At 43.5% G+C, this 72,089-nt stretch overlaps 3 protein-coding genes across 3 annotated transcripts; 2 read left to right on the top strand and 1 right to left on the bottom strand.

Moving 5' to 3' along the window:
* Nucleotides 1-24,510: 24,510 nt before the first annotated feature.
* Nucleotides 24,511-26,243, bottom strand: LOC138762902 (probable G-protein coupled receptor 139). The gene has a single exon (XM_069936415.1). The coding sequence runs from the start codon at nt 25,417-25,419 to the stop codon at nt 24,511-24,513; it is 909 nt and encodes a 302-aa protein (XP_069792516.1). The 5' UTR covers nt 25,420-26,243.
* Nucleotides 26,244-35,511: 9,268 nt separating this feature from the next.
* On the top strand, nt 35,512-45,455 carry LOC138765499 (zinc finger protein 229-like). The gene is made up of 2 exons (XM_069942527.1): nt 35,512-37,244; nt 45,303-45,455. The coding sequence occupies exons 1-2, from the start codon at nt 35,512-35,514 to the stop codon at nt 45,313-45,315; spliced, it is 1,746 nt and encodes a 581-aa protein (XP_069798628.1). The 3' UTR covers nt 45,316-45,455.
* Nucleotides 45,456-62,499: 17,044 nt separating this feature from the next.
* LOC138764679 (zinc finger protein 229-like) lies at nt 62,500-68,569 on the top strand. Its single transcript, XM_069940898.1, has 2 exons — nt 62,500-62,715; nt 63,846-68,569. Exon 2 carries the CDS (start codon nt 64,026-64,028, stop codon nt 65,805-65,807), a length of 1,782 nt encoding a protein of 593 aa, XP_069796999.1. The 5' UTR covers nt 62,500-62,715; nt 63,846-64,025; the 3' UTR covers nt 65,808-68,569.
* The last annotated feature ends 3,520 nt before the right edge of the window (nt 68,570-72,089 follow it).

Genomic DNA, 72,089 nt, shown 5'->3' with positions numbered 1-72,089 from the left:
GCCTTGGCTTTCACGGACGAAGATTTATGGAGGGGTAATGTCCACATCAGTTGCAGGCTCATTTGTGGCTGACACGTCCGATGCGGGACAGGTAGACATGGTTGCAGCAGTTGCAAGGGAAAATTGGTTGGTTCGGGTTGGGTGTTGGGTTTTTCCTCCTTTGTCCTTTGTCAGTGATGTGGGCTCTGCAGTCTCCTTCAAAGGAGGTTGCTGCCCGCCGAACTGTGAGGCACCAAGATGCACGGTTTGAGGCGATATCAGCCCACTGGCAGTGGTCAATATGACAGGCACCAAGAGATTTCTTTAGGCAGTCCTTGTACCTCTTCTTTGGTGCACCTCTGTCACGGTGGCCAGTGGAGAGCTCGCCATATAACACAATCTTGGGAAGGCAATGGTCCTCCATTCTGGAGATGTGACCTACCCAGCGCAGTTGGATCTTCAGCAGCGTAGATTCGATGCTGTCGGCCTCTGCCATCTCGAGTACTTCAATGTTAGGGATGAAGTCGCTCCAATGAATGTTGAGGATGGAGCGGAGACAACGCTGGTGGAAGCATTCTAGGAGCCGTAGGTGATGCCGGTAGAGGACCCATGATTCGGAGCTGAACAGGAGTGTGGGTATGACAACGGCTCTGTATACGCTAATCTTTAAGTAAAGTCCAAAGTTCATTAAAAATTTTACAGTCCACTTTTAAAACCGTCCCAGCATTCCCCTCCACAGTATGCAACTCAAAAGATAAATTCTTATGAACTAAAATCACTACACTTTTTGCCTTGGAGTTAAATGAAGAATAAAACACATGACCAACCCAATCTCTTTTCAATTTCAAATGCTCTTTTTTGGTCAAATGTGTTTCTTGTTAAAAAAAAAAGCAATATCAATTTTAATAATATATAATAATACAGTTCAATGTCATAAAACGACTCCAGTCCCAATGATTGGTTCGGATCTGCAACGTCAATAAGACTATGAATTGAAACCTCTTTCTTTCCATCTTTCCCATTTTTCCCATTCTTTCCATACTGTCCATTTCCATTGGCCCTTCTTTTAGGTGATGATGGTGAGACTCTTCCCTGACTACATAGATCTGGTAATGAATTAGCAAAAACCGATGCATCGTGATCATTCTCAAAATATTGAGATTGATAATTGCCATAAAAAAAACCTTCAACACAGCAGGGTATCGCAAAGCAAATTTATATCCTTTCCACCACAACACATCTTTAGTCGAATTAAACTCCCGTTGATGTCTAATAATTTATTGACTCAAATCTGCATAAAATCTCTGTTGTTCTGACTCATCATTGGAGATTGACTTTGTCTTCCCTTCTGTACCACCAACCACAAAATCATTTCTCTATCCTGATAATTCAGGCACCGAATTAAAACTGCTCGTGATGGTTGTCCCGGTAACAGTTTCTTCCTTAGCGTGCTCTCTCCAATACTAAACTGCCTGGAAAGAACTTTTTACACAACATCTCGGGGCTCCAGTCCTTAAAAAAATTTTTATTGGATCTTCTCCCTCAATATCTTCTGGAAGGCCCACAATTTTTACGTTATTTCTCTGACTTTGATTTTTCAGTGAATCAATATTTTCAATAAATCTCTCTTCTGGATTCCCCAATCCATAAACGAATCTTCCACTTTCTCTATTTTATCCTATTATGCACAACTTGCTCTTTACATTCAGAAAAACCTGACTCAATTTTTTTTAAATTTTCTTGTACCACATCCAATGAAGTAAGGCATTTATTAACATCTCTCTTAAGTTTAGATATATCTTCAGACATATTAAACATTGTAGTTGTCACGAGTCAATTGTTGAGACAATTTATCCATATGATATGCAATCCCTTCCAGAACAGTAAAAATAGAGTTCAATCCAGATTCCAGTGCCACATCTTGAGGTCTACCTTCTACAAACACATCCTCCAATTGTTCCTGTGAACTGGCCATGATAGGTAAGTCTTCTTCTCGTTCCACTGTTGTCATGCGACAAAAAAAGAAAAAACAAAATCAACGGAAAGAAGAGAGGAAGAGAAGACAACGGAGGAAAAAGGTGAAGGCCTTACCTGTCCGAAGAGGCCCGCTGTGGAGAGAAGACCCCACTACCTCAGGTCGGTAGAAAGAGAACTACAACAATGGCTCACAGAGCCGAGTAAAAGTGCGCAACCGCGCATGCGCGAGGAGTCGCGCATGCGCGATGCGCATGAAAAAAAACACACCGACGGGAGGGGGGACCAGCTGGGGAGTCGATCTCCACAGCCGGCAACGACAGCTGCAGAACACCTGCAGCAAGAAGAGACCACAGAAGACAATGGAAACAAGAAAGAAGAGGAGGAAAGGGCAGCAAAGAAACAACAGATGGTCAACCTAGAGGAAGAAGAAGAGGAAGAATACAGTGAAATAGATAAAGGGAAAGGCAAGGTAAAGGATATACTTGCTCTTGTTAGAGGATACATGGAGTCATTTAAAGAATGGCAAACACAGGAATTCAATGATTTAAGAAAAAGAATAAACAACACAGAAAAGAAAATAAATAAAATGGATATGACCTTAACAGAAATGGGGAAAAAAATGGACAAGATGGAAGAACGGGCAATAGCAGCAGAAATGGAGGTAGAAGACTTAAAAAAGAAATTGGAGGAATCTAATAAAAAAACTAAAGAGACACAAGAATTACTAGCCCAAAAAATAGATATAATGGAAAATTATAACAGAAGAAATAACATAAAGATAGTGGGCCTTAAGGAAGATGAAGAAGGCAAGAATATGAGGGAGTTTATAAAAGAATGGATCCCTAAGGCCCTAGGATGTCCAGAACTACAGCAAGAAATGGAAATAGAAAGGGCACATAGAGCATTGGCCCCTAAACCACAACCACAACAAAAACCAAGATCTATTGTAGTAAAATTCCTAAGATATACTACAAGAGAAAAGGTACTGGAGAAGACAATGGAAAAAGTAAGAGAGGGCAACAAACCACTGGAGTATAAAGGGCAAAAAATCTTCATTTATCCAGATATAAGCTTTGAACTCCTAAAGAAGAGAAAAGTGTTCAATGCAGCAAAAGCGATTTTATGGAAGAAAGGATATAAATTTACACTGAAGCATCCTGCGGTATTGAAAATATTTATTCCAGGACAACAAAACAGACTATTCTCGGATCCAGAAGAAGCACGAAAATTTGCAGAACAATTACAAAAATAGACTGAGGGATGAAGACGGGTAATGAGAGCAAAAATCATCACGATTGATATGTATGTGGGTAAAGACAAAAATAGACTGAGGGATGAAGACGGGTAACGAGGGTAAAAATGACCACGATTGATATGTATGCGGGTAAAGAGGTATAAGAGTGAATAGAGACAATGGGCATATGTGAAAGTATCTGTAATTAGAGGAAAACATAGAGAGTATAGACAAGAATTAATAAGGGAAGGTAATGGAATAGAGAGAATAAAGAGGGAATTAAAAGAGTGACCTTTGTGACATATAAAAAGCGAAATCTTTTCTGGGGGGGGCTGGGTGGGGGAAAAGAGCGGTCACTGCAAAATCAGTTGACGCTTGCGAGGGGATTCGCAAATCCAAATGGAGAGGGGAGATGTGGTTGTCCGACAAGGGATAAAGGGCAACTCAGGAGGGGAAGGGGAGATTGGGGATAAAGAAGATAGAAATAGGAGAATAAGGAAAATGTTGGATGTTGTAGGAATGTTGTCTGGTAAAGAGTTGAAAATAAGAAAACAGAAATGGAAAAGGAGGAAAGGTAATGATGGAAAAACGGAAAGAGAAGATAAACAAAATATAAAATGGCTACGCTGAACTATATGACTCTAAATATTAATGGAATACATAACCAAATTAAAAGGAAGAAACTACTAAATTTACTGAAAAAGGAAAAAATAGATATAGCATTTGTCCAAGAAACACACTTAACTGAATTGGAGCACAAGAAATTAAAGAGAGATTGGGTAGGACATGTAACAGCAGCATCGTATAATTCAAAAGCAAGAGGAGTGGCTATATTAATTAGCAAAAATGTGCCATTTAAAATAGAAGAGGAAATAATAGATCCAGCAGGGAGATATGTTATGATAAAATGTCAGATATATTCAGAGCTTTGGAATCTACTTAATATATATTCACCTAACGAAGAAGATGAATTTTTGACTAAAATTGAACTACCAAAACTACAAATAGAGGAACAAAATAAATTAACAGAACCATTTGGAACAGTAGAAATACAAGAGATAATAAAAAATTTACCAAATAATAAGACACCAGGAGAGGATGGACTCCCAATAGAATTCTACAAAACATTTAAAGACCTAATAATACCGCCCCTCCTGGATGTAATCAACCAGATTGATGAGACACAAAACTTACCAGATTCATGTAAAACAGCAATAATTACAGTGATACTAAAACAAGGGAAAGATCCACTCTCACCAGCGTCATACAGACCAATATCTCTGCTAAACACAGATTATAAGATAATAGCTAAACTATTAGCGAACAGATTAGCAGAACAGGTACCGAAAATGGTAAATTTAGACCAAACTGGATTTATCAAAAAAAGACGCACAACAGACAATATTTGTAAATTTATTAACTTAATTCATGCAGTAGAAGGAAATAAAGCACCGGCAGTAGCAGTTGCTTTAGACGCAGAGAAGGCCTTCGACAGAGTAGAATGGAATTACTTGTTCAAAGTATTGCAAAAATTCAGTTTACCGGAGAAGTATATTAATTGGATTAAAGCATTATATAAGGGACCGTTAGCGAAAGTGACAGTAAATGGACATGTATCAAAGCAATTTAACTTAAGCAGGTCAACGCGGCAGGGATGCCCACTATCACCATTATTGTTTGCGCTAGCTATAGAACCACTAGCAGAATCGATAAGAAGAGATAATAATATAAAAGGAATAAAAATAAAAGACAGGGAATATAAAATCAGTCTGTTTGCGGATGATGTGATAGTGTACTTAACAGAACCAGAACTATCAATAAAAGAACTATATAAGAAATTGAAGGAATATGGAGAAGTGTCGGGATACAAGATAAACGTAAATAAAAGTGAAGCAATGCCTATGAATAACGCGGATTTCTCAAAATTTAAGGAGGAATCCCCATTCAGATGGCAAACGCAGGCAATAAGATACCTAGGTGTGCAAATAAACAAAAATCTAGGCCAATTATATAAACTCAATTACAATCCACTAATGAAAAAATTACAGGACGATTTAGAGCATTGGAAAGAGCTACCACTAACACTGATAGGAAGGATAAACTGTATTAAAATGAACATTTTTCCAAGGATACTATACTTATTTCAGGCATTGCCAATACAACTGACAGAAAAATTCTTCAAAGAGTTAAAGAAAATAATAAGGAGATTTTTATGGAGAGGGGGGAAACCGAGGATAGCACTAGATAAATTAACAGAATGGTATAAACAAGGAGGCTTACAATTGCCAAACTTCAAAAATTATTATAGAGCCGCACAATTAAGGTACCTATCAGATTTTTATCAAACAAGGGAAAAACCAGACTGGACGAGACTAGAATTAGATAAAATAGGGGAAAAGATACCTGAACACATATTATATAAATGGGACGAAAAATTGGTACAACATAGAAGTTCTCCAGTATTACAACATCTACTCAATATTTGGAAGAAGATCCATGTAGAAAGAAATAAAATAAATTACCAAATACCAAAACTAATATTGACGCAAAATAAGCTACTCCCTTTTACAATAGACAACCTTGCCTTTAGAAAATGGGAAAAAAAAGGGATTAAAAGAATAGAAAATTGTTTTTCAGGAAGTAGATTCTTATCCTTTGAACAAATGAGAGATAAGTACAATATAACTGGAGATACAGCGCTGGCATATTACCAACTGGGATCCTACTTGAAAGATAAATTAGGAAGCAACTTGAGTTTACCAGAGGGAAGTAACCTTGAATATGTGATTACAGATACAATGTTAATCAAAAGATTTATAAAAAATATGTATATTAAACTGCAAGAAAAGGAAAATGAGGAAACAAATGGTAAAACTAAACAAAAATGGGAACAAGATTTAAATATAAAGATAAAAAAGGAAACATGGGAGAAGTTATGCTCTGGAACGATGAGAAATACAATAAATACGAGGCTGCGTATGATACAATATAATTGGTTACACAGACTATACATTACACCGCAAAAGTTAAATAAATGGGACCCAACAGTATCTGATAGATGTTTTCGATGTAAAAAAGAAAGGGGAACAACAATTCATGCAATCTGGACATGTGAGAGAGTAGAAAAATTTTGGGATGATCTCAATCAGATATTAAATAAAATAACAGAAAACAATATACCAAAGAATCCAGAGATCTTTCTCCTAAGTAACATAAAAAATAAAGAATTTGGAATTGACTTGGAAGATGCACAAAAAAGATTTGTCAAGATAGCCCTAGCCGTAGCAAAAAAATGTATTATGTCAACCTGGAAATTGGAAGATAATTTGAAAATACAACAGTGGTATATAGAAATGAATAAATGTATTCCATTAGAAAAAATAACATATAGTTTAAGAAATAATATTGAAATATTCGAACAAGTATGGGAGCCTTACATTAAATACAATAGCGAAAACCTACCGGGAACAAACATTACCTAAGTTGATGGAAGGAGAAGAAAAGAAAAGAATGGACTCAGTAGAATTTCTGGTGTATTTTTGTTGAATGACAACATTGTCTAACTGAATTAATGCAACCTAGATTGTATACCTAAAATGGATGAGAGGGGGGGGGTGGGGGGTGGCTTGGGAGGAGGGAGGGGTGAGGGAGAAAAAGTCACTGTAAATGTGTGGAAAAGAAAAAGTGTATATCATGGCTATTGTGATTTATGGTGTGAAAAATAAAAAATTTAAAAAAAAAATAATTAAAAAAAAAAAAAAAAACAACAATCAACGATTCTTCTTCAAATTCTTTTAATTCAGCCTTAAAGTTAACCTTGCTTCTGGTCTGGACCCCAACAGGTCCAGACCCAATTCGTTCAGAATGCCGTTGACACTCACTGACAGCCCAGATCTTATCCAGTAACTCCCAGAGCCATGATGCACCACGCATGCCCAACAACACAGCCGACCTGCGCATGCACTTCTTCTGGCATGCTGCCATGAATCTCTGCACTCCAGGAACGCACAGCAGCGCCGCGCGTCGGGTCTGTTGTGGATTCCAGTGATTCTGCAGCACTCACGACATATTAAGAAAAAAATTGGTAGCACAGTGCCATCTTATGGTGGCTCCGGGGTAATACTCAGTCGGGCTGGAGTCGTTTGCTGCTTGGGTGGCAGTCCAATCGACTCTGAGGATTCCATTTGATAAGTAGGCCTCACTTCTTCTAAACTTTTAAAGTGAAGTTTCTTCTGAATCTGTGTCTTCCATTTTGTTGTATTAGCTGCCATTACAGTCTTTAAACATTCAGATAACTTCAAAACAAACTTTTAAAATTTTTCCAAGTATTTAAATTCAGGTATTTTTAGTCCAACTGGGGGAATATGGAATTACACTTTTTCCTCCTTCGCCATCAGGCCACACCACCCACACCTTCCATCTTCTTAAAATGATCTTTAATTGTATCCACCATATTGAAGTATCTATTAACATCAGCTTTAATGACAGAAATATCTTTCTTAACAGAAGAAACTTCTTCACAAATATTATTCATTTTTTCAGTCATATTCATAAATCCATGGTCAATCTCAGTAGATATTTGTGTTAATATATTACCCATTTGATGAGCTATAGATTCCAAAATTGTAAAAACAGCATCAAAAGTAGTATCACTAGTCTCCATGAGGCCTACCATTTTTCCCTTCAGTAACAGTCAGTGACTCTTCTTCCATTTCTTAAGTTTGGCCAAGAGCTTTTCCTTGTTGTTCCTTTAATTCTGCAATTTTCATCAGCTTGATTCTCGTCTGCACACCTGCAGACCCAGACCGACATGTTCAGATTGCTGTCGCCAGACCTTGTCCAAAAGATTGCATACTCTAGATGCACCATACATGCCAAGCAGTGCCAGGGCCCATGCATGCATGTCTTCCGATGTGTTGTCTCAGGCCTCCGCACTGCCGGGACCAACAGCAGTATCATATGTTGGGCCCGACACTATGGACTCCAGCAATTCTACAGCCTAACATCACGGGTGCGCTGATCAAGATAAGAGGAAAAAATTGGAAGCCCAGCGCCATCTTGCAAGAGTGCCAGAGTAATACTTAAATGAGCTGGAATGTGTTGCTGCTTAGGTGGCTGTCCAATTGATTCCGTGGATTCCACTTGGTAAGTAGGCCTCATTTCTTCTGTACTTTTAAAAGGAAGTTTCTTCTGAATCTGTGCTTTCAACTTCTCTGTATTAGCAGCCATTATAGTCTTTTAGCATTCAGACAACTTCAGAGCAAACTTTCAAGACTTTTTAAAGTATTTTAATTCAGGTATTTATTAGTCCAACTGGTGGAAGACAGAATTACACTTCTTCCATTGCCATCAGGCCATGCCCCCCTAACACACACTCCTGATTCGCTGTACCATTGGTAAATATTCCCACACAAGACTATGGTCCCGCTTGAAGCATAGTACACACCTTGCCAACTACTCCTCCAGGGATGTCCACAGTTTGCGATCTGGGGTAGTTCATAGTCAGGACCAAGGATCAAAGGGAGTGATCAGTTGCATGTGGTGGGCAGTAAGCTGGGGAGTCTGGCCCAGGTCATCACTAAGTGATTTAAACGGGCCACTGATCAGGTGTGCACTAATAGGTGTGCAGAGCCCAACCTTGATTGGCAGGTGATGCGACATCCGACCTGGTTCCAGACGACGAAGTCACGTGACCCTCCACAACCCACGTTCTCACCAAGTACCAGACGGTGAGGCCACATGATCATTCACAATCTACTTTACATTTGGGGATTCAGGGACTGAATCCGTGTGGACATGTGCAGGGAGGTCACAGAACACTGCAGAGTTTAGGGTTTCTGAGGTAACAAAGGAAATTGTTGAAGACAGAGCTGTCGACGGGGCTTTCACCAAAGGTTTTGACAAGAAGCCACGTGGTCGGCTGCTCCAGAAAGTGAAGGCACAAGAGATCTCAAGGTTGCTGGAAAACTGGTCCAAATCTCTGGCCTGATGATAAGAGGCAGGTGAAATCTGGAATAAGTGGTGGACTGCAGGGACCGTTGTTGTTTGAGAAATGACCTGGATGGGTGAGATCTGAGTTTTGATGGTGATGGAGCGCATGGTGGGGGCGGAAGCCAAGTGGCGATATTACTCAGCACTTGGTTACACATGGAGGGACAGCTCGAGTCAAAGGCAATGGCGTATGTGTGGAAGCAGTTCCTGAGAGTGCGATGCATTTGGCGAGAATGCGAGGCCCTTGACGGGAGTGGGAAGCACTTAGCGGGAGTATGAGATAGTTGGTGAAAGTGCGAGTCGCTTGTCTAGTGTGGGAGATGCTCGGCGAGACTTCGAGGCACTTGGCGCGGGTGGAAGGTACTTGAGTGCGACACACTTGGTGATCGGGTGAGGCGCCTGGCGAGAGTGAGAGGCAGTTGGCAGAAGCGCAAAGCACTTGCCAAGGGTGCAAGGCGCTTGCAGAGAATGCGAGGGGCTTGGCAAGAATGGAATGCACTTATCGAGTACGAGCGGCACCAGGCCAGAGTGGAATGCACTTGGCGAGAGTGCCAGGCACTTCGTGGGAATGAAAGGGATTTGAACAGTGTGGAATGTACCTCCCGAGAGAGGGCGGAGCACTTCCAGAGAGCGAGAACCACGTCAATATTGTGAGGCACTTGGCGAGAGTGGGAGAGTGAGTGGAGGGCATGCCTGGCATTTGGAGTGTGTGCGAGGCACTTCCTGAGACCACAAGGTACTTTCCCAGTGTGGGGGGTATTTGACAAGAGTCCGAGACACTGGGCAAGAAAGGGAGGCACTGTGCGATGCACTCCGAAGGTATCCTCAGAACTTCGTGAAAACACGTTCTGAGAAATGAATTTCAGTGAAGTGACGTTAGGGCCTGTTCCCACGTCTGGTCAACAAGACTGGCCCACATCAAGGAGAACAGGACCTTGCTATTGCTGAAACAGCTGCCAACTGGAGGCAGCAGGTTGGGTCGGTCGGATCGCTGGAATTCTGAAAGAAATCAGAGGTTCGTGAATGCATCCTCAGACCACACGTTGTGAAGGGAAATGGAAACTCTCTCCCATCGATTTCTTCCACATTCCGCAAATCAAAGCTGTTGACACTCCGTTCACTTCCCGGACGTCTGTTCTCACATCACCCCCCACCAATCCCACCCCCACACCAAAAAATAGATTAGAATTAGATCGTCGGTACTCAGCCTTAACCCAGCGAACCTGCACAATCACCTTATCATCCCTCGCAGTTTTTACTGGCGGCTATTCATGATAAAGGCGTTTTCGTCTGAAATGTCGACTGTTCATTGCTTTGCACCATCCGTGTGCGGCTATCCTTCAGTATCATGCAGATTACACATCTTTATCTATTCCGCGTTATTATCGTACGTAGGACGCCAGAGACCGAGGCCTAATTCCTGTGAGTATCCCCTTCCATTCTTCGTTAGTATCTTGGCTACGATACGGGCCTGTCACGCCTGAGACCGGTGCCCAATTCCTGTCAGATATCAACCCCCCGCACAGTCCCAGCTAACGCACCTACTCCCTCCAAATGTCTGCGGGTTTGCGTGGAGAAAGCAGGTTCAGGGCAGCTGGAAGCTTCATCTCCCCAAAATAAACTTGGTTCACCATAAAACATAGTCGAAATTACTGTTATTTCCCCATATTCTTCGTGTCATATCATTCCTATATTTCGTTGACGTACATTCTAGCGTTAATTATCCTGCAGAGCACCATTTCCTCTGAGGTGGTCCCTGGGGTTATTCCCCCTTCAGTTACTGGGGGTGGGGGGCGGTATTTCCTCACCGATCAGCCCCTCAATTCCTAGCAGCGGAAGGATCGCAGGTTGTGGATCCCAGGTGGGGATAAGTTGAAGGGAAGTGTCTCGCATTAAAGTTGCTTTTTCCTCCTCCCAGACGGCCCATCTGCAGCACAAGATACAATGTTTCCTTTTGGTATTTCACTTTCACCTGCTGTAGATATCAGCTGCAGTAGTGAATGTTTCTGATGATTCACAAAACAGTATCTCTTCTTAAACTCCTCCTGATCAGTATATTGCATAACAGAGCGTCACTGTTCTTTACGGGAGATTTATCCAGTTGTATTGAGAACTATCGTGATTTCAACTTTTCAATAAGCTGTTTTTTAACATCTTGATCCACGTCATCTATTATGCTGCAGACTGTACTATTACTCAATGTCATTGCTCGGACCTCTTTGTCATCCTTTTACAGAACTGTTTTGAGAAACAATGATATTGCTGGTTTAATTAGTTCTTCCCCAATCGTATGATTCTTCCCACGTTGTTCTATCAGGAAAGACACTTCTAGCTACTGTCAAGGGTACAATTCAGGGCTGTAGTTTGGGCAGCAAGTAATGAAGTGATTTTTGATCTTTTTTCAAATATCTTTCGGTAATTTAAAATATGCCAATTTCGAATTGACATGATTAGGATGTTTTACCCTCAAATGAGCTTCAGGTCGCCCTGCTGTCATTGATTCATTTGTCAAAGTCTGTTGGCGTATTAGGCAAAAAGGTGCAGTTCATTGTGGACAACAAGTATAAACCCAAACTTCAAAAATTCCACTGAATATTGACCAACCTTTTGCTTGCTTGGTTTGCTCATGTTGAATATACAACAGCACGAGCTCCCTGAAACAGATTAATCAATATTTTATTAAGTCTTAGAATTGAAATAAAATGTAATAAAAGTTAATGATCGAATCAAAGGAAGAATACTGCCCTAAAAAAAAATTTAAAAACACACGCGGTTTCTAACATTTTTTTTCTCGCAAAAAGTACATCAAAACTGTGCTAGCCTCGTGCTTTACTTTCTGGGGACCCTATATTTTTCCGATTTGGCGACCCCCTCAGGCCGACGCCTGGGGCAACCTCCCCCCTCCCCCCTTCCCCATCAATACAGTACTGCACAAAGGTACATACAGATACAGATCTCACTCACTACTGAACTGAAAAAGTAAAGGGGAATGGTCGGAGACATGATTGTTGAGATCATTTGAGATCCTCACAGCCAAATTAGATAATTTGGAATGGATGATAATAAGACCGGTCAGAAGAAGTGTAATAATAATGTTATCCACAGATAACAACTGTTAAAATAAGAGAACCAACAGAGAAACATCGGAAGAGCAAAAATACGGTATGAAAATAAAAAGAACAAAGTGATTTTAATTGGAAGTTACCACAATTGTATTGTACTGATAGGGTTGCCAAGTCACATCTTTCCCAACATAACGAGTTTATTTTTTCAAAACAACTTTTTATTTTTTTCCCCAAAATATTCCTATGCCCAAATAAAATAATATTAAGCCAAATTCCCCACCAAAATATTCCCTCGCCCCACCAGTACACACCACCTTGAAATCTATGAACCATTGGTTTCCACCCCTACTTTTCCACCACAGTTTCCACCCTTCTGTTCCCACTCCTCTATTTCAACCCATCTGATTACTCCCGCGTGTTTACTCCCCTGAGTTTCCACCTCTGTGTTTCCACCCCGCTGTTTCCTCACTTCAGTTCCACCCCGCTGTATCCAACCCTCTGACCGCACCCCTATGTTTCCACCCGTTTCCACCCTTGTATTTCCACCCCTCTGTTTTCTCCCTTATGTTTCCACCGCTCTGTTTCCATCCTTATGTTTCCACACTTCTGTTTCCAACCCTCTCTTTCCACCCCTCTCTTTCCACCCGCTCTTTCCACCCTTATGTTTCCGTGAAACAGCAGGGTGGAAACAGTATCGCTCATCTGGCCAAAAGGGAGGTCACAGAAACAATATGGGAAAATGTAATAATTATGCAACAAGACCACTTCGTGCACGTTAGGCAGATGTACATTGTTCTCCTTTATTTTCATTTTTGTAACCAGAAATGGCAGCACACATGTTCACAAACACCTTCAGATACAAACCCTGACCACTTTGGCACCTTTGCTGACAGCATAATACCAACTATACTGATACAACCGTCTCACCGTTAGTTTTTTTACTTCATGAGCACTCGTAACTGGGAGAAAAATGCATAGAGGGTTGACTAGTGGAAAATTTTCCAGCGATCCCTTTTAATTTTTACTTGATTTTCTCCAGTTTAATAGAAACGGATATCCTTAATTCATTGAATAGTATAAAGAATACTCATCAGACTTCCAGTGTAAGAAGATTAGGGGTGTAAATCCTATCGTGTCTATCTGCAGAGAACGTAGGGGGTTGCCCGAGATTCCAGACTGCAGTCAGTGGGCTGCGTTACAAATTAACTTTAAACATTTCTGAGAGTTTTCTGAAGATTACGCTCGAGATCCCTTGTATTTGGGGGCACTGTGGATATAATCAGCGAAAACAGAAAAGAGGATACTATCAGCTGAAGATGGTGCGTACAGTATTCACAGCAATTTCCCAAGGACTGGCGAGCTTGAGTATAAGGAGGGATTCGATGAGTCACGGCTGAATTTATGGAGCGACGGTCGCCTAGAAGTGACCTTAAAGGCGCTTGTTCAGTTATGAGTGGCACAGATAGCAGGATCATCCAAAACAAGACGGCATTGATTGAAGGTGAATATGGAAATGTTTCAAGAGGCCCAGAGGTGTGTATTCATCATAGACGTAGCTACCAGGGGAAGCTCAATTACAAAGTTTAGAAGGCACGTGCACCTGTAAATAGAACACGGAACCCAGAAATTAGAAATATACAGCACAATACGGTCCTTCTTCCCACAGTGCTGTGCCGACCTAATAAAATACTCTAACAACACCTAGAATTTCCCCACTCCAGTTCCCTCCATTTTTCTGAGCTCCCTGTACACATTTCATGGCTTGGGTATCGCAAACGAACATTTTCAGAAGGAGACAGTCCACGTCTCGGCCCCTCTCCTTGTGGAGCAGGCAGTGTTGTCCCTAGCGAAGGTTGCTTTGTCATTCAAGGCATTTGCCGAATGATGTCGGAGTATCTGGGGTCAGCAGCAGACAAATTACCTGAACCGCCAGCAGGCGAGATTGGGAATGCGACATCCAATGTCACCTTTCGCCCCTTTTCCATCGCTGCAGGACTTGATGAATGTTCGGAGAGGGTGGTCGTAGACGTGGACAAGTCCTTTAAGCCTGCTCAGTGGATAGCTATAGGTCGAGTGCTAAGTGCACAGGACTGGTCCCACCGTTTACACCCGGGATTCATCCGGTATGGGCTAGTTAGCAGGGGCATGACAGCCAAGACCTCGGGTGGTAGGTGTTACATCGGAGTCTCCTTCCCCTAGAAGGATGGTCTGACAAGGCTAACAGCCCCATCTGCCCTGGTTTGAAATCAGAGTTGTCATTCTCTTAGGCTGGCCGCCAACCAAGGCGAACCCGTCCAGGTGTACCGCAGAACACTCGGTAGCACCATGAACGAAGAAAACTCAGTAAAAAGGAGGGGGACCAGAAGGTGTTGCTACAGAAGCAGTAATTGAGGAGAGACCATTTGCAGTGACCTCCTGTCTGTCAAGCTAGACAGTGGCCGCGAGTCAATCACTACAGCGAGAAAGGAGAAGCGATCTCCGGGTGAGCGTGATATCAACCCAGACCTCACCCGCCCCTCATATCTAATAGTCTCTTAAAAGATCCTATAGTCCCTGCCTCCACCAACCTGTTCTCAGGCACCCATCGTGTTAGCCTTTTCAGACCTGAAAAAAAGACATCAATGCGCCTCACCATCCTGTGCACGTCTGTCAGGTCATCCCTTATCCAGGACAACATAGAAAAGTCACTCAAATTATCCTCACATGCAGGCACTCCAATGCACGCAGCGCTGCATCCTTCGAAATCTCCTCTGCCCTCTGTATCCACATTTTTCCTGTGATTAAGTGATCAGAAGTGAACACAACATTCCAAGTGGGTCTAACAAAGGTCTTACATTAATGCAGCATTGCCTCATCGACCCTTTACCTCGATCCCACGGATATTGGAAGACAAGTCACCATAGCCCTCAGCAGGTTTCAACATAAGGACATTCCTGTGGGTTGGCATCAGAGTCACTATGAACATCGTGGTCGAAGTGTCTGTTTCCGTTGGGCAACCCTCAGAATGGATACAGCAAACGAATATCATATTTATCGCACCTGAAATTGTCCAGAGCATTTATTTTGGAAACCCCATCCAAATTGGATTTGCTGCTTATCTACACAGTCGCCCATTGAATGTGTCGACGTACAACACTCCACTCTTAAGCTCACTCCTGAATTTCCGCTGAGTCAGAGTATAGATGGAGGTGTTTGTGCACATACTGAGCATCTGCACCATATATCCAGTCTGTTGCAGGATATAAGTCGGCGTTTTCATGTATTTGTCTGCGTACCCATAATTTTGCGCCTGCCAGAACAATGAATATATGACATAGGGCATCCAAAGAGATATAAAATTTGCTGTCAGTGCGAACAGTAAAATCATTGACTTTCTTCGATTCTCCGTTTCTGAATCTTTCTGATTCTCGCTACTGTTCCGAAGTCCTCGGCGGACTTTATTTGCCGCTATGATGTGTCGGACTGTAAGCGCATTGAACAACAGGATTAAGCCGATTGGTAACAACGGTGTCGAGATTACTGTCAAGTAATTCAAATCCTTTCCACGCTGCTGAGGTGAAGTATTCTGGCTTCAACACGCAGCGCCAAGGAACATTGTCAATTATGACACCAGGTTCCATGATAAAGTAAAACGGGACACATCTGACGCAATTCACTGTAACCACTGTGTCCATGACCACCGTCGCCGTTCTCTCTGCAGTATCGTTCACGCAGCTTTTGACACGAAATGGCAATAAAACGATCGAAAGTAAAGCCCACCGTTAACCAAACAGAGCAGTCTATAGTCACAACACTCAGTGCAAGTGACAGGGCGCAGACAGGCGTTATAAACAAGAAACCTGCATACATACACATACATACTATTAATTTGCTGCAATATATTATTAATGACAACCTCCGCTAGATCGGCCGCTGCCATTGCCATCAGGTATCGGATGAAGCACCTGGAGAGGCCACATTGTCCACGGCAGAGGATCACAATTGCGATTAAATTAACTGCAAGCATAAAAAGAAACGAGTCAGTTACAAACCCGTCTCATTTTACTTAATTTCAGAAAATCCACACGATCACAGGTTGTATGGTTTAATGATTTATTTTTATGTCGAGGCGGGCTGAGTTGGATCGTTAGCGTGTTCAGATGGAGGAGAAGGGCGGATAAGAGCGGCAGTTCCGATAACATTTTCCATCTGTTTAGAGGAGGGTCTCTGAAGTCCACGATACTCTCGCCAGTTCGCTGTGGATCGCCTCAGTCATCAAGGTTTGGACCATAATTGGAGTTACAAATGCTGGCCAGAACATTGAGATTGACTGAACAATAGACACTAAGAACAGTTTCTTAAATCAATAACAAATTTACCGAGTGGAGTGATAAATATAGAATAAAATGAAGCAAACATAGGGAACAAGAATCAATTGAATTTTCAGTGTTTTTGAAAATAAGGATGCATTCAGACAGATATTATGTTGTTTTGAGTTGAAATGACCTCCGTGTCGCAGGTAAACTGAAAAGCGCATTGATCAGATTCAACTTACTTCATCGATGTAAACTCCGACCTACAATGTAGTTTACCAGTAACGCCAGGGAAGCTGCAGCTTGTTAAATGCAAGAGCAACATCAATAGAAATACAAATATCTACTTTCTTCATAAAAGACTGTAGAAGTTTGGCTCCGTTTCCCAGAATAACTGTTGTAGATGCACCATGGACGGCGCACTTGATAGATCCATCAGAGTGCGGTATGAGGAGCTCAAGGTCGTAAGAAGGAACAAACGTGAATGAGTCCATCTCATGCTCTTCTGAACCCCTTCTCGCTGAACCAGCTACTTTGGTGAAAATGAACAATCTTAACACTTTAAAATAATTAGCCAGAACATAATTGTTAAAATTGACAGAAATTAGACATCAAAAACATCGAGATACATTTTAAAAATCAGATGCGTGAAACCTGAACGTTGCAGAACCACTCGGCAGTTGAGGTCGCATCTGTGCTGGGCATCAAAGCAACTATTCTACAGTGGAGTAGCTCCGCAAGTAATAATCAGCTGCAATATCTTACCAGGGATTCCAACTGCGGCAATTTCAGGGTAGTAAATGCTCTCTGTCTGGTAAATTACTGGATATCCCATTTTCTACACGAGGAAGCAAAGTGTTGTTCACAAAGTTCCAACATCCCACGCTTACTGGTGATTGGTTTAATCAACTCTTGTAGAAAGGCAGAAAATTCCACGGAGATCATTGATGTCATTGTCCCCTCAGTAACATCAGGCTTATCCATGGTAAACGATCGTTATTCATCTCATCACTGCTGTTAATTGTCCTTGTCAAGGGACTGGACGAACAAATCACTTTAATATCTTTGGTAACCGTGCGTACACTTTCTGTGACACGAGATTAACGTGATTAATTAGAACACATCTGGTGCAAAATAACATTTATAATGTGAACAATAATCTTCAAAGCAATATCATTGATGACATTTTGTGCAACTCAAGGTTTGGGCAAATTACACTGGACAACAATTTTTGTTCCAAATGGTTTGCTTCCTACATAGGAACATAGGAAGTAGGAACAGGAGTAGGCCAAAAATGGCCCATCGAGCCTGCTCCACCATTCAATACGATCATGGCTGATCTAATTTATGACCTAACTCCACCTACCTGCCTTCTCCCCATATCCCCTAATTCCTCTATCATGTAAAAATTTATCTAACCGAATTTTAAATATGTTTAATGAGGCAGCCTCAACCATTTCCCTGGTTAGAGTATTCCAAACATTCACTATTCTCTGGGGAAAAACTATTTTTCCTCATCTCAGTCCTAAATCTACTCCCCTGAATCTTGAGACTGTGTCATCTCGTTTTAGTTTCCCCAGCCAGCTCAAAAAACCTTTCTACATCTATCCTATCCATACCCTTCATCATCCTATGTAGAAACATAGAAACATAGAAGATAGATGCAGGAGTAGGTCATTCGACCCTTCGAGCCTGCTCCGCCATTCAATGAGATCATGGCTGATCTTAAAGTTCAGTATGCCATCCCCACCTTCTCTCCGTAATCTTTAATACCCTTATACTGAAGAAATATATCTAATTCCCTCTTAAATATATTTAATGAATCTGCCTCTACTGCCCTCTGTGGCAATGAATTCCACAGATTCACCACTCTCTGAGTAAAGAAATTCCTCCTCATCTCGGTCATAAATGGTTTGCCTATTATCCTCAAACCCCGGGTTCTGGATTTTCCCATCATTGGAAACATCCCATCTGCATCCATTCTGTCCAGTCCTGCCAGAATTTTATATGTCTCTATGAGATCCCCTCTCAATCTTCTAAACTCCAGGGAGTACAATCCCAATTTGCGCAATCTTTCCTCATAAGTCATTCTTGCCATTCCAGGTATCAGCCTGGTGAATCGCCTCTGCACTCCCTCCATTGCAAGAACATCCTTCCTTAGATAAGGTGACCAAAACTGCACACAATACTCCAGGTGTGGTCTCACCAAGGCCCTGTACAGCTGCAGTAAGGTATCCTTGTTCCTATACTCAAACCCTCTTGATATGAAGGCCAACATACCATTTGCCTTTTTAACCCCCTGCTGTACCTGCATGCTCGCCTTCAGAGACTGAAGTACAAGTACCCCTAGGTTTCTCTGCACTTCCCCATCTCTTAATCTATTGCCATTCAAATAGTAATCTGCTCTCCGGTTTGTATTACCAAAGTGGATAACCTCACATTTATCCACATTGTAGTGCATTTGCCATGTATCTGCCCAGTCCCTCAATTTATCCAAATCACACTGGAGCTTCCTGACCCCCTCTTCCGTGCACACAATCCCTCCTAGCTTAGTGTCATCTGCAAATTTGGAGATATTACATCCAATCCCCTCATCCAGATCATTAATGTAAATTGTGAACAGCTGGGGTCCCAGTACAGATCCCTGTGGTACCCCACTGCTCACCATCTGCCACTCAGAAAACAAGCCATTTATCCCAACTGTCTGTCTTCTACCTGCCAGCCAGATCTCTTCTCATTCTTCTGAACTTGAGTGAATACAATCCTAGATGATTTAATCTTTCATCATAAGTTAACCCCTTCATCCCAGGGATCAACCTATTAAACCTCTTCTGGACCGTCTCCAAAGCCAGTATATCCTTCTTCAAATATGGAGACCAGAACTGGACACAGTACTCCAGGTGTGGTCTCACCAGTACCTTATACAGTTGCAACATTACCTCCCTAATCCTGAATTCAATTCCTCTAGCGATGAAGGCCAACATTCCATTTGCCTTCTTCATAATCTGCTGCACCTGCAACCTAACTTTTTGTGATTCATGCACAAGCACTCCCAAGTCCCTCTGCACAACAGCATGCTGTAGTTTTTCACCCTTTAAATAATATTCAGCTCTTTTATTTTTCTTGCCAAAGTGGATAACCTCACACTTATTAACATTGTACTCCATCTGCCAGACCTTTGTCCACTCATCCAGCTTAACTATATCCCTCTGCAGACTCTCCACATCCTCTTTACAAATTGCTCTTCCACTCAATTTGGTTTCATCTGTAAACTTGGCTACACCACATTTTGTCCCCTCCTCCAAGTCATCAATGTAAATGATGAACAGTTGTGGGCCTAACACTGACCCCTGCGGCACCCCACTTACCACTCTCTGCCAACCTGAAAAACTCCCATTTATCCCGACTCTCTGCCTCCTGTCAGACAACCAATTTTCATTCCAGGCCAATATACTTCCCTGGACTCCACTTTCCTGTAACTTATTGATAAGTCTCTTGTGCGTCACCTTATCAAACACTTTCTGGAAATCCAAATATACAACATCAACCTGTTCCCCTCCATCCACTACACTCATTATATCCTCAAAGAATCCTGACAAGTTTGTCAAGAAAGATCTTCCCTTTCTAAAACCATGCTGTGTCTGCCTGATTGAACCCTTACGTACCAAAAGTTTCACTATTTCATCTTTAATGACGGCTTCAAGCATTTTTCCAACTACAGACGTCAAACTAATTGGCCGATAATTTCCAGTCTTCTGCCTACATCCCTTCTTAAAAAGTGACATGACATTTGCTGTCTTCCCGTCTGCCGGGACCTGCCCAGAATCCAAGGAATTTTGGTATATGACCACCAATGCATCAACTATAACTTCTGACATTTCCTTCATTGGATGCATATCATCAGGACCAGGTGATTTGTCTGGCTTAAGTCCCATTAGTTTCTCCATCACTACTTCCTTTGTAACAACTATTTTATCAAGGCCCTCCCCAACATTCGCATCCTTAACTCCGCACTTGGGCATGCTGGACGTGTCTTCCACCGTGAAGACTGACACAAAATATTTGTTTAATGCCTCGGCCATTTCCTCATTTTTGCTACCAGTTTTCCTTTCTCATCCTCCAAGGGTCCTATGTTAACTCTGGCCACCCCCTTCTGTTATATATATTTATAAAATTTTTTGCTTTCTGTTTTTATATTTTGTGCCAAATTACTTTCATAATCCTTTTTCCCATTTCTTATTACCCGCTTTGTAACCCCTTGTTGTCTCTTAAAGTTTTCCCAATCTTCCAGTTTCCCACTGCTCTTTGCAGCTTTGTACACCTGTGCCTTCAATTTTATACTCTCTTTTATTTCCTTTGTTAACCACGGTTGATTTTTTCCTCCCTTGCTGCCCTTTTTCCTGACCGGAATATATTTTTGTTGAGCATTACAAAATATTTCTTTGAAAATCTTCCACTGTTCCTCAACTGTTTCATCAATTATCCTGTGCTCCCAGTCCACTCTGCGCAATTCCTCCCTCATCCTATGGTAGTCACCCCTATTTAAGCATAATATATTAGTTTTAGATCTAACTATTTCCCCTTCCATCTGAATGAGAAATTAAATCATACTATGATCGCTATTTCCCAGATGGTCTCTGACTATTACATCATTTACTCTACCTATCTCATTGCACAACACTAGATCCAGGAGAACATTTTCTCTTGTGGGTTCCTTAACATGCTGCTCAAGAAAGCTATCGTGGATGCATTCTATGAAGTCCTCTTCCAGACTCCCACGACCAACTTGATTTTACCAATCTATGTGGAAGTTAAAGTCCCCCATGACTATTACCGTATCATTATTACATGCCTCACTTATCTCTCTATTTATTTCCTGTGCCACTAAACTATCGTTATTTGGTGGGCAATAGATAACACCCACCAATAATTTTTTTCCCTTTGTTATTCTTTATCTCTACCCAAATGGACTCAACATTATGCTCTTTAGATCTTATATCATTCCTCACTACTGCCTGGAGCTCATCTTTGATTAAGAGTGCAACTCCACCTCCGTTACCATCCTGTCTATCTCTTTGCACCACCTGATACCCTTGAAAGTTTAATTCCCATTTAGGGTCACCTTGTAGCCATGTTTCCGTGATGGCTACCAAATCATAGGCATGGGTACCGATTTGCGCCTCAAGTTCACTAACCTTATTTCTAATACTGCGGGCATTCAGATAAAGTGCTCTTATGCTCTTTGTCCTTTTAATATCTAGTGACTTCTTTAACTTTTTCTTTTGATTTTTCTGCCCACTATTTTTCTTTGTAATTTTCTTAACACAATCATTGACCCGAAAACTCACTGCACCATCTGATTTTTTACTTTCTCCTCCCAACATTACTTTTCCTATTTTACTTTTCCTGGCCATTATTTTATCTTCCCTACCCTTTTCCCTATCACTCTGGTTCCCATACCCCTGCCAAATTAGTTTTAAACTTGTCCCACTGCTGTACCAAACATACTTGCCAAAATGTCGACACCTTTTGGATTTAGGTGGAACCCGTCCCTCTTGCTCCACCTGAAGAAAAATTATGGGTTTTGATAGATAACCTCAAGGTGAACACAAAGATAATTTCACGTTAGCTGCATCACATTTTATATTTTTATATTTAGCATGTTTAATCACGTATTGATGCTGACGCATTGTGGTATTTCAAATGACCTTAAATGTTTTGCCGCTTATTTTCATCTGATGCCTCTCGTGTTAGGGTCCAACAATAGTCGGGCCACATTGATGGATTCCATTTGCCCTCATACCAATTTCCGACGGTCCTGCTGTCCTGGTGAAACATTTCACCACGATTGTCACTGACTGCAACAAGATCAGCAGGGAAGAAGTCCAAGATCGAATGTGGAAAATTATGTTTCAACGACATGGTGCACTTCATGGTGTTTTTGTATTGTTTGAAGTCGACTTAACAAATGACAGGAAATCATAAAATTTGGTTAGAGAAGATAGAACATAGAACACTATAGCACAGTGCAGGCTCGCCGGCCCATAAATTCCTTAAAAAGTACTGAGCCCTCCCTACCGCGTAACCCTCTATTCCACCCACGTGCCTGTCCAAGAGCCTCTTAAATACGCTAATGTTCCAGCCTCCACCACCAACCCGACAAGGCTTTGCAGGCACCCGCAAGTCTCTTTGTAAAGAAGTTACCCCTGACGACTCCCCGAAACTTCTCTCCCTTCTCTTTGTTCACATGCCATCTGGTGTTTGGAAAACGGGCGCAGGACGTCCACCCTATTGATGCCTCTCATAATCTTGTACACCTCTATTATGTCTCCTCCAAAGAGAAAAAGTCCCAGCTCTGCTAATCTTGGTCAATAATTTATTTTCCAATCAGGGCAACATCGTGGTAAATCTCATCTTAACCATCGCATAGATCTAATGGAAATGACAGCACGTGATTGGAAAACCTTAAAGGGATCACGAAGGAGCCTAACCCCCACACCTCTTAAAGTTTTCCTATCACGTGCCATAATTTCGATCTATGGAGAGAGCGAACAGGAGATTTACCAGGATGTTGCCTGGATTGGAAAATAAGTATTATGGGGCAAAGGTAGCAGAGCTGGGACTTTTCCCTTTGGATCATAGAAGGATGAGAGACTTAATAAAGATGATGAGAGGCATAGATAGGATGGACGGCCAGCGCCTGTTTTCCAGGGCAGGAATAGCAAACATCAAATGTCATGTGTACAAACTGAAGGGAGGGAAGTTTCGGTGAGACGTCAGGCGTATTATTTTTACACAGAGTTGTGGGTGCCTGGAAAGCCTTGTCGGGGCTGGTGGTGGAGGCTGGAACATTAGAGTATTTAAGAGACTCTTGGACAGGCACGTGGATGGATGGATGAAAAATAGAGGATTACGGGGTAGGGAGGGTTTCGGACATTTTTAAGGACTTTTTGCTTAGAACTTGCACTCTGCTGCAGTGTTCGATGTTCTATGTTCTCTAACCTATCTGTAAGATTTCCTGTTATATTTTAAGTCTAATGCAAGGATTTTTTTAAAAACATGAGGTGCAACATGTAACTGAAAATTCATTTTCCCCATTCGATTTTGGACTTTTTCCCTGCTGATCTTGGTGCAGTCGGGGACAAACGTGGTGAAAGGTTTCACCAGGACAGCGCAACCGTGGGAAATCGGTATGAGGACAACTGGAATCAATCAATGCGGCACGACTATTGTTGGACCCTGACGCTATGTAGAGACGACCACTGCATCTGGTGCAGTAAATGAGTTATTTGGAGGTAAAGGTGAAGTGTTGCTTATCCTGAAAAGTTTGTTTGGAACCTTGGACCGTGGGTCTAACAAAGGTCATGGATGACCTCACCCGCCCCTCATATCTAATAATCTCTTAAAACATCCTACAGTCCCTGCCTCCACCAACCCGTACTCAGTCACCCATCGTGTTAGTCCTTTCTGCTCTGAGAAAAAGCATCTGGCCATCAACTTAATCAATGCATCTCATCATCATGTGCACGTCTGTCAGGCCATTCCTTCTCCATGACATCATAGAAAATTCACGAAACCTATCCTCACATGCAGGCACTCCAATGCACGCAGCGCTGCATCCTTCCAAATCTCCTCTGCCCTCTGTATCCACATCTTTCCTGTGATTAAGTGATCAGAAGTGAACACAACATTCCAAGTGGGTCTAACTAAGGTCTTGCATGAATGCAGCATTGCCTCACCGACCCTTTACCTCGGTCCCAAGACACCATAGCCCTCAGCTGGTTTCAACATAATGACCAAGAGGGGCATTCCTGTGGGTAGGCATCAGAGACAGTATGAACATGTCGGTCGAAGTGTCTCTTTCCGTTGGGCAACCCTCAGAATGGATATAGCAGTCGAATATTATATTTACCGCACCTGGAAATGTCCAGAGCATTTATTTTGGAAACCCCATCGACATTGGATTTACTGCTTATCTACACAGCCGCCCATTGAATGTGTAGACGTACAACACTCCACTCTTAAGCTCACTCCTGAATTTCCGCTGAGTCAGAGTATAGATGCAGGTGTTTGTGCACATACTGAGCATCTGCAACATATATCCAGTCTGTTGCAGGATATAAGTCGGCGTTTTCAAGTATTTGTCTGCGTACCCATAATTTTGCGCCTGCCAGATCAATGAATATATGACATAGGGCATCCAAAGAGATATAAAATTTGCTGTCAGAGCGAACAGTAAAATCATTGACTTTCTTCGATTCTCCGTTTCTGAATCTTTCTGATTCTCGCTACTGTTCCGAAGTCCTCGGCGGACTTTATTTGCCGCTATGATGTGTCGGACTGTAAGCGCATTGAACAACAGAATTAAAGCGATTGGTAACAACGGTGTCAAGATACTGTCAAGTAATTCAAATCCTTTCCACGCCGCTGAGGTGAAGTATTCTGGCTTCAACACGCAGCGCCAAGGAACATTGTCAATTATGACACCAGGTTCCATGATAAAGTAAAACGGGACACATCTGGCGCAACTCACTGTAACCACTGTGACTGTAACTACTGTCGCCGTTCTCTCTCTGCAGTATCGTTCACGCAGCTTTTGACAAGAAATGGCAATAAAACGATCGAAAGTAAAACCCACCGTTAACCAAACAGAACTGTCTATAGTTACAACCCTCAGTACAAGTGATAGGGCGCAGACAGGCGTTATAAATAAGAAACCTGCATACACATACATGTAATTAATATGCTGCAGTATATTATTAATGACAACCACCGCTAGATCGGCCGCTGCCATTGCCACCAGGTATCGGGTGATGCACTTGGAGAGGCCACATTGTCCACGAGAGAGGATCACAATTGCGATTAAATTAACTGCAAGCATAAAAAGAAACGAGTCAGTTACAAGCCCGTCTCATTTTACTTAATTTCAGAAAATCCACACGATCACAGGTTGTATGGTTTAATGATTTATTTTTATGTCGAGGCGGGCTGAGTTGGATCGTTAGCGTGTTCAGATGGAGGAGAAGGGCGGATAAGAGCGGCAGTTCCGATAACATTTTCCATGTTTAGAGGAGGGTCTCTGAAGTCCAGGATACTCTCGCCAGTTCGCTGTGGATCAACCATGGACCATGACTGGAGTTACAAATGCTGGCAAGAATATTGAGATTGACTGAACAATAGACACAAAGAGCGGTTTCTTAAATCAATAACAAATTTACCGAGTGGAGTGATATAGAATAAAATGAAGCAAACACAGGGAACAAGGATCAATGGAATTTTCAAAGTGTTTTTGAAAATGAGGATGCATTCAGACAGATATTATGTTGTTTTGAGTTGAAATTACCTGCGTGTCAGAGGTAAATTGAAAAGCGCATTGAATGCCGCGTGACGATGATCAGGTTGTTGGTGTATCTTTCAACTTACTTCATCGATGTAAACTTCGACCTACAATGTGGTTTACCAGTAACGCCAGGGAAGATACAGCTTGTTAAATGCAAGAGCAACATCAATAGTAATACAAATATCTACTTTCTTCATAAAAGACTGTAGAAGTTTGGCACCGTATCCCAGAATAACTGTTGTAGATGCACCATGGATGGCGCACTTGATAGATCCATCACAGTGCGATATGAGGAGCTGCTTGGCTCACGGTGGGAAGAAGGAACAAACGTGAATGAGTCCATCTCATGCTCTTCTGAACCCCTTCTCGCTGAACCAGCTACTTTGGTGAAAATGAACAATCTTAACACTTTAAAATATTTAGCCAGAACATAATTGTTAAAATGGACAAAAATTAGACAACAAAAACATCGAGATACATTTTAAAAATCAGATGCGTGAAACCTGAACGTTGCAGAACCACTCGGCAGTTAAGGTCGCATCTGTGCTGGGCATAAACGCAACTATTCTACAGTGGAGTAGCTCCGCAAGTAATAATCAGCTGCAATATCTTACCAGGGATTCCAACTGCAGCAATTACAGGGTAGTAAATGCTCTCTGTCTGGAAAATTACTGGATATCCCATTTTCTCCACGAGGAAGCAAAGTGTTGTTCACTAAGTTCCAACACCCCACGCTTACTGGTGATTGGTTTAATCAACTCTTGTAGAAAGGCAGAAAATTCCACGGAGATCATTGATGTCATTGTCCCCTCAGTAACATCAGGCTCATCCATGGTAAACGATCGTTATTCATCTCATCACTGCAGTTAATTGTCCTTGTCAAGGGACTGGACGAACAAATCACTTTGATATCTTTGGTAACCGTGCGTACACTTTCTGTGACACGAGATTAACGTGATTAATTAGAACACATCTGGTGCAAAATAACATTTATAATGTGAACAATAATCTTCAAAGCAATATCCTTGATGACATTTTGTGCAACTCAAGGTTTGGGCAAATTACGCTGGACAACAATTTTTGTTCCAAATGGTTTGCTTCCTGAAACAAAATTCGAGGTTATGATCCATAACATCAAGGTGAACACAGAAATAATTTCACATTTGCTGCATCTTACAGGGTGTTGGTGAAACATTTAATTAACTAATGCTCACACATTGCATTAGTTCAACTGACCTAAAATGTTTTGCCGCTTATTTTCATCTGATGCCTCTCGTGTCAGGGTCCAACAATAGTCAGCCGCATTGATGGGTTCCAGTTGCCCTCATACCGATTTCCGACGTTCCCGCTGTCCTGGTGAAACATTTCCCCACGATTGTCACCGACTGCACCAAGATCAGCAGGGAACGAATGCGGAACATTAAGTTTCAACGACATGTTGCACCTCATGATTTTGTATGCATGAAGTAGACTTAAAATATGACAAAACTGGGTTATAGAACGTAAATCACTACAGAACAGTACAGGCCCTTCGGCCCTCGATGTTGTGCCGACCTTCCTTAAAAATAACTAAATCCTCCCTATCCCGCAACACTTTATTTTTCTTCCATCCCTGTGCCCGTCTAAGAGTCTCCTAAGGGCACTTTTATACTGATAGTTTCATTGGGTGGGGCGGGTTTTGTTTGATGGGGTGAAAACCATCATGTATGTAACTCTATTTTGGTTCTTTGAAATCTGTCTTATATAAATGTTATTACTACATGTATGGAAATGTTTTAAATAAAATATTTTAAGTCATATTTACTTGCCAGATGTTCAAAGACGTTAAGCAACATTTTTTCAATAAATCTGCAAAATCTTTGATTTTCCATATAGAGAAAGATTGATGGTCGTAAACATTGGGAGATTGCACGAGATAAAGCAAAGTTTTTTAACATTTAAATATTTCCTATATTGGAACCAATATATTTGAGTATTGGGTGGGATATATCCTTACTGATCTTGGAAAAAGTAAATGGAAGAGAGGAAAGCAATAAAGAGGCCACTGAATACTGCTACATGGATTTCAATTTTCAATCAGTCCACAATGGACGATCCCATTTGTCAGAATAAAAATCCAAAAAGGTAGATAACGAATATTAACGGCCCAGTAATAAAATGTAAAATCGGGTAGGGTCTTATCTTCATCTTCTTTCAGTTTTTTGTTTTTCCAAATAAACAAAGAAACTTTGAGTCAATATTGTCAAAGACTTCGGGATAAAAACTGGAATTGCTTGAAATAGATATAAAAACTTAGGTTATATCATTTTAATTGCATTAATACGATCTATTAAAGATCATGATAAAGGAGATCGTATAAAAAAAGACAATCTCACATACTCGAATGGAGGAGAAAAAAATTGACTTTTTATAAATTGTTTAGTAATTTTAGTCCCCAAGTATGTGAAATTACACTTGTACATTCTTACAAACACTTTCTGGCAGATAATGGTGTACTTGTTCGTTGTTCTTGACCCAACATTTAACAGCAGGCGATATTGGACAGGTGACACACATCAGTCAAGGGCAACCCAGATGGGTTATTTGCATCAGTAGCAAATGCAGTTGAATGGGTTTCGGGAACTCTCTTATCTGCTGCCATTCAAGAATGTGCTGACTGGCTTTGGAAGTCAGCGCTGCAATCCTGCATTAGTTTGGTGTTCTTTGATTCACTTTTTTTTTGTCTTGAGTGCACTGAGATGCAGAGATAAGCAACCTTTTTCCGGACATGAACTGTAATAAAAAGGTCACACAAACTGATAGGAGTGTAACCTCAATGTTAATTCGGGCCCTATATTTGACTAGTGTATCCTTAATCCTCTGAGTCCGTAACACTCGAGGTCTGGACTGCCGATCGGAGAGCATCACCATCTGGAAAGACACTCTATAGATCCTTGATATTAAATAAGACAGCCGCCAGCCCTGTTCTACGTGCAGTTAAAACCTGCATGGGCCTAATGGGCACGGCGGACAGTTGGACCCCGTGGAGGAGCGCTGACAGATGCATCACTGCTGCCCCGCTCCTCTCGGGTCTGCAGCAACGACAGCAGCTGCAGCAGTGGCCCCCATCCTGAGATGTCCACTGGTTTGCTCGCAAAAGAACCTATGTCTCTGCCACTGGATCCCCGCGACAATAAACCTGAACAGGTTGCTTTTGTTGTTGTTGTGGAGGTGATTGAACAAAGAAGCTCTTGATCTCTGCTGTTCCACAAGAGGGCACAATGCCTGTTGCTCCAGAACCTGCTCTATCTGCCTCACTTTTTTAATAAAAACAGCACAAACATTAACTTGGTTGAAATGAATCGCCTGCAGGTGCTAAGATTGTAGTGCAACGCACAAAAGAGCTGGAGAAACTCAGAGGTCCTCCATCTATGACTTCAGCCCTCAGGGGTGGTTAACAAGCTCCAAAACCCCCACCCACGCAAATGGATCCTTGACTTCCTCATCGGAAGACCACAGTCAGTACGAATCGGAAATAATGTCTCCTCCTTACTGACAATCAACGCAGACACACTTCAAGGATGCTTAGCTCACTGCTCTACTCACTGGACACCCACGTGAGGCGAAACACAATTCAAATGCCATTTACAAATTTGCCAATGACACCTCAGGCGCGGGCAGAATCACAGATGGCAATAAGAAAGTGTGCAGGAGTGAGATGGATCAGCTCTTTGAGTGGTGTCACAACAACCTTGCGCTCAACGTCAGCAAAAGTAAGGAACTGATTGTGGAACCTATCATTTTATCTTTCCATGTACTAGCAATATATTTTTTCACTATGGATAAAGCTAAATATACAAAAAAAAGCTGAAACTTATCTAATCTCAAGCTTTTCAGAGGTTGCAAACTACCCAATAAAACTACTGTTGGATTTAAAACTATTTTAATCTTATACAGATATTCTAAAAACGATTGAATTTTCTTCCAAAAAGATTGTATATGTATACATGACCAAACAGCATGGAAAAAAAGCTCCAACCGTATCACCACATCTGAAACACAAATCTGATTCATTAAAACCAGATTTTTAAAATTTTTCAGGTGTCAAATATAATTAATGTAAAAAATTGTAATTAATAATTGCATAACGTGCATTTATCAATCTAGTTGCACTATCATAACAAATATCTAACCAATCCTCTTCAGAAAAAGTAAAACCAATATCCGCTTCCCATTTAATTTTAGATCTATCCCAAACCTTTTATCCATACCATCCTGTAATATTTGATACATAGATGAAATATAACCCTTCTCTGGTACCTTCATTAGAGAAGTCTCAAATTTAGTCATTTTAGGTAAAAATCATATCACTACCAAACATACATTTTACCAAAGATCGAATTTGATAATAAAGAAATAAAGAATTCTTATCAACACCAAAATCTTCCCTCATCTGATTAAAAGATAAAACCTTACCCTCTTTAAAACAATATCCCAAATTTTTCACACCTTTAAATCTCCAATGCAATAAACTTTGATTATCTATTGAAAAAGAATTAAGTTGATTATTATACAATGAAGTCAAAGCCAATAATTTACCCCTAGAACCTATCATTTTATTTTTCTTTATCCATAACTTCATTAAATGTTTTAGTATATGCACATTATATAATTGTAACAAATTTATATTCGACATAAACAAAAATTGATGTATTTCAAATTCAGAAATACTTGCCATCTCAATTTTAGCCCAACTAGGAGGCCGTACCAAATCCATCAAAGAACTAATAAATTTAAGTTGGGCTGCCACATAATAATTTTAAAAATGTCGTAAACGTAGTCCCCCTAACTCATATTTCCAAGTTAATTTATTCAAAGCTACTTTCAAAAATTTACCCCTCCATTAAAAACTCCCTAACCAGTTTATTTAAATCTCCAAAAAAATTTTATCAAATACGGAATAGATTGAAGCAAATATTGTATACGTGGAAAGATATTCATCTTAATTGTATTTATCCTTCCCATTGAATTAATAGGTAAATCTTTCCATTTAATCAAATCAGTTTTTTTTCATTAACGGAGCACAATTTAATTTATATAAAGATTGATAATTAACATTCAAAATTATACCCAGATATTTAATTTGATCAGTCCACTTCAAATTAATAATATTCTTATAAACTGAATAATCTCCTTCACTTACCAGAAATATTTCACTTTTTTCCCAATTAACTTTATATCCAGAAAGACATCCATATTGTATTAAACATTCCTTCAAATGCAAAATTGACTGAGTTGGGTTTATTAAATACATGAATACAACATCAGCAAATAAATTAATTTTATACTCCTCATCTAAAACTTTCAAACCTTGTATCTGTGTATTTTGTCTTATCAACTGTGCTAAAGGTTCAATCACTAATGCAAACAAAACTGATGATAAAGGACAACCTTGACGTTGATTGAGTTAACTTAAAAGATTCCAAAATCAAACCATTCATCAATACTCTAGCTACCGGTTTACTATATAGAGCCCTAATGTTATATTTCAATTTCAGCCTAGATAATTCTATTTTCTGATCTTCTGTAGCATCTTTCTGAAATTCATTTTCTAACTCATTGATCTGTTTCTCTAATTCAATACTCTGATTTAATCGATTCTTTTTTATTTTAGAAGTATAACTAATTATTTGTCCTCTCAAATAGGCTTTCATAGCATCCCATAATACAAGATTACTTTGAGCAGAATTAGAATTTTCTTTCAAAAAAATTTGCTTTTTCAAAAATCAATAAATTCCATATTTTTAACATTGTATTAAATCTCCAATGATAAGCTATTTGAATTTTCTCAGAAGTTTTATATGTAAAATATAACAGAGAATGATCTGAAATCATCCTACTTTTATATTCCACTTGTTGTATTTTCCCTTGTAAGTGTGCCGATACTAAAAAGAAGTAAATCCTTGAAAATGATTCATGTCTTGATGAATAAAAGGATTAAGACATCTCCAAATATCTACTAAATTAAGATCTTTCATCAATGCTTGGACCTGGATTGCCATCTTGGATTTTTTAACTTTCTGTGGAGATTTATCTAATAAAGGTTCCAAACCACAATTAAAGTCATCACCAACTAAAATATTATCATTAGATTGACCCAAACATAAAAATGCATCCGAAATAAATACTTCATCATCTGCATTTTGAGCATAAATATTAAATAAAGTCCAAAATTCACTAAAAATCTTACAATTCAATTTAAGAATACATCCTGCCTTTTCCTCCATTGATTGTAATTCAAAAGATAAATTTTTATGTATCAAAATTGCTACACCTTTTGCTCTAGAATTAAATGAAGAAGAATATACATGCCCAACCCAATCCCTTTTTAATTTCACGCTTTCCTTCACATTCAAATGTGTTTCTTGTAAAAAGGCATTATCAATTTTCATTTTCTTAATATACACCAAGACTCGCTTACTGTTTAATCCTCAAACATTAAAATTAGCAAACCTCAACTTTGACATATCTACTATTATTACTAAATACCAATAAAATATCTTTATATAAAAACTCAAATCAATGTATATAGGCCCTCCAATTTAAAAAAATCACAAATTAAAAACTAAAAAAATTAAAATAAAAAAATAATAAAGAAACAAAAGAGAAAATTCCCCCTCCCCAAAAAAAACTACCAAAAGGTAGTAATCCCCTAAACAAATATTGGGTGTGGGTCACCCACCAATGGCTGATGACTAGTAAAGAACTTAGTGCAGATCTCTCCCTCCCCAGCCAAACAGTCAGTAACATTAAAATATCATAATAACAAAAGAAAAATAGAATAAGAAAATTCTTCTTTTCATCCTGAAGATTCCAATCTCGAAGATCCCTTCAGATTGAAATGCTACCTGATGCATTTCCAACAATGGAGTTGTCTTCCTGCATGCTCCCTCCATTGAAATCGAAAGGCTTTCCAAATCGGGGTCCACTTCTTGGGAGCATGCACCTTCTTCCGGAGAATGGGTAATTCCAGCACCATCCTTCATTTGGTGAGCAATAGGTATTGTTTTAGCCCCCACAGGTGATCTTTGGGATTTAGGCAATGAAGAGATTGAGCCTGGGGCTGTATCAGGTTGTCTAGGCCATAATAATTCCTTAATACTTTAAACTAAAATTTAAAAAGTTTAAACTTGAAAACAAAGGGTTAAAAAACAGGTATTTAAAAGTCTGGCCAGAGAGGTCGAGATTGCACGTCTAGACTCTACACCATCTTGCCACGCCCCCGCGAGCCTGAGCTCTTTAAGGAAAAATCAGAAAAGGCAGAAGCAGAATGTATCAGAAAGTCTCAGAATTCAGACAATGGGGGAGGAATTCAGATCAATAAAAGGTGTTGATTGGACATGTTAAGGGATTAGGTGGAATTTATCAACTCTGCGCAAGTGGAGACACGGAATGGAGAGACATTGGAGAAGCAGAGGGTGCGTGGGGGGGTTGGGGGTGTGGTTAACGAAAGCCTGTTTTTCCACATTCCTGATAAAGGGCCCAGGTCCAAAACATCAACTGCCTTTCCCTTCCTGTGGCCGCTGTGTGTCCTGCTGAGTTTCTCCAACACTACTGTGCATTGTATCTTATATTCCGTCCCGACCCTCTCCAACCAGGTGGCATCAATATCAACCTCCAGTTTCTGTTATCCCTGTTCCCTCTCCTCCAGCTCCCCAGCCCCTTCACTTCCATCAGATGTCCTTAACCCTCTCTCCTGCACTTTTCAGATTCAACTCTCCCATCAGTGTCCACCTGTAAGCCTGTGTTCCTCCTTTTCACCAAAACTTCTTTTATTCAAGCATCTGCCACATTTTCAGCACTCCTGAGGAAGGGCTGAAGCCCAAAATGTTGAAGGCCTTTCACTTCCTATGGATGCTGCATGACCTTCTGAGTTTCTCCAGCACTTGTGTCCTATATTAGATCCCAACATCTGCACACTCTCAACATCTGAAACTCCCCAGGATGCAACGTCGAGTTACAAACTTAATCAATTACAAACACCAAAGGGAAAGAGGGCAGAAGCCCAAATAATAGAGTGGGGAGAACGAGACGGGGAGGGGCTCAGGCTACAGGGAAAATCCCCATCAACACACCAATCCTTAAACCTGTGGCCTCTGAACATCGACCCTTCCGCCCATGTGTTTGGACTGAACAGGATGCCCAGGTTAAACTAAACTGCACATGATCCATTTCCCTCCATTGGTGCACAATTATCCCACCCTCTTACGCTGTTTCTCGAGTTGACAGGTACAGAATGATCCCACCCTCTCACACCGCACCCAGGTGAAGGTACAGAATGACCCCTTCAATCCCTCTGGATGTTGCGTGAGTTTCTCCGGCGCTTCCGTGTATTCGCTTCAGGTTCCAGCGGCTGCAGCTGCTTGTGTTTCTCCGATTGACAACCGCCCGCACGCTGTTGCCCTGCTGCAGATGTCAATCCGCTCATAGGGCGGGGCTAACGGACACGGGTGGCACTAGTAGGCGGTGTTTATGATGTAATCACAATCAGTGCCCGCCCACTCCCACCAGACCCGCCTCCGAGGCCGATGACCATCACATGTTCCATTCTCCCCTTCGGATTCGCTAATGGAAACTGTCTATCAAGCTTCCTGCTCGCTCCTGCGCACGAGACTCTCTGAGGGGGAGGGGGACTGCGGTTCTTTTCCGAAGTAAAACCGCAGAAATGCCGGAGGATCTGAGCAGGTCCCGCAGCGTCCACAGGAGGTAAAGATCTATCCGCCTGAGCCCTTCTTCAGGGGCTGTCAAAAGCCGACAGCGCCTGAATTAAAAGGCTAGGGAGAAACGACAGGGGGAGGTGAACAGAGCGACAGACAAAAGGTGTTAATGGGATGTGGACGGGAGGACAGGAGAGAGGGAAGGGCAGGACTGGTGGGGAGTGGGGACTGTGTGGAAGCAGAACTGGGGGTACAGGGCACAGAGGGGACGGGGGGAGAGAGATGGAGAGGAAAGTAAACACAGGCCGCCCCCCCCCCCCCTCATCTATCCTGATGTCTCTTTTATGGGTAATAATGAGGTCATCGACCGCCGAAACAAAAGCTGCTCTGGGCCCTTTGCATTAAAATCTGAAATAATTCCTGCTCTCGCCCCCAGATCATCATGTGATTCTTAAAATGTGGTTCAGACAACTAGACCCCAGATCACAGTGAATCCTGGGTTCATAAAAAGTTACTTACACTTTAATGTTTGTGGCCTTTCTTTTTTACCATCAAAACATATCACGCTTGTGTCTCTGTGCTGAATTACACCTGTCCATGTGTCTACCTTGTCTATGGTGATCCTCCTCACAGTTCAGGACCCTTCCAAGGTTTGTCGTGTTGCTGGCCATGCCTCCAGGGTGTGTCGTCCTGGAACATTTGCTGCAGAGAATGTCTTTTTCCCTCTCACTCCTCCATCTTCTCTACACAGGGTTATGAAAGCAGTGCATTTCCAGGCAGGAACCTTCAGACAACACCACGATTGACAGTCCGACTGGATTCCTCGGGACCGTAGTATCAGCCAGCCTTATCGGTGGATTAGGAGACTGGGGATCACCTCATTGAGAAATCCTACACCCATTGAGTGCGTGAACTGAACTTCAGCCGATTGGCCAACATGGAGGGTCAGGTGACCAGTGATATGGCAGATAAAACACTCCAAAGTGAAGTGTGCGGTGAGGATAGTCTTTCTTTGGACTTGGTGGAAATACATCCCTGCGCTCACTCTGAGGAGAGACTGTTCCCTTGTTCCGAGTGTGGGGAGGGATTTGCCAGCTCTGATGCACTGCTGCAACACCAGTGTGGCCCCACTAGGGGGATTACATTCCTCTGTTCTAACTGTGGGAAGAGCTTTCAAACCTCCAAGGACCTGGTGGAGCACGGGTGTGTTCCCCCTGGGGAGAGTCCATTCACCTGCCGCGTTTGTAGGAAGGGATTCGCCCATTCCTCCAGCCTCCTACAACACCAGAACATTCACTCCAGGGAGAGAGCCTTTAAATGCTGTGTGTGTGGGAAGGAGTTCACTCGATCCTCCCACCTACTGAGGCATCAGAGAATTCACACCGGGGAGAAACCATTCACCTGCTCTCTGTGTGGAAAAGGCTTCTCTCAACCCTCTGGCCTGCAGGCACACCAGCGGGTCCACACCAGGGAGAAACCATTCACCTGCTCCCTGTGTGGGAAGGGGTTTTCTCAACCCTCCGGTCTGCGGGAACATCAGAGGGTTCACACCGGGGAGAGACCCTTCACCTGTTCCCTGTGTGGAATCGGATTCACTCAGTCCTCTGCCCTGCTAAGGCACCAGAGAGTTCATACTGGAGAAAAGCCATTCACTTGCAGCAAGTGTGGAAAGGGATTTGCCGATTCCTCCTCTCTGCAGGGCCACTGGAGAATTCACACTGGGGAGAGACCATTTACCTGCTCCCTGTGTGGGAAAGGGTTCACTCAGCCCTCCAGCCTGCAGGCACACCAGCGGGTTCACACCGGAGAGAAACCATTCACCTGCTCCCTGTGTGGCAAGGCATTCTCTCAGCCTTCCGGCCTGCGGGAACATCAGAGGGTTCACACTGGGGAGAGACCATTCACCTGCTCTCTTTGTGGGATCGGATTCACTCAGTCCTCCGCCCTGTTACGGCACCACAGGATTCACACCGGAGAAAAACCATTCACTTGCAGCAAGTGTGGAAAGGGATTTGCTGATTCCTCCTCTCTGCAGGGACATCGGAGAATTCACACTGGGGAGAGACCATTCACCTGCTCCCTGTGCGGGAAAGGTTTCACTCAGCCCTCCGGCCTGCGGGCACACCAGCGGGTTCACACGGGGGAGAAACCATACACCTGTTCCCTGTGTGGGAAGGGATTCTCTCAGCCCTCTGGCTTGCGGGCACACCAGCGGGTTCACACCGGGGAGAGACCTTTCATCTGCTCCCTATGCGGCAAGGGGTTCTCTCGGTCCTCTGTGCTGAAGGCACACCAGCGGTCTCACACCGTGGAGAGACCGTTCACCTGCTCTCTGTGTGGGATCGGATTCACTCAGTCCTTCAACCTGTTGAGACACCAGAGTGTACACACCGGGGAGAAACCATTCTGCTGCTCTCTATGCGGGAAGGGGTTCTCTTGGCAGTCCGGCCTTCAGTCACACCAGCGGGTTCACACTGGGGAGAAACCGTTCATCTGCTCCCTGTGCGGGAAGGGGTTCTCTCAGCACTCCAGCCTGCAGGCACATCAGCGGGTTCACACTGGAGAGAGACCATTCATCTGCTCCCTGTGTGGCATCGGATTCACTCAGTCTTTCAACCTGCTGAGGCACCAGAGTGTTCACACTGGGGAGAAACCGATCACTCACAGCAAGTATGGAAACGGATTCACCGACTCATCCTCTCTGCAGGACAACCAGGGAGTTCATACTGGGGATAGTTCATTCATTTGAACTTGGGAAGGAGTTCCTCTGAACTGTGGGGTCACCACCAGCGAGTTCACAAGGGGAGAGAGAGAGCATTCACTGTGGACAGTCAGCATCTTTCCTCTCCAATAAACCCCTCACCCACTAAAGGCGTGTATTTAAGGTGAGGGGGAGGGAGGAAGGTTAAAGGCACAATTATTTTACTCAGAAGGCAGTGAGCACCTGGAACAGGCTACCAGGTGGATTTGATTTGAGGGAGGTGGATCATGTGTGGGCAGCAGTTTAGTTTAACTTGGGCAGTACAGAAACATGGGCTGAAAGGTTGATGGTTCAGAGGCCACAGGTTTACGATTGTTGTTGATGGGGTTTTTCCCTGTAGACTGAGCTCCTTCCCATCTCACTCTCTCCACTATTATTTGGGTTTCTGCCCTCTTTCCCTGCTATTCTGAGTGTCTATTGTCTTCCATGGATGCTGCCCGACCTGCTGAGGTGACTGTGGTGGTGACCTCTGACCTTGTGCCTGCATGGCTGTGCTTTTGTGATGAGATCATAAACCAGCCACCAGACGTCAGCATTGTTAACTGCTGGACAAGACTTAGCTGTGTAAGTTCCCTTTGGTGTTTGTAATTGATTAATTTTGTGACTCGACGCTGCTACCTCTGAACTTTCAGATAATGAGGGGGTGCAGATGCCGGGATCTAATGCTGGAGAAACTCATAAGGTCACGCAGCGTCCATAGAGAGTAAAAGGCAGTCGATGTTCAGGCCTGAGCCCATCTCCAGAAGTGCTGAAAATGAGGGAGATGCCGAAAATACAATTGTGAGGAGAAAGGGTGAGTGGGTGAGCTTGGTTTATAGGTGGACGCTAGTGGGAGTGACATGGCAGAATGTGATGTGCAACGCACATAAGTGCTGGTGAACTTAGCAGCGCATTGGATAGTCGCTTTGTGCAGGTCCAGAGTGGTGGTCTACAGCAATGGAGAAGTCGAACACTTTCGTTTCCCAATTCTCTTTCATTACATACAAATGGTGGGATATCCATCACCCCCACCCAAGGAGCTCCCTGAACATGCAAACACATAGGTTTAAATGCTTCAACGCAATGTGACATTAATCAATCTCAGAACAGTCCCCTCCTCGGCTGCAAGCATTATCCTATCAGCATTAGGCTACACAATGTTCATCTACATAAGCGTTTTCCAAATTGGGTTCCACAGAAGAAATGGGTTGTAATAACTAGAAATAGTAATAACTGTATTTCTTTATATTACTTTTTAACCTGTGTCTTTAAATCAGTGTTACTGCAATGGCAGCCAACAGATGCCTTGACCCCAGCAAAACAAAATGGTGTCGTGAGGTCTGACGTCAGCAGCTCGGATGTCAGGCCTCAAGATGCCATTTTCAACCAATGTGACTCAGATTTATTTTGCCGTGAGGCTGGCCTCCTTTTTAAAATTTAAACTGAAAGATATTCCACGTGTGCAGTGCAGCGGGAATGGCTTTTGCTGACTCCTGTGGTTTTTGTGTTTCTCCCTCTTGCTCACCACTCACTTCCCTTCCCCCCCCCCCCACCCTTGCTTGCTCACACCCTCCCCTTTCACTGAGGTTGGTGTGGAAACTGGTGATGGAGTCGGCGTGGGCGCTGGAATGCTGCTGGTTGGGACCAGGATCTGTGTCTGTAGAGGCATCAGGGCTACGATGAGTTTGCATTTGGGGTCACTGACAGAGGCAACAGTGGCTCCAGCATCTGGTCGGTGGGGACAGGGGTTAGCAATAGAGTTGTTGGAATTTTAGGCCTGTGGGCAGCACGGGCAAGGATGCAAACCCATGTCGGAAGCATCAGGAGCTCCACTTGCGGACCGCTGAGGCCAAGGTGGATACCCGTATCAGAGACCAGCCTGTGGGCGGCTGGGGACGGTTTGGAAACCCGCTTCCAGAGGTCGGTGATGGAGGCCGTTTGAGGGTGGGAGGTCAGTGATATTTGTATTTGCAATTTGGTAAATGTTCAGTTGAAACAAAATATTCAAATGCTGAAGAAATGGGATTTTGCAAGCACTGCCTCAAATTGCTTCCTGTTTATGAAAACTAATTTAAATTAGACTCAACCATACTCGAACCGGAAGTTGATGCCATTCTACTTCTGGTCTGCATCCAGTTTGTAACTACGGGGTTCAGCTATTTCCAAGTGCTTCCCAAAAGGGTTTCTCAGGCAAAAACGTTTGGGAAGCCCTGATCTTCAGGATGCACCAAATTGTGGACCAATCGTGCAGCTGTGTCCCTCTCATCTATACATTTTTTGATTGTACTAATTCCTGTAAATTATATGATTCTAAAAACATAACTTGGAAGTTATCCGTTGGCATGTTGTTACCAGGCAACACATTCCAGACCCTCTCGCTGTCCTTGGTCAGGGCTAACACCAGCTTGGCTGTTGTTGTCAGGTAACACACACCCTAGGCTCCCCTCACTGTCACGAAGCACTTAGAACCATCTCAGCACTCTTTCACAAAGCTCCGAGGCACATGCAGGCCTGAACTAAAATTGATCATCTACATCGGTCCACTAGGCAGACCTTCCACAACACACAGCAGCCACAGGGAGTGAAAGGCAGTTGACGTTTTGGACATGGGCCCTTCGTCAGGAACATGGAAAAACAGGTAGTCTTCTGAATAAAAAGGAGGATGGGGCAGGGGGAGCAGAACAGGCAAACTGGAAAGGACATAGGTGGATACAGGGAGGAGAGAAGAGAAGGAAGCTGAGAAGTGATGGGGAGAGGGCAGAGGGTCTCTGACAGGAGAGAATGGAGTGGGGAGCAGGAGGCAAGGGGACAGAGATAAGGGAAAGAAACTTAGAAAAGGGGTTAACAGAAATGTGAAGTCAATGTTCATGCCGTGTGGAGACTGGAGACGGAATATAAGGTATCCTTCCAGTTTGCGGGTAGTGTTGACAATCGGGATCCAGATTGTTGTTCCGATGGGGTTTTTTCCTTGCAGCTCCAGTGTTCCATGTGTTTGTACAATCCCCAATCGGCCTGCTGCACCTGTTCATCAGATTTTCCATCTAAACTGCATCAGGTCTCCTGGGTCACTTCCCCTTTGTACTTGCTGGGCTGGTTGGTATGGAAGCACCCCATCTGACCTGTACCTTGATGGACATTGAATAAAAACCCTAGGACTGGAAGACTTTGGTCTCCTTGAGTTCTGAAGCACCCTCTGGGTGACATTTTCTCCAGATCCAACATCATGAGGATTCTTAAGCAGATCAGACAGGAAACTGCTTCAAACAAAAGAAAATTCATGTGTTTGTTCCTGGAGAGTCTTCTGATCAGGCAGGATGAAAGTCACTTCCCCATGTCAATCAAGGTTAGCCTGCCCACAGGTGGGCACAACTCTTGCATGTACAGACACCTCGCCGTTAGCTCCCTTGACCACCTTCCCTATTTTGAACACACGTGAGTTGGCCCTTCCAGCCAGATGCTGCATAAAGTCCACCATAGGCAGCAAATCTCTCCGATCCCAAGCTCCACTTCAGATCATGAATTAGATGATGCTGGAGAATCAATTACAAGGTGTGTTCCAGAAATGGGATGGGCAGCTTATTGTGATGCACACACGTGAACCAATCATTGTAACTCTAACTAATTGACGTGCTGTAACCTGTGAATTTCTTCCCCCAGTGATTTTTGTCCCCTCATTATTTCCTCATCTCTACCCAGATCAATATTCTGCTCCCCAGAAACTCTATCATCTCTCATTATCACCCTGATCCCATTCTGAATCAACAGTGTTACCCCACCTCTTGTATCTTCCTGTCTACCCTTCGAATTCTCCGATATCCCTGAGTATTTAATTCTCAATCATCTCCAACCTGCAGTTACGCTTGTGTAATGGCCATTAATCACATCCCTTTACACTGATTTGTGCTGCAGTTTATTCACCTTGTTTCCAGTGCTCTGGGCATTTATTAAAAGTCTCCTCACACTCGGTGATCTTTTCGTTCAAGTTGAAATGTGGTCTTTTTTTGTCTATTGCCATGATTCTGTCCTCCACTTCGACTTTCCCGTTTTCTAACTTGCTTCTGTCTCAATGTTACTTCCTTCTGCCATCCTGCAGATATTGTCATCCCCTGCCACAAGCAGGGCAAATGGCTTCAAAAGGGCATTAATCATCCCTGTACTCAAAAAGAGTGGAGTGAGCTGTCTCAATGACTTGTTGCCCAGGAGCACTAACATCAGGTGTGATAAAATGCTTTGAGAGTTTGGTCATGGCCAGAATTAACATGTATCTAACCAAAGGACTGGACCCACTGCAATTTGCCCATCATCACAAATCACTCCACAGCAGATGCAATATATCACTCTCCTCTCAGCTCTGGATCATGTAAAAAACCAGCATTTCATATGTACAGCCGCTCATCATTGACAATGGATCAGCCTTCAACACCATTATTTAGAGTTAGTCAAGTTCCAAACCATGGGCCTCTGTACTCCTCACTGCAAATAGATCCTTCCTTATTGGAAAAAAGCGTCTCCTTCCTGAAATCAACACAGGTGCTCCCCAAGGATGCACACTTAGCCCATTGCTTTATAGTTGTCGGCAGAACCACAATTGGCAATGAGGAAGTGTACAGGAGGAAGATAGATCAGCTCAATGAGCAGTGTCACGTCAACAGCCTTGTACTCAACAATAGCAAAACCAAGGAGATCATTGTGGACTTCAGGAGGAAGTCAGGAGAACATGACCCAGTCCTCCTCAAGGGGTCAGGAGTGGAGAGGGTCAAGAACTTCAAGTTCCTGGGTGTCAACATCTCCAAGGATCTGTCCTGGACCCTCCCCATCAATGCCTCGCCAACAGCTATACTTTGTGAGGAGTTTGAGGAGATTCAGAATAAATTTAGACATACACCACGGTAACAGGCCATTTTGACCCACAAGCTTGTTCTCCCCAGTTACACCCAACTGACCTACAACCTCCAGTACATTTTGAACTGTGGGAGGAAACCAGAGCCCCTGGGAAAACCAATGCAGACACAGGGAGAACATTCAAACTCCTTACAGACAGCATGAGATTCTAACTCTGGTGTGATTGCTGGTGCTGTAACAGCTTTGCACTAACCATGCCATCCCACTGAGGACTCTAAAAACCTTCTACAGGTGTACCATGAGCAGCATTCTGGCTGGTTGCAATATTGTCTGACACAGAAGTGCCAACACTCAGGACAAGAGAAAAACTTCAGAGGGTTGTTAACATCACGTGCACCAGTTTTCATTCAATTGAGAACATCTACAAGAGGCCGTTGAAATGTGGTTTATATAATGGTGATGCTGCAGCGAAACAATGTTCATGACAATAAATTCTGATTCTGATAGTAATCTATCTCTCTTCAACAGCACGGGCAAACTAAATCCCTGTGACATTTATCCCAGTCCTGCCCAGGTGTAGACCATCTGGACAGGCTGATGGGACAGGCAGACACATGGCAGATGAAACACAGAGGTGAATGCAGACAGATATAGTCTGAGGAGCTGTCTTGGGTAAACATACCTCTCATTTTGTTCATTTTAGATTCGTCACAGCGTTTGAGCTACTGAAAGAAAATAGACACACACACCGAGAGCAGTTCAGTTTATACAAATGTTTATTACAAATTCAAAAGCTGATTTCAAACTACAATATGCAAGCCCTTCCCAACTGTACTTATCAAAGCTTGGACTGGTCCCAACTGCCGAAGCGAGGCAACGACTGCACACTTCTAGTAGGTTGTCAGGGCGCTGGTAGCAGTTTCTCCACCTCCCCCGACCGGGACGCTGGCTGGACTCTAGAAGTTCTTCTTGCTGAGAGATGTTGCCACCTCTCGGAGAGTCTCAAACTTCAGCAGCGGGACCATGGCTTATATTACCCAAAAACTGCTTACCCAAGCACCTATTCCCAGCACAGCAAGAAAGATAAGCGAGCAAGCTAGTATGCTAGGCTTCTATCGAATAACATAATTTTCAGCTTATCACTTTGAATACAATGGTTTATTTTGCATCAAGGCTAGGCCTCTGACAGTCTGTGACCAAAACAAGCAGGAAGATTAAATGTTCTTGGTACACAGATGTCCTTTCATCAGATAACTGCATCTCTGGCCCCTCGGTGGAATTTAGCTTATGTCTGCTGATTCTAAAATAACAAGCAGGTTCTCAGCCTTGCAGAAGCAAAGGCTGCAAAATTAAAAAACACGATTTAAATCTTCCATTACAGGAGCCCTGATGAGGGGGTTGATGGAATGTATCCATGCTCACTTCCTTGATCAGCATGTACAGAATCAATACTTTGCTGGGAAGAAAGTGAATAGGCAAATTTCATCTGGAGAGCAAAATTCATAACATGTTGCAAAGAAAAAGAGAGACCCGAGAGGGAGTTAAAGAAAACAAAGATTGTGAGCTTTGTGAAGGGGCACAGATTACAGCAGTGAGGAAGTAATGAGAAACGTTCAGAAGGCCTTGTTTTTCTTGGGGACCCACACTTTCAGGAGCATTGAAAGTCTTGGAGCGAGTGAAAGAATCATTTATCAGAATTAAACTAGATTTTTTTTATGGGGAAAAATATGATTTGCCACTTCCAATGAATTGGATGGCAACATTATTATCCCACTGCATCATGGTGCTGAAAACTCTCGATCTGACTCTGACAGAACTCACCATGTGAGCTGTTTCTATGACATCATATTTAACCTCCGTCGTCATGCCAATTGTGCCCAACATCCCCTCCATCTTCCTCGAATTCTCAAATTTGAAGGCCTTCCTGGAGCAGCCAGCTCTCATTTCTTCCATGGATTCCCACGGTAACTGTCAATCAACATCTCAGGTTTATTGTCAGGGTGCAGATATGACATCTCACACAACCCAGAGATTCTTTTTCCTGTGGGCCTAATGGAACTTTTGCATATTGGTTGTGCAAAAAAAGAGAAATATCTACACAAAAAAGAGAAATGTTTACAATAAGGAAGTGCAAACAAACCGCACAATATAAAAAAATAAATATTCAATAACAAATAAAGAGCAGAATCCTTAAATATTTCTCTAAGATTGTTGATTTGGAGTCTGAAGGTGGAGGGGTAGCAACTGTTCCTGAACTTGGTGTTATGAGTCTGGTGGGACCTGTACCTCTTTCCTAATGGCAGCAGCTTGAACAGGATGGTGTGGATCCTTGGTGATTGCTGCTATTCTCCTTGTAGATTTTCTTGACGGTGGTGTACAGGGTCCTTTTGCACAGTGTTCCGCTCAGAGGTCATCTGTGCCCCTATATTGGACTGTGGTGCAGCTGGCCACCACATTTTCTACTGCCCATCTGTAGAAGTTTGCCAAGGTTTCTGATGACCTACTGACTCTCCACAAACCCCTGGGGAAGAAGAGGTGCTGATGTGCTTTCTTCACATAATGTCATTAGGTCCAAGAAAGATCCTCCAAAGATCATGACTCCCAGGAATTTAAATATGACCCCCTTTCCACCTCTGGTCCCCCAATGATCACTTGACGTACATCTCTGGTTTTCTTTTTCTAAAGTCTACAATCAGCTCCTTGGTCTTGTGACTGACAGTGAGAGGTTGTTGTTAGTACATCATTCATCCAAGTTTTCAATTGCTCCTCTGTACGCTGACTCAACACCCCTTTTTATACAGACCACTATCATGGTATGATCAGCAAATTCATAAATGGTGGTGGTGTTGCAATGAGCCCACAGTTAGAGGTGTAAAGTGAGCAGAGCAGGGGTCAAAGTATACATCTCTGTGGTGCTACAGTGTTGATGGAGATTGTGGGTGATAGATTATAGCATAGATTGTATAGATTTGCTTTATTTGCTTCTTTCTATAAATTTCAGCAGCAAGAAAAGGCTTAATAATTTTTATGGGAAAATACTAGAGTCTGTTAAAGATATTGTTTTCTTTTAGTAGCATAACTGCAAGATGTGAGGCCGAGGCCGTGCTGTTCTCGAAACTCATGCTAGATGTTTTGCTGAATTACAGGTCATGTGAATAGCTATGATTGGGCTATGGAATGGGATGCTGGACCATATAAAAAGGCCTGTGCCCATCTGCGAATGTTGCAAAATACCCTTGGTTTTCTCGTGTAACAGAGCACCCACATCGCTAAGCTAATAAAATTGTGTTGTACTCACATTATTCTTCATACATTTCTTTATATTTGATACAAGTTGACATTTGGCGGTGCGAGCAGGGTCTCACTGGGATGATAGGTCACCTGCAGAAGCGAACAGGGTCTCACTGGGATGAGAGGTCACCCGCGGATGTGAGCAGGGTCTCGCTAGGATCAGGGGTTACCCGCGGACACGAGCAGGGTTTAATTGGGATGAGAGATTACCTGCGAATGTGAACAGGGTCTCACTGGGATCAGAGGTTACCCACGGACGCGAGCAGGGTCTCACTGGGATGAGAGGTCACCCGCGGATGCGAACAGGGTCTCACTGGGATGAGAGGTCACCTGCGGACATGAGCAGGGTCTCACTGGGTTGAGAGGTCACCCGCAGATGCAAGCAGGGTCTCACTGGGATCAGAGGTCACCCGCGGATGTGAGCAGGGACTCACTGGGATCAGAGGTCACCTGTGGATGCGAATGGGGTCTCACTGGGATCAGAGGTCACTTGTGCACTGAGTAAATGGTTGCTACCCGAAAAGGTAGACCAGGTGGAAACCAAGGTGCCTGAGGATCCCTTGAATCCCCTTTTTTGGTTGATCTGATCAGCATGGTCCCTCGTCCAAAGTAGACACCAGAAGAACAAAGGTCAGTGAAAGTCTTATACTGTTCAGTATTTTGGAAAACTGGTAATCAGTGATTGTTTTCAAAAGGAATTTTAATTTAGAGTAGGTTTGAAGAATTGTTCAGCAACTGCCTATAAGGCAGACAAGAAAATTTATGTAGGAACAAATGTAGAGAAAACATACTGTGGAAAACATTTTTTTGTGAAAGTATGGAATAGAGAAATGGGTCAAAAGTGTTAATGGAACGGCTGTTCAAGCAATGTGTAATATGCACCTGGGAGATGAGAAAAATCTATGAAAAATGTGTTAAGTATTAACCAAACATTTGGCCAATAGGGGGAATGTGGGATGTTGAACAATGTGAAAAGACAATGAAATTTGTTGTGGAGAAAAGATGCAGGATAAAAGTGGAAAACACTGATAAATTTGTGGGACTAAGGGGCAAAAAGAAGGTGGAATGATAAAATGCTGGAGTGTTGGAGAGACAATGAATGTAAGAAAGGGTCTGTACGGCTGACAGGAAACCCTTAAGGCTCAATGTGAATGGATGGATGGGAGAAAAAAATGAGAGAGGGAGAGGCAGGAGAAAACCATGATTAAACAACTAAACGTTCATGATAAAAAGATTTTAGGCTCGTATGATGTGTCAGGACAGTGGCATCACTAGAGTTAGTGTGGCCTAGTGCAGTAACTCATGGTGTCACCATCCCCACCCCACCCCCCCCCCCACCAATGAGTCTAGCGAGCATAGAAGAAGCAGGTGTGTGCTCCTTGTATGTTCAGGGTGGCCAGTGGCAGCGGGGTGGGGGGGGAGGGGACTCTGACCAGAATGCATTAGAAGGTTCAAAAGGAAAATTAGCATAGAGTTTTAGGCTTATTGATATATGTAAGATGGACTTATAAAAAATGTTTTTGTTGTTATAATTACAGGAATATTTTTATAAAAAATAATAAATTTCTGCTGAAACTGCAGAAAATTTTATAGACTGTCATTTTTGGTGTCACCCCTTCTGATAGTGTCACCTAGTGCGGTCCACACACCCCTCAGTGATGCCAGTGGTTCTGGAATAGCCATTCTGTTCATCACTGATGACCTCTGATGCCCTCACCCCACAGCACCATTAAATCTGCTGTACTATCAGGATATTTCCAGCTGTTGTGGCCCCATTTCCCAGGCAGTGGGAATTGTTGAGTCAGCCTCCCAGGTCCAATCCAATTCTTATCATTGCAGAATCAGTGAAAACACAGCCCCTGGGTGAGGAGGCAGGCCAAGCCAGTGGAAGGGACTGAGAATACCTGAGAGGGAGAAGTCTCAGAGGATTCACAGGGTCCAGTCAAACATAATTTCCCTTTACAATCTGTAGCCAACCCTTGTACAGGAGCCATTGGCCAAAATGAGACAATGTGAGTCTATACCCCTTGGAAACCCCAAGAAATGTTTGTTATCACCAACCAAACCCGAGATAGGAAAAAGGATCCAGTGGGTTTTTGTGAATACATGCTGTTATGTCACAGACCAGCAGCAATAGAAATTCACTAAAGCAGTATTATTTTTAAAACAATATATTTATTAATAATTACTAATATAACATCTCACTTAAATCTACCCCAACTGTGTGTGAATATAGTTGTGTGTGTGCACGTGTATGTGTGGAATATCCAAACCATTACAGCTTAAGCACAATTCAGGAAAAACATTCTCAAAGTTCAGTCTGAGAAATCTTATGTTGAAACTCAGTCTTTTAAACTGACACCCAGAAATAATTATGAAGGAGGTGAGCGACTGAGTGTTCAGATTACTGAAAACTCATTAATCCTTGTTGAGTTGCTTTAGAGCAATATCCTTTCATACGAATGGTTGTCACAACTCCCCTCTTCCTTGTGTAGGGGAAACAAAATGTGACTTCCACAATGCTTCCAAAACCAGGCACGGGTCAGTCAAAATGACTATCACAACAGTCACAATCCAATTCAGGAATTCACCTGCTTCCTTTACCAAGATATTAGTTAATTAAAATGACCATTACAATGGGCACCAGTGGTTCATTAATTCCCCTGATGAGGAGAATCAGCAGAAATGTCCATTTCCACCCAGAGTCATTCCACCTCTGGGTTTATCATATCACTGGCTGATCAATACCGAATTCTATTTCTTTAAGTGTCCCAATCACATGACTCAGAATCACATGACCCTCTCTCACCATCTACTTTTGCTGAATAAACAACCATTGTTCTTGGTCTTAGTTTTTTAAAATATTTTATTTATAATTTTTCAAACTTAAACAGTGTCAACAATCCATAATTTAAAAAAACACACGGGGGGCGTGGCAAGATGGCGTAGGGAACAGACGTGCCTTCCAGACCTCTCCTGACTCTGATTTATTGTTTTGTCTTTAAGTGCCCGTTAAAGTTCTTTTAAAAGTTTATAAATAATAAGAGGTGTTGGATTAGTGCCTAATGGTTTATATGCAAAAAAAGGTAAAAGAAAATATCAACAGACTGTTAAAAAACTACATTTTCCGAAATTGTCTGAGCCTACTTGTTTACAAGAAGCCAGGTCTCAACGTAGAATGGAGCCAGAGGAGGACGTGCAGAGTTCGGCATTGAAGCTTCGTTTTAAGCCGGTGAGGCTCTCTGAAGGTCACACTCAACAGCTTTCAGAACAAGGGGCTGGACGGGTGCCAGTGTTTCGCACCGTGGCCACTGCAGGTGTTGTTGCTGAGGCTTTGACAGTTGAATCAGCTGGGGCGCCACCAGCTGGAGAGTTAAAGAGTTGTCATTCGACTGCTATAGTGGTGGCGCTGCAAAATGCATCTTCAATTACAACGGTTTTTCCAGACATCGATTCAGTGAAGATGATTAAAAAGATTTGGCTTAAAGATAACTCTGATCTTCAGTCTCCTGGCATTGCTGGGGGGACTTTGAGAGGGATTTTTATACAAAGTCAAACTGCTAGAAAAGATACTAAATTAAGGGAAGGGACAGAAGATCCCGTGGTCTCTAAGGAACAGCAAGACCCCATTATGCCTGAATCTACTTCTGTTGAAATGTCTGGTAAGGATCTTGAAGATAAGATATATTCTGTATTGAGTCACTTAGCTAATTTTGTGAACCTGTTTATTTCCAAGATTAATGCGATGGCGGAAGTCATTAATGGAGCTTTTAAGCTTGAAACCATTGAAAGATTTGAAATGTGTGATCAAGGTTTAGTCGATGCACAGGATCAACTGCAAGATGAAAATAGAATAATTGAAACATTGCAGATCCAAAATAAAAATTTAGCAAAAAAGGTTGATTATTTGGAGAATCAATCTAGACGGAACAACGTGAAAATTGTTGGTTTGCCAGAAGGCAAAGAAGGACCAGATCCAAGAAAATTTTTTACTGAATGGATTCCACGAGTGTTAGGACAGGATAAATTTCCTGAAGGTTTAATACTGGAACGTGCTTATAGAGTTTTAAGAAGAAAATCTTTTTCAGGACAGAATCCAAGATCTGTTTTGATCCGTTGTTTAAACTATTGTGACAGAGAGACAATTTTACGTACGGCTATTAGAAATGCCCAGCAAAATAGATCTCCTTTGATGGTTCAGAATAATCCTGTTTTCTTCTATCAAGATTTGAGTCAAGAAATTATGTTTCAACGATGCAAATTTAATTCTGTGAAAGAACGGTTGTGGAAAAAAAGACATAAGGGAACATTCAGGTATTCTGCAGTACTGAATATTTTTTAGGATGGAAATTAGCCAAAGTTCTTTGACAATCCTAAAGAGGTTATGGACTTTGCTCAGTCTCTACCAATCATGCAGTTTCAGGAACGATGTAGTCCTTCAAGGTCTCCAAAGAGAGTAGAGATGTAAGGTGGGATCCAGTTTTTTAAAAGAAATGGAAGCAATGGTGACCGAAGTGGTAACGTTGATTTTAAAAAATAAATCTTTTATCTTTTTTTTGAGAAGAGTTTAAATAGTTTAAATAATGATGATAGTTTAATGAAATGGGAGTTGGGAGAGGGAACTGGGTGGGCACTAGTTTCCAGAAGTCATCAGCTACCTGTGAGTTATCTCACACCCAATATTTTGGGGGAGTTACCGCTTTGGGCGGTTTAAACAGAAGGAGGTAGTTGTGACCTCCGACCTGGTTTTTTTTTTCTTTTTAATTTTTGGGTTAAGAAGTGAAGGTTTTTTATTATTTTTTTAAAATAAATATTTTTTTTAACTCTTTTTGTTTTCTGATTGTAATTGAGAGGGAATTAGGAGGGTTTTTTTCTCTTTTTTTGGGGGGGGGTTTCTCTTTTTTCTTTCTTTTTTAAGAGGATGATGTCACAGAAGATAATAAGTCAAAAATTGAGGATGTTGAATTAGATGAAGAGGAAGATGAGGGGAAAGGTGATAAGAAGAAAAATAAGAAAATTAAGTACAAATACATTGAGGGAGAAGAGTTTAATAAAATTAAGTTAATTTCGATAGAGAATTTTGAAGATGTTATGAATGAAGAATATGGAGAATTTTATGAGTTTGAACTTTTTTCTTTTTTTCTTTTTTTATATAAGGGGAGGGGAAGGGAATAAAAAGTTTATCTGATTGTTTTTCTAAGGGATGTTTTTGTTCTCTCAATTAATTATAAAGGAAACTTGGTATTAATGGAAATTCTGTATTTATGTATTATTAATTATTATTTTTTTGAATAACAGATATGTGGTTGATATATGATTTTAATATTTGAACTTAGTTTTAAAGTGGATTTCATTTGTTAAATACATGTATTATGTTTGATTTAAATATATGTTTAAGAGTATTATTTTAGTATTGATTTTTTTTGTTGTTAAGTTTTATCCATTTTTTGTAAGTGGGGTTTTTTCTATTTTGTTTCCAATATTGTTAATTAATTCTTCACTCTTTATTTTGGGGGGAGGGTTGGACTAATTTTAAATTAGATGATTAATGTTGTGTTATAATTATTGGGGGGGGGTTAATTTGTGTAGTTTAATGATGTAGTATTCTAATTTTTATTATCTTATTTTTTATTATTTCTTTAAATGTAATTTTTATTTTATTCATGTCATAAAATTTTAAATAAAGTTTAAAAAAAACACTACATTCTCCAATTATATACAAGCTTCACTGACGAGTCCAATTCCACCCCCTCCCATTTCACCCCCTCCCCACCCCATTTCACAAATACTGCATATGAAGACAAAATTACATGGTCTTTAGTTGAGAGCATCAACCTTGTTTATAGTTTGGACCTGATGGTGCAGGCAGTCTGTAAATTTTGTGAAAACTGTGAATGGTTGCAGCCTGCACCAGCCCCCAAAGGGACACTCACTAAATAAAACAGGAACTTGTAATAATACGAAGGACCTGCAATATTTATGGGGCTACCCCACAAGATCTCCTTGTGAGACTATTCTCATTACAGATGAGACAGAAAAATGGAAAAGAGTTATGCAGAGACCAGGACAGAACCCTATTAATTTCTATGCTGATTTACAGCAGGTACACAATTAATGAAGGTGATCAAACTCATTTGTTATTGAAGCATCAAGAACAGCAATGATTGAGGCAGCAGCCTTTGCACAACCAGTATCTGCACAGAAAGTAGAACCATTTGCCTTCACTTGTCCAAAACCCAGACCGCAGTCATTCATTCAGACTTTCAGTATGCTTTTGGGGGTGGCTCACAACTTTGGTGCATTATGGCAGTCTAGGGACTTCTTGATGGCAGTAGGTACATCTATCCAAAAAAGGCATTTATGTCCATAATCTGCTCAAAGCAATGAACCTTCCAAGGAAATAGGCCTTTGTCAAGTATGAAACCCATACTAATGAAACAGACCCTCTCACTCAGAGCAATCCAATGGCAGATGGAGCACCACTCACATTCTTGAAGTTCCCACTGAAGTTGCCAGCGAATGAACCAATAGCCCAGCAATTCCAGGCATGTCACAGATAAAACAGTGGTAGGCGGATGCCCCAGCCAGGGAACAACAGTCATGGGTTGAGATGGGATGTAAGACCCATCCAACCACTGGATTGTGGATAACACCAGTCAGTCAAATATGTGTACCACATGTATTTTACACTCTTGTTTGCTTGATTAATTCATTCTTGTACCCATCTTGGCAAGGAGGGAATGGAGGAAGTGTTATTGCAAACATGATGCCATCCAAAACAGGCAGCAGAGAGAAAGGCTGTATGATATGTTAAAAAAAATAAGCCTGGGAAGGGGATATCTTCGGCCCCAGGACAAATGCCCTTGCCAGATTGACCATTTTCGTGCTTACAACTTGATTTTATCGAGTTACCATGTGTCCATAACGATAAACGTTGTTTAATAATAATAGATGTTTTTAGTTGTTGGATGGAGGCAATTCCCACCACGGACAATACTGCTCTAACTGTGGTAAAGATACTATCATGGGAAATTATACTCCGGCTTGGTATGCCCAGGACAATAAGTTCAGACGACGGTCCTCATTTTGTAGCTAAAATAAACGTGGAACCGTGTAATCAATTGGATAGTCGGCAACAATTGCAGTGCTCCTATCATCCACAGGCAACAGGAATTGTGGAACAGGCTAATGGAATGTTGAAAAATAAACTCATTAAATTAACGGAGGAAACTGAACTAAATTGGCGGTAGGCAGGTCACTCCACGACCTCACCTGCAGAGATAATCCATGGGCGACTCCTGCGGACATCTTGCGGAACACAGTCCAGTAAAATCGCAGCATGTGATTTGCTGTCCCTGGGAGAAGAATTAATTCAGTCTGTCAAAGAACTAACTAATGTACTTCAGGTTTTACATTTGCAGGTACACCTCATCGATCGTGAGGAATTGGAAGAGAGGGAAAAAGGTCAACTCCGGCTTAAGCCAGGAGACTACGTCCTGATCAAGAACTGGGGTCAGTGCAACTATGGTGGAAGGCCCCCATCCAAGTGCAACTAACAACTCCAATGGCAGTGCTGGTAGAAGGACAGCCTCGTTGGATTCATCACACAGACTGTAAAGGGATTGGTTCCAAAGAAGAATAACCGGACTCTGCCAACAGTAGAAATGGATAAAAAGCCAAAGAGATTAGAGGACAATACAAATGAATGGCTGCAGTGAATCCTCATGGTCTTTTAGGGTGCTCTTGTCATTTTTCTGATTTTCCTATTAGTGGTACTTAACATGAAAGGATGTATAGAATTAAATCTCAAGGTAGGTTCACGATCCTTATGGTCTAAATGAGAATGGCATGAATGATATGTCCCTAGTGTACATTGAAAAGGAATGTGTCTTATTGCGGGGCCTGCACCCAATTACCAACCCACAGATGTCAGGGAGTGCCCCTAATAGTAAAGGTGAAGGTTGGTTCCATTATTGGCATGTAATACTACATTTAGAATGTAACATACATATAATACTTTAACTTTGCCAACTGTAAGGCAGAGAGATGCCACTTTGTCCAGCGCCCCTTACAGAGATGAGGCCCCAGCGAGGAACGAACTCGTGACCCCTGGTTTACCAGCATTCTAACCATTGAGCTATCGGAGCCTCGGTTAATACCATTTCATCAGATGGAACATCAGGTCTGGAAATGCCTCTCTAATTGGACTTTGAATATTATAAAAACACCCGAATGTTTAACAATTGGTATAAGCTCGACTATGAACTGACCAAGACACCCCCTTATTTTAAACTGAACAGGTACACTGTAGGGCAGTGGTTCTCAACCTTCTTCTTTCCACTCACATACCACTGTAAGTATTCCCTATGCCATCGGAGCTCTGTGATCACAGACAGAGCTATGTGATCCACAGCCTTATGGAAGAGGTCATCTCAGTCACATCCTCGCAGAAGGGCATAGAGGATCAGCAGAACTTTTCATGCCAAATTGAACAGCACTAAAGCTACAGACAGAATGGGCTTCCAAACTTCCTTTCCTCTATCACATAGGTTTTTGATGACGGCAAGCAGGAGAGTCTGAACCTGCTAATTCCCGTGGGCGAGCTGAAGGAAGCGACAGGAGTTGTGCATGGCTCTATGGGACTGGGTGGGCGAGGGCATGCTGAATACTGAACCAATGCAATACTGAACCTTCCCAGGATCAAACCTTGTTCGCACAACTAGGCTCTGTCCCCAAACCCATCCATTCCACACACACATAACTCGATTGTCTCTCCTTTTCCCTCCTCTCGCTTTCTCCTTCTCCCCCTCTCCCACCTTTCTCTCTCTCTCTCATTCTCTCTCTTTTTCTCCCACCTTTCTCTTTCCATCTTTCCCCCTCTCTCCCTCATTCTCCCACTCTCTCTCCCTCATTCTCTCTCCTATCTCTCTCTCTCTCTCTCTCTCTCTCCATCTCTCCCCCCCCCTCTCCTCTCTGCCTTTCTTCCCACCCCCCTTCCCCAATGGTTCAATGTCCATGTGCAGAAGACATTCAGGATGTAATGTACCAAATACAGGCAAAGGGGCTTTGTCCAAAATTCAATATGGTCTCTATTGTCCAAAATTCAATATGGTCTCTATTGTCCAAAATTCAATATGGTCTCTATTCCTCTATTCTCTCCCTCCTTCCCCTCTTGCTCTTAATATTTACATTAAACCTTCTGGGAGTCTGATCAGATGAAGACATTTGCATTTTTATGGAAAAACCTTTCCATGAAGGATACGAGGAGCGGCAAAGTCTAGCTGACTGGGACATTGCACAGCAATGAGGCCAGACCCATCCTTCACAACACCTGGGACCAGTAGAACCTTAGCACGTAGCAGCCTTAGTGTCCTTGTACTTTGGTTCCATACGCAGCCTGATGCAGTCAGACATAAAGGTAGTCATCATGATGAGGGCCACATTGGGTATGTCCTTGTCCCGGTTGACTGGCCAGGGTGGAGGGGTAGAGGATAGGCACACCTGTACCAAGTACAGCAGTATCATCTTCCACCAGAGGATACAAACCAACGAGAGGCCCTTCGCCTGCTCCAAGTGCAGTAAGGTGTTAATTGATGCTACACCAATGAATTTGCTCAAGGGAGAGACCATTTACCTGCTTCCAGAATGGTACAGAGCTCTCTAAGTCCTCCCATCTTCTGAGACACCAGGGTGAAATGCCAGGAACTAGTTCAACCCTTCTCCTCCAACCAATACAGGGTGCAACCAGGTCTGCCCGATGCCCAGGTCATGGGAATTTGTTCGAAGTGGAATGTGTTGTTGCAGTCAGGGGCAGCCACTCAGTTGGGGGGTGGGGGGGAGGGTCAGGCTGAGTAGGGGAATCAGTAGCCAGAGGATAGGTTTATGGTGAGGGGGCAAAGATTTATCAGGAACCTGAGGGATACATTTTTTTTTCTACACAGAGAGGGTGTTGAGTGTATGAATTGAGTGGCTGGAGGATTGGTTGAGGCAATGTTTCAGAAATATTTAGACAAATCAATGGACAAGATGGATTTAGTCAAGTCTAGTTTATTGTCATCTGATTGTAAATGTGTAACCTGATAAAACTGTGTTCTCCAGTCCTCAGTGCAAAACATACAGACACACAACCAGGCTTAACACACATACAGACAAACAATACATATGCAGGACAAGTATTTAATTAATATTCATAAATATTGTTTTATATAAATGAGAGTCTTGGATGGTTCATCAGAGCAGTTCCTTTGGTCATTTTTCTCATTGTGTTTTCACTTCAATCGGACTTTACTCAATCATACTCTCATTTTAAAAAAAAAACAACTGTGGTTAAGCAGGAAAATCTGCAGACACTGAGATTGCAATGCACCACCATGCTGGAGAAACCAGAGGCCATCCACCTATGACATCTCATCCCACTTGTTTATTTTGCCTTTTTACAGAGATGGTGCTCCGGTGAACTGCACCTCTAAGATGGCCAGCCCCTCAGACCTGCACAGCAGTTGCAGTATGACCTCTTCTGGAGTGGTCAACAAATTCCCGAACCTACGCCTCTGCACCCATTCCGCTTGCAAATTGATCATTGACTTCCTCATGAGAAGACCACAGTCAGTACAAATTGGAACCGATGTCTCTTCCTCACTGGTCATCAACACAGGCACTCCTCAAGGATGTATGCCCACTGCTCTACACGCTTGACACCCGTGACTATGGAGCCAGGCACAATTAAAATCCCATCTACAGATGTGCCAATGACACCCCGGCAGTCGGCAGAACCACAAATGGCAATGAGGAAGTGAACAGGAATGAGGTAGATGGACTAGTTGAGGGGTGTCACACCAACAAACTTTTTGGAGTTTCAGGAGGAGGAAATCAGGACACATTATGTGCTCCAAATTTCATTTAGTGTGAATCTCACTCTCAGGGCTAGTACAGGTTGCAAACATTCACAGCTGTGGAGAGGCTGGATGAAAACAAATAGTACAGACTGGACCCAAATTTGCTACTTTGATGAGGTGAAAGAACATTTGTTGCTTTTTTCCAGGGACACAGGTGGTGAGAGAGTCAATGTGAGGGGAACACAGAAAGAGAAAGCATTTCATTATTGACCAGGAGCCATCTCATGAACACTGAACTGGAATGACTCTGTGTGAAAATTGACAATTGAACTGATTTCCAAGTCAGGGGAATTATTGAGTCCCTCTGAGGCCAAAGGAAAAATCATTTCGATTGATCCGGATCTGGGTTTTGGAAGCATTGAGGAAGTAACGCATTTCGTTTTCCCTACCCAAGGAAAGGGGGAGTTATGACAACCATTCGTACAAAATGATATTCAAGCAACTTGACAAGGATTTGTGAGTTTTCAGTCACTCAGTAGCTCCTTTTCCACTGGCATCTCAGTTAATTGGCCATGCAGGGTCCTGGGATAGGAAGCCCTTTGTGCCACCCTGAACTGGGACACTAATTGCTTTTCCACTGAACACACTCATCCCTGGGGATTGGAGTGTTCTACCTTCAACTGGAAAGGGGTGACTTTCTGCTGTCCCTTTTCCACTGGTCTTATCAACACGCCAGCGTCAGCAAATGCCAGAGATATGAGTAGAGGTAGAGGTGTGAAATTACGTTATTTGATGCCGACATTCGGACAATGTTCCTTTTCCACTGGATCCTGACCCAGTAAGTTCCCATTTAATTCCTGGGACACAGTGCCAGTGGAAAAGGGGTTAGTCTCTCCCACCTCCTTTGAGATTTCTTCTGTGCATCAGTTTAAACTAAGACTGAAATTAGGAATTAATTTCCAGAATTGTGCTGAAGTGGTAATTGTTCAGGTGTCTCTCTCTCTCTTACACACACACGTACCTTTGTGCATAGTTGGGTTTGATTTGACTAATGTGTTATATTAATAGTAGTTATTAATAAATATAGTGTTTTAAAAAACTATAATGTTACCTTGGTGAATTTCTGTTGCTGTTTGTCTACAATGTTACAACGATCCAGACTTCATCGAGGGGTCAGCAGTGCAAAGGGTTAAGAATTTCAAATTTCTAGGTGTCAACATCTCTAAAGATGTGTCTGGCAGTCCAATGCAATCACAAAGGCGGCTCACAAACAGCTATAATTTGTGAAGAGTTTGAGTAGATTTGGTATGTCACTAAAAACTCTTGCCAATTTCTACAGGTGTACCATGGAGACCATTCTGATGGGTTGCATCACTGTGTGGTACAGATGCACAGGACAGGGAAAAGGCTGCAGAGAGTTGTGAACTAGGCCTGTGCCATCACGGGCATCAGTGTTCACTCCATCGAGGACGTCTATAAGAGGTGGTGTCTTAAGAAAGCAGCCTTAATTCTCAAGGACCCCCACCACCCAGGCCATGGCCTCATCACACAGCCACCATCAGGAAGGAGGTACAGGAGCCTGAACAAACACTAAATGGTACAAAAACAGTTTCTTTGCCTCTGCCATCAGATTTCTGAATGGACAATGAACCACAGACACTACCTCACTTTATATCCTTTGCATTCATTTCTTTGTTTTTAAATGTAATTTATTGTGATATTTGCACCGTGACGCTGCCACAAAACAACAGATTTCGTGACATGTTCATGACAATAAATTCTGATTCTGTTGGCCTGTGCTTCACCCCCACCTGCCTGCTTTCTCCACACACTTTGACGAAGGACTCAAGCCTGATTCATTGGTTATATCTCTTTGCTGCGTGACCTGCTGAGTTTCCGTGACAAAGTCTCCCCTGTGGATCCCCCTGGTCACTATCGATCAGTTGTAGATGCTGGAATCTGGAGCAGAGAAAAGTTGGAGGGACTCGGTGGGACGGGCAGTGTTCGTGGAGAGAAACGACCAGGTCGGGTAGATCATCATTTAAGGTGAGATGAGTTTATTATCTCACATATTGCACCATGTAGAAATGCACCAAATTCTTAAAGGTTGCAGCTGAAAAATACATAAAGAAACCAATGAGAGTAAATAAAGTGAATTAAATTGAAAGAGAAAATAAATACATGCAACATCACATAAGATATCAGGTCTCCACAGAGAGTCAGACCACTCCAATGCTCTACAAATCATAGTTGATGTCTTTAACAAGGCCTGTCTCAGGAAAACCCTGCCATATGACCATCAGCACGTAACCTACTGGACCAGAGGTCCCAGCACACCTGCTGCACCAAGTTAGGCCTAACGTTCTGTCATGGACTGCATTTTGGCAAGTTAGATTCTCTGCCTGTGCTCCCTCTGTTTTCATACAGACAGAGCCTAAAAAGAGAGATCAAGGCAGCCAGAAGGTGGTCACGGGAGGCTGAAGAACGGTTACAGGACTACCCCGAGTCAGTGAATTGGGCAGTGTTCAAGACTCAGCTGAGGACCTGAATGATTACACCAGGGCCGTCACATATTTGATCAAAACAGCTGTGTATGAGTGTATATCCACAACCAGAAGCTCTGGATGAACAATCACATTTGGAATCTGCTGAGAGCCAGATCGCAGACATTTAAGTTCCGAGATCCAGAACACAACAGAAGGTGCAAGTACAACCTATGAAAAGCCATCTCCTGAGTGAAATGGAGATTCCAGACCAGAATGGAAGCAACAAAGGATGCCCAACAACTGTGGTATGGTCGAAATAACCAAATCTGATGCAGTACCAGACATCAAAGCTTCACTCCCAGATGAATTAAATGCCTTCTACACCAGATTTGACCACAAGAACTACTGCGAACCCCCATCTCCCCTGATGATCTTCTACTGTCAGTATCAGAGGATGACGTATATCCCAGGAAAGCTTCCGGACAGATAACCTGGCTGAGTACCGAAAACCTGTGCTTACCAACTTGCCAATGTATTCACAGATATCTTCAACACCTCACTCCAACATGGTGTAGTATCTACCTGTTTCAAGCAGACCAGATTTGCACCTGTGCTCAATCAGAGTGTGGAAAAGTGCCTAAATAACTACAGACCAGTGGCACTCACATTCACAGTGATGAAGTGTTTTGAGTTGGTGTTGAAGCATATCAGCTCCTGTGAGTAGTGATATGGATGCATTCCAAATTGCTTTTCACATCTCACTGGTTCTACACAAAGCCCTGGAACAACTGGACAGCAAAGACGCATACATCAGGATGCTCTTTATTGACTAGTTTGGCATTCAACATCATAATCTCCTCAAAATAGATTAACAAATTCCGAGACCTGGGCCTCAACACCCCATTGTGTAATTGGATCCCGGATTTCTTCACCTCCAGACCAAATCAGGGAGGATTGGTAAGAACCATGGCATTGGCAATGACCTCGCACTCAATGTAAGCAAATCCAAGGAGTTGATTGTGAACTTTAAAAATGGAAAAATCAAGAGGTGTACAATCCGCGATGATTGAAGGATCAGAGGTGGGCAAATTTAAACTTTTGGGATTCACTATCTCAGAGAACCTTTCCAGGACACAACACACAAATGACATTTTCTCTTTTCTTTCTTTGGCTTGGCTTCGCGGACGAAGATTTACGGAGGGGGTAAAAGTCCACGTCAGCTGCAGGCTCGTTTGTGGCTGACAAGTCCGATGCGGGAGATTTTCTCTCTTTTTTATACAAATCTCTCTTGAGTACAATTTTTTTCCATCAGCAATATGTAGAAAGACCACAGGGAAAAGAATCTTGGGGTTGTACGTGATGTTACACATGTACTCCAACAATAAATCTGAACTTTGAGTTCAGAGTGCAGATGCAAGAGGTGGTGATTGACAGTTACCATGGGAATCCATAGAAGAGACAGGAGTAGGCAGGTCCAGGAGAGCCTTCGAATTTGGGGATAGTGGGGTTATGTGTGATTGGCGTGAAGGTGAAGTTAAATATGATGTCAGTTAAATGTGAGTTCTATCAAAGTCAGATACAGTGTTTTCTGGACTGCCACAGACAAAATACTGGAGCAACTCAGCAGGTCAGGCAGCATCCATGGAAGGCAAAAGACTGCAGGAACCCCACACTCAGAATAGCAGGAGCACAGGCTACAAGGAAACCCCCCCATCAACACAACAATCCTTAAATCTGTGTCCTCTGAAATGTTAACCCATGTGTCTGTACTAAACAAGATGCCCAAGTTAAACTAAACTGCTGCCCACACATGATGCACCTCCCTCCATATTCATGGGTCCGCCAAAAACCTACTACACCTGGTGGTCCGTTCCAGACCCTCACTGCTCACTGGGTAAAATATTTGCCACAAACATCTCCCTTAAGCTTCCCACCTTCCCCATCACCTTAAATACAGATACACACACCCTTTAGAGTGTGACGCTTTTACCAGAGAGAAAAGATGTTGACTGTCCATGATGAACTCTCTCTCTCTCCCTGTGTAGACACAATAGAGTGGAGTGCAGAGCGAACTGCTTCCCACACAGGGAGTAACTGAGCTCCCTGGTGGGCCTGCAGAGAGGAGGAATGGGGGGGGGGGGCAAAAGACAAAGGACATGGGAAGGGAGGGAGAATGGAGAGTAGATTTTCCTCTAGCTTTCCACCACCTTCATTCTCCATTCATAGAGCCATCCTTCCTCCATCTGCTTGCTGGTCTGCCTTCCCTCCCATTAACTCCGTCCTTTGAAACCATGTTCCTCCCCCTACCATTTTGTTCGGGCGCCTGCCGACATTTTTCCAGACCTTAATGAAGGGCTCAAACCCGAAACGTTGGTGATGTACCTTCATCTTTGCTATACAAAGTACACTGCTTGACCTGCGAAGTTTCTCCAGCGTTGTGTATCAACTTTATCCCCACGTCACTTTTCCAATGGACGTCAAAAGGATCGCCAACTTCCAATCAATTGGAACCACCATGACCAGCCAACGGTCCCATTAGAGCCCTGTCACTAAAAGACTACACACCACGTGACACCGTCCAAGTGTCAATCACGTTCAGTCGCAACTGGGCATGGGGCTCCCAGAGCTGCGATGGTGGGGACGGGGAAAGGGACATCCTTTGGTGCTGGTAGTGACGGGAATTCAGCCGCATCGGAGAAATGAGTAAAGTTAGAGGGCGGGTAATTGGGTCAGGGACGGCCCAACTTCAGGGGAGAGTGCACAGACCTGGATGGTGGCACCTCCGGCCGACTACAAAGCAGAGCCTCCCGGAATAGTCCACGTTTAGATGGAGTGAAACACGAGAGGATGTCAAATGAAACAACGTGATCGCGGCGATTAATTTTAATAAGCCGAGGAAAACGTTCAGCAAAACATTCTATACAAGGCAAAGCAAAGACCCCCTGGAGACCTGCAGATGCTGGGGTCGACGGCAGTTCGCCAAAGTGCTGGAGAAACTCAACAGGTCACGCAGCATCTCCAGGAAGTAAAAGCTGAACCACGTTACAGGTCTGAGCCCTTTGTCACGAATCTGCACAAATAGGAAAAGGTCTGAATAAAAAGGCGGGGGGAGGAGCACAGGATAAAACGTCAGGGGTAATAGGTGGATCCACGTGGAAGGGGAGAAGAGAAAGAAGCTGAGAAGTGATGGGGCGAGGACAGAGGGACCACGGAGGGTAGAGCTGACAGGAGACGGGAGGGAAGGGGGTGGGGAATTGGAGGGAAGGAGTCGGAGGAGGAGGAGGGAAAGAGAGAGAACGTTCCGGGACGTCGGTTCCCTTCACTCCCTCTGGATGCTGCGTGAGTTTCTCCGGTGCTTCCGTGTATTCGCTTCAGGTTCCAGCGGCTGTAGCTGCTTGTGTTTCTCCGATTGACGCTGTTGGACAACGTATATGATTTTAAAAAACTTTGTTAAAAAATCACAAAGCTGGGGAAACTCAGCAGGTCAAAAGGAGTAGTTTATATTGCAAAGATTACTGTCTGGAAACACTCTTGTTCTAATCCCTCCAGAATGAGAGGGAGGCTGGGAGGGGGGAACAATCCAAAATAGAGAGTAGAATTCTTAACAAGGGACACAGCCAAAGAGAAGATGTCCGCATTTCTACCCAAAACGCAACGGGCGTCTGAAACAGGGGGATCTTTCCCGCATTAACTGCAACGATGGCCCATGAGGCCTCGCTTTATGATGTCATCCCACACAAACACAGCGCCCGCCCACTCCCTCGGACCCGCCTCCAGGCCAATCACCACCACGTGTCCTATTCACCCCGTCGGATTTGCCAACGGAGACTGTCAATCATGCTCCCTCGCACCTGCGCGCTGCGCTCCCTGAGGGGGAGGGGGTCGCGCTTCTTTCTGCTCAGTAAATAGACAGAAATGCCGGAGGATCCCAGCAGCGTCCGCAGGAGGTAAAGATCTACTCCCGATGGGGCGGTCCTGAGCTCTTCTTCAGGAGCTGTCAAAAGCTGGTAGCGTCTGAATTAAAAGGCTGGGGAGAATCGGCAGGAGGAGGAGAACAGAGCAACAGACAAAAGGTGTGAATGAGATGTGGAGGGGAGGACAGGAGAGAGGGAAGGGGGAGGACTGGTGGGGGAGGGGGTTGGCTGTGTGGAAGCAGAACTGGGGGAACAGGGCACAGGGGGGAGAGAGAGATGTTCACGGGGATAGATGGGGGTGGGGTGGCTCATGGACACTGGAGAAGCTGATGTGAATGCCATTCGGCTGGAGGATGCTGAGGGACTAGAAGGTGGGGTCTTTTTTCAATTTTGCAGCCTCTTCATATCCAGTTATATTTCTTTTTCCGTTGGCCTGTCCTTCTCCCCCTGCCCATGTCTTTTATTCAGGTGCCTGCCTCCTTTTTGTGGTACTGCAAAGAAGGGCACGGCCCAAAGCATTGGCTGCTGCGAGATGTACTGAGCTCTTCCTGCCTTTTGAGCTTCTACTGCAAATGGCAGACTTTCATGTTTTACTGCAGCCACGTGATTGACCCTTCACTTGGATGGTGTCACATGGGGAGATCAGCAGTTAAGCGATAGGTCTCGAATGTGACTGTTAGTGGGTCAAGTTGGCAATCCTTCAGTCGTCACGATGGAAAGCTGACATGAGGATACATTTTACAGGCACGCTATTACAGCTGGTTTGACAGAGTAGTTTCTGGGCCGTTGAGGATTCTGGGTAACAATGTGGTCATTGACCTCCAAAACAAAAGCTTCCATGAGCCGTTGGCATAAAAATCTGAAATAATTCCTGCGCTCCTCAATTCTTCACGTGTTTACTAAAACGTGGTCCGTACAACAGTTAGTCCTGGGATCATAATCATTTCCTTGCTCTCTTGTGTTTGTTGCCCCTCCTCCTTTCCATCAAAACAGATCACCTTTGTTTCTCTGTGCCTTTCATCCACCATGTGTCTACCTGTCTACAGTGATCGCACTTCCACGGTTTGTCATGTTGCTGGTCATATCTCCAGCGTGTGTCATCCTGGAACATTGGCTGCAGAGAATGTCTTGCTCCCTCTCACTCCACCATCTTCTCTTCACAGGATTAAGAAAGCAGTGCATTTCCAGACAGGAAACTTCAGACAATGCCACGTTGTGGTCTGACACTCCGACTGGATTCCTCGTGACCAGCTTTATCGGTGGATTAGGAGACTGGGGATAACCGCACAAAGAAACCCTTCACCTGTTGAATGCGTGAACTGGTCTTCAGCTGATTGGCCAACATGGAGGGTCAGATGACCAGTGATACAGCAGATAAAACACTCCAAAGTGAAACATACGGTGAGGAGGGGGTTTCTTTGGACTTGCTGGAATTGCATCACTGCGCTCATGCTGAGGAGAGACCATTCCCCTGTTCTGAGTGTGGGGAGGGATTTGCCAGCTCTGACGCACTGCTGCAACACCAGTGTGTCCCCACTAGGGGGATTACATTCCTCTGCTCTGACTGTGGGAAGAGCTTTCAAAACTCCAAGGACCTGAAGGAGCACGGGTGTGCTCACCCTGGGGAGAGTCCGTTCACCTGCCACATGTATGGGAAGGGGTTCACCCAGTCCTCCAGCCTCCTGCAACACCAGAACATTCACTCCAGGAAGAGAGCCTTTGAATGCTGTGCGTGTGGGAAGGGATTCACTCAGTCCTCGTACTTGCTACAACACCAGAGAATTCACTCCGGAGAGAGACCGTTCACCTGCTCCCTGTGCGGGAAGGGGTTCTCGCACCCCTCTCGTCTCCGGGTACACCAGCGGGTTCACACTGGGGAGAAACCGTTTACCTGCTCCATGTGTGGGAAGGGGTTCTCTCAGCCCTCCGGCCTGCGGGTGCATCAGCGGGTTCACACCGGAGAGAAACCGTTCACCTGCTCCCTGTGCGGGAAGGGATTCTCTCAGGCATCTGGGCTGCGGGCACACCAACGGGCTCACACTGGGGAGAGACCGTTCACCTGCTCCTTGTGTGGGAAAGGGTTCTCTCAACCGTCTGGCCTGCGGGTACACCAGCGGTTTCACACTGGGGAGAAACCGTTCACCTGCTCCCTGTGTGGAAAGGGTTTCTCTCAGCCCTCTGGCCTACAGGCACACCAGCGGGTTCACACCGGGGAGAGACCATTCATCTGCTCCCTGTGTGGGATGGGGTTCTCTCAGTCTTCTGCCCTGCTGAGGCACCAGAGGGTTCACACCGGGGAGAAACCTTTCTCTTGCAGCAAGTGTGGAAAGAGATTTGCTCATTCCTCCTCTCTGCAGGCCCACCGGAGAATTCACACCGGGGAGAGACCGTTCACCTGCTCCGTGTGTGGGGTGGGATTCACCCAGTCCTCCTACCTTCTGATGCACCAGAGAATTCACACCGGCGAGAAACCTTTCACCTGCTACCTGTGCGGGAAAGGATTCTCTCGGTCCTCTGGCCTGCAGGCACACCAGTGGGCTCACACTGGAGAGAGACCATTCACCTGCTCCTTGTGTGGGATGGGATTCACCCAGTCCTCCTACCTGCTTAGGCACCAGAGTGTTCACACTGGGGAGAGACCTTTCATCTGCTCTCTGTGTGGGAAGGGGTTCTCTCAGCCTTCCGGCCTGCGGGTACACCAGCGTGTTCATACTGGGGAGAAACCCTACACCTGCTCTCTGTGTGGGAAGGCATTCTCTCGGCCCTCTGGCTTACAGGTCCACCAGCGGGTTCACACTGGGGAGAAACCATTCACCTGCTCTTTGTGTGGGAAGGGATTCTCTCAGTCCTCTGGCCTGCGGGAACATCAGAGAGTTCATACCGGGGAGAAACCATTCACCTGCTCTCTGTGCAGAAAGGGGTTCTCTCAGTCCTCTGGCCTACAGACACACCAGCGGATTCACACTGGGGAGAAACCATTCATCTGCTCCCTGTGTGGGATTGGATTTACTCAGTCCTCTGCCCTGCTGAGGCACCAGGGTGTTCACACCGGGGAGAAACCATTCTCTCGCAGCAAGTGTGGAAAGGGATTTGCCCAGTCCTCCTCTCTGCAGGACCACCGGTGAATTTTCACTGGAGAGAGATCATTCACCTTTTCCCTGATTGGGAAGGAGTTTACTCAGCCCTCAGTTTTGTAGGGACACCAGCAAGTTACAATGGGAAGAGAGAGCGTTATTCATGGACAGTCAACATATTCTCTATCCAGTAAAAGTATAAGTGTTTAAGGTGAGGGGGGAGGGAGGAAAGTTAAGGGAGATGTTGAAGGCAAATATTTTACCCAGAGAGCAGTGAGCGCCTGGGACAGGCTACCAGATGTAGTTGGTTCTTGACTGATCCATCAATATGGAGGGAGGTGGATCATGTGTGGGCAGCAGTTTAGTTTAACTTGGGCATCCTGTTCAGTACAGACTCGTGGGCCGAAGGGTTGAGGTTTCAGAGGCCACAGGTTGTTGTGTTGATGGACATTTTCTCTGTAGCTGCACTCCTTCCCATCTCTCCTTCTGCCCTCTTTCCCTGCTATTTTGAGTGAGTGGGGGGGCCTCCTGCCATCTATTGCCTTCCATGGATGTTGCTTGACCTTCAGGGTCGCTCTTGCAGTTTGCGTATCACTGCTGAGGTGACTGGTGGTGACCTCTGACCTGGTAGTGAGGTACTTGAGGAGTATAAAAAATGCAAGTAGAACCTCAAGAAATAAATCAGGGAGGCGAAAAGAAGACATGAGGTTGCTTTGGCCGACAATGTGAAGGAAATGTACTGGTATATTCAGAGCAAAATGATAATAAAGGACAAAATTGGTCCCATTGAAAATCAGAGTGGCTGGCTTTGTATGGAGCCAAAAGAGATGGGGGAGGTATTAAATGTTTTTTTTCATGAGTATTCACTCAGGATGTAAGTAAAACAAGCAGTGAGGTCATGGAACTTATACAAATTAAGGAGGAAGTGCTTGGCTTGCTGTCTTAAAGCAAATAAGGGTGGATAAATCCCGAGGTGCTGACAAGATATTCCCTCAGACCTTGAGGGAGGCTAGTGCAGTAATTGCAGGGGCTCTGGCAGAAATGTGTGAAATGTCCTATGCCATGGGTGTGGTGTTCCATTGTTTAAAGAAGGCTCCAAAAATAACCCTGGAAATTGAGCCTGACATCAGTGGTAGGTAAATTATTGGAAGGTGTCCTAAGAGAGAAGATATACAATTATTTGGATAACCAGGGACTGATTAGGGATAATCAATGTGGTTTCTTGTGTGGTAGGTCATGTTATAGAGTTTTTCGAGAAGGTTACCAGGAAAGTTGATGAAGGCTGTAGATGTTTTGTACATGGACTTTACTAAGGTCTTTGACAAGGTCCCACATGGAGGTTAGTCAGGAAGGTTCAGACGCTGGGTATTCATGGTGCTGGATTCGATGATGGCTGATGGGAGAAGCCAGAGAGTGGTGGTGGATGATTGATTCTCAGACTGTGACTAGTGGTGTGCCTCAGGGATTGGTGCTGGGACCATTGTTTATCATCTATATCAATGATCTGGATGATAATGTGGCAAATTGGATCAGCCAGTTTGCAAATGAAACTAAGATTGGAGGTGCTGTTGGCAGCAAAGGAGGTTTTCAAAGTTTGCAGAGGGATCTGGACCAGCTGGAAAAATGACAGCTGGAATTTAATGCAGACAAATGTGATGTGTTGCATTTTGGAAGGACAAACCAAGGAAGGACATACACGGTGAATGGTCGGGCATGAAGGAGTGCAGTAGAGCAGAGGGACCTGGGAATACAGATACACAATTCCCTGAAAGTGGTATCGCAGGTGGATAGGGTTGTAAAGAGAGCTTTTGGGAAATTGGCCTTCATAAATCAGTATTGAATACAGTAGGTGGGATGTAATGGTAAGGTTGTATAAGGTTGTGAGGCCAAATTTGGAATCTTGTGTGCAATTTTAGTCACCTAACTACAGGAAAGATAACAATAAGATGAAAAGAGTACAAAAAAGATTTACTTGGACGTTGCCCAGACTTCAGGAACTGAGTTACAGGGAAGGGTTAAACAGGTTAGGACTTGGTTGAATAGAGAATTGGTTGATGGACAAGAAGCAAAGACTACGAATAAATGGATTATTTTCAGAATGGCAGCCAGTGACTAGTGGGGTACCGCAGGGCTCTGTGCTGGGGCCACAGTTGTTTACAATATATATCAACGACTTAGATGTGGGAATAGATAGCAGTATCTCGAAATTTGCAGACGATACTAAGTTGGGTGGCAGGGTTGCTGTGTGGAGGATGCTAGGAGAGTGCAGAGTGATTTGAACAAGTTAGGCGAGTGGGCCAAGACGTGGCAGATGCAGTTTAATGAGGATAAATGCGAGGTTATCCATTTTGGAGATAAGAACAGGAAAAAGGATTATTTAAATGGTATCTGTTTAGGAAAAGGAGAGATGCAGAGAGACTTGGGTGTTGCTGTGCATCAGTTGTTGAAAGTGGACCTGCAGGTACAGCAGGCGGTGAGGAGGGCGAATGGTATGTTGGTGTTCATAGTGAGAGGATTTGAGTCCAGGAGTTGGGAGATCCTGCTGCAGCTGTACAGAGCCTTGGTGAGACCACAACTGGAGTACTGCGTGCAGTTTTGGTCGCCTTATCTGAGGAAGGACATCCTCACCATGGAGGGGGTACAGACAAGGTTCACTAGGCTGATACCGGGGATGGAGGGACTCGCATATGAAGAAAGGTTGGATAGACTAGGCTTGTATTCTCTGGAATTTAGAAGATTGAGGGGGGATCTGATAGAAACATAAAATTCTTAAGGGTTTAGACAGATTAGACACAGGTAAGTTGTTTCCACAGCTGGGAAAAACTTGAACTGTGGTGGGGGGGGGGGTCACAGTTTAAGGATAAGGGGGAAGTTTTTTAGGACTGATGAGGAAATGTTTCTTCTCTCAGAGAGTGGTGGGTCTGTGGAATTCTTTGCCACAGGAAGTAATTGAGGGTGGTTCCTTGTCAATATTTAAGAGTAGGTTAGATTTGGCCCTTGTGGCTAAGGGGGTATGGGCAAACGGCAGGAACTGGGTACTGATCAGCCATGATCATATTGAATAGTGATGGCTTGATGGGCCAAAGGGCCTACTCCTGCACCTATTTTTCTATGTTTATATCCTGAGGGGAAATTTGATAGAGGTATTTAAAATTATGAGGGGGAGAGAAAGAGTAAATGTGGGTAGGCTTTTTCCACTGAGGGAAGGTGAAATACAAACCAGAGGACATGGGTTAAGGGTGAAAGGGGAAAAGTTTAGGGGGAACTTCTTCACCCAGAGAATGGTGGGTGTGTGGAACAAGCTTCCAGCTGAAGAGGTGAATGCAGGTTCATTTTTTAACATTTAAGAAGAATTTGGACAGGTACATGGATGGGAGATGAGTGAAGGGCTATGGGCTGGGAGCAGGTCAATGGGACTAGGGACAAAATGCTAGACTAGAGGGGCCGAGGTGGCCTGTTTCTATGCTGTAATTGTTCTATGATGCCTGCATGGTTGGGGTTTTGTGAGGTATCATAACCCTGCCAGGAAACCTCAAAATCATGTGTTGCTGGACAAATACCCTTTGGTGTTTGCAATTGATTAAGTTTGAAACTCGACGCTGCAACCTCTGGATTTTCAGATGATGAGGATGTGCAGATGCTGGGATCTAATACAGGACACAAGTGCTGGAGAAACTCAGAAGGTCACGCAGCATCCATAGGGAGTGAAAGGCAGTCGACATTTCGGGCCTGAGCCCTTCCCCAGGAGTGCTGAAAACGAGGCAGACCCCTGAATAAAAAATGAGGGGAAAGGGGTGGTGGGGGAGCATGGTCTTACAGGTGGGAGGGTAGAAGAGAGAGACACTGAGAAGTGATGGGCGGCGGGGAGTGGGCTAAGAAGGCTCCCTGATAGGAGATGGAAAGCGGCTGGGAGCTGGAGGAGAGCAAACCGAGGGAAACTGATGATGGCACTGTCTAGTTGGAGAGTGATGTGACAGAGTGCAAAATGCAGTGCACATAAATGGAAGAACCCAGCTGGACACACAGCATTCACAGGAAGTGAAAGGCAGTCGACGTTTCAGACCTGGGCCCTTCATCGGGAATGTGGAAAAACAGGCAGTCATCTTAATGAAAAGGAAGGAGGGTCGAGGGAAGCAGCACAGGCGAACTAATAAGAGGTCTTAGGTAGATGCAGGTGGGAGGGGTGAGAAGTGACGGGGGGGGGGTTTCTCTCTGACAGGAGAAGGCAGGGAAGGGGGTGGGAGCTGCAGGAAAGGAGCCAGAGTTGAGGGCAAGAGACTCGGAAAAGGGGGCTAACGGATATTGGAAGTCAATGTTCATGCCATCTGGTTGGAGACTGGAGACAGAATATAAGGTGTTGTCCTTCCAGTGTGCGAGTTGGAAACCAGATTGTTGTTCCGATGGGGTTTTTCCTTGTAGCTCCAGCTCTCCAGAATCCCCAGTCAGCCTGCTGCACTTGATCATCGGATTTTTCACCTAAATTGCATCAGATCTCCTGGGTCACTTCCCCTTTGTACTTGCTGCGCTGACTGGTACGGACGGGTCCTGTCTGACCTGTACCTTGACAAAAGTTGAATAAAAGTGGCTGCGGCCAGAAGATTTTGGCCTCATTCTTGACTTCTGAAGCAGCTTCTTGACAACATTATGTCTAGACCCAACAGCATGTAGCTGCCTAAATGTCCTTTGAAACACATTGACCAGTGTGTGCGCTGCTGTAATGCTGTTACTTGGTGACCTGTGGACTAATCCCACCAGCCACGTTATTCTTAATCTCTACCCAGATCGATTCAACATTTGATGCTCAGAAATTGTATCACTATCACTCTGACCATGTACTGAATCAACAGTGCTACCCCACCTCCTGCATCTTCTCATCTATCCTTCCAAATTCCCAGATAACCCTGGGTATTTAGTTCCCAATCATCTCCAACCATGTTTGTGTTGTGGCCACCAATAGACTGATTTGTGCCAACAGTTTATTAACCTTGTTTCCAAAACTCTGGACATTCAGATAAAGTGGATTCACACTCAGTGACTTTTTCAATCAAGTTGCAATGTGGCCTTTTTTATCTATTGCATTGAATTTTTTTCTGTCTCCACTTTGACTTTCCCCTTTTCTACCTTTTGCTTCTGTCTCTATTTTGCTTCCTTCTGTCACCCTGCAGATAATGCCAGTCCCCTGCCATAGTCGTCTCACCCTCCCCAACAGCACTGGCAAACAATCCCCCCAGGACATTGATCCGAGTCCTGTATAGGTGTAGACCATCGAACTGGCTGGTGGAAGGGGCGGACACATGGGAAATGAAACATGGAGCTGAATGCAGAGAGATACAGTCTGAGGAGTCCTGATGAGGGGTGTGCAAATGTTGGGATCTAATGCAGGACACAAGTGCTGGAGAAACTCAGAAGGTCAGTTCCTTGATCAGTATGTTACAGAATCCACAAGGGAACTAATTTCTTGGGAAGAAAGTGGAGAGGCAAATTTCACCTGGAGAGCAGAATTCATAACAAAGTGAAGAGAAAAGGAGAGGGCCGAGAGGGAGTTAAAGAAAATGATGATTGTGAGTTTTATGAAAGGCACAGGTTACAGCAGACAAACGTTCAGAAGGCCTTGGTTTTTCCCTGCAGACCACACTTTTGGGAACACAGACCCAAAACATGGACAACATGGTTGGTGTAGCTGTTAGCACAAAGCTTGTATGGCAGTTGCCAACTGGGTCTGAATTTGGCACTGTTTGTGAGGAGTTTGTTTGACCTCCCCATGTCTGCATGGGTTTTCCCCAGGTGCTCCACATTCCTCCAAAATGTATGGGGTTGCAGTTAACTTGTCTCCATTACCTCATTTGTGTCTTGCATACCTGTGTGGCGGCAGCAAGTAGGAATTTTGGTGCCTCTGTACATGACACTTCTGTGTATGATAATAAACTGTCATTGTCAATCAAGGTGTGTGTGGGGAATGGGTGGGGGTTTGGGGACGAAGCCTGCTTCTACAAACAGGTTTCGGATCTGGAAGGATTCAGTTTTGGGAGGTTGATGATGTGTCCTGAGTATTGTATGCGTGTGGGAGGGGTGATTGGGGGGTGTCAGGGGCTGTGGGAGCCTTTTTGAAAGGGAGGCTGTTTGTGTTTCTATGGTCTGGGGGGCAGTGTCTGATTGTAGCTGGAATTACAAAGGTCCTGTGGTGCCTGGGTCTGTAGAAATATTTACCAGGTGAAACATCACCAGGTTCAAGTACTGTTTATTTCCCACCATCATCAGACTCGTGAACAAACCCCCAAATTATGATGCCTTTGCCCCAAATCAACTGATCCTTCTGTATCTCTGCATTTTGCA

This window comes from Narcine bancroftii, chromosome 5 (genome assembly GCF_036971445.1).
Source record: "Narcine bancroftii isolate sNarBan1 chromosome 5, sNarBan1.hap1, whole genome shotgun sequence".
NCBI lineage: Eukaryota > Metazoa > Chordata > Chondrichthyes > Torpediniformes > Narcinidae > Narcine > Narcine bancroftii.
This window is presented reverse-complemented; position numbering and strand designations above follow the sequence as displayed.

What these genes read in the sequence shown, in the direction of transcription:
- LOC138765499 (XM_069942527.1), top strand. Translation starts at nt 35,512, where the DNA reads ATGGAGGGTCAGGTGACCAGTGATATGGCAGATAAAACACTCCAAAGT.
- LOC138764679 (XM_069940898.1), top strand. Translation starts at nt 64,026, where the DNA reads ATGGAGGGTCAGATGACCAGTGATACAGCAGATAAAACACTCCAAAGT.
- LOC138762902 (XM_069936415.1), bottom strand. Translation starts at nt 25,419, where the DNA reads ATGCTTGCAGTTAATTTAATCGCAATTGTGATCCTCTCTCGTGGACAA.